Genomic DNA, 72,089 nt, shown 5'->3' on the forward strand with positions numbered 1-72,089 from the left:
TATCCTTAATAAGTAGCATACATGCTTCAGTTAAAGATATTTAGTTTCAGAAACAAGAATGGAAGAATGGCTTTACCATTATTACCTTTAATTCTATATGTATAAAAGTCAGAATAATTTTACATTGCAAAAATATTTCACTTTAAGTGAACAATATTACTTGAAGCAAATCTAAAATATATATATGAATTATTATGAGTCTAAAGACTAAAGGAAATATAAAATTATTTTAAAACAAAAAGTGAGTATTTATTTAAAACATATGACATATTATTTCTGTCATTTTAGAGTCATGCTTGCCATGTTAATATAACTTAATTTTATTGGATTCAGCATTGTAGGGATACTCAAAAGTAGTAACTAGATTGTTTGGTAGTTTTAGAATTTGATTTTGAGAAAAGCATCCAAATCTTGAAAATCAGAGTAGGGCTTCCTGCCTAGATTTGTTATTTACTATTCAACTGGAACTCAGACATTGTGGAGTTGGTCAATTTGTCGATTGCTGCCCAGGACAGAATGTAACTAATGTTTTGCCCGGTAGGACATTCACGAGTTTTTAATCTGACTTATCAATTTTGTTCTAATTTTTTTAATGCTAATTAACCTCCAGTTCCTAAAAATACCCAATGATCCAGTTTTGCAATTAGCATTTCCCTCATCAATTATTTGAATTAAGTTTTGGTATCAGTATTCTTTATGAGATAGGCATTTTTACCTCCTGAAAATTATGCTTTGACATGACATTTGATCATAAAGCACATTAATCAGACTTTGACCAGATGGGAAGAAGAGACTGACCTCTTATCAGACTAAAGACTACTTTTGTGACTGTAGGTCATTATGTATGTACGAGAATACTCTCCATTCCCTAGGGACCTAGTTTAGGGTGCAGTGGGTACTGCTATTTTCTACATTAAGTTCTTATGAAAATGCCATCTAATACCTCCATTAGTTTTTAAAAGTCTGTGTTTTCTCATGACTAAGAACTTAATACAGCTCAGAATTTTGCTTGCTATTGATATTACTTGCAAGCAGTAGAGTTGATAGGATTCGAAGAATAGTTTCATTGTGTTATAAGTTCATTTTTCTATCTTCAATCAGTTCTAGTTAGAGCCCACCTCCTTTTACATAAAGTGAGCTCATTTTCCCAGGATCACCTGCATATAAGCTCCTTTATTAAGTTGCACACACTTTTGCTAAATTAGAATCCTCCTCTGTTTTCTGTGTCCCAATATATTATCTCACTTAGGCCGTAACATTTTTTTTTAAAAGATCATGTCATAAACGTGTTTATATACCTCATGATACTTAGCACATATAATCTTGCTTTCTGTAAACAGTCCATGTGGTGGAGCAGAAAGAGTCATGAGTTAGAAGTTCAGTTCCAAGCCAGAACCCTAGTTCTGCCACTGTGCATTAGACCACATACCCTATCCTTCATCTGCAAAGTGAGAGTAATTTGTGAGCATCACCATCAAGATCTTTGTATGATGTGATGGAAAGTGAAGGGATTTTGAAGTTAGACTTGAGTTCCTATCCTAACTTATCCACTTAATAATTGTTTCCTGATCACAAAATGGGAGTAAAAACAATCAGCCTTTCATGTTATGAGATTTGAATTAGATGATTCAGGTAAAGCTTCTATCTTTAGTGTCTGGTGCCTAGTAGGTTTTCAATAAGTATTTATTCCCTATTTATAAAACTTTTTCCAGGTTGTCGGATGACAGTCAAACACACTAGAGTAAATCCAACATCAAAAGGAGCAAGTAGAGTCTTGAAAACCCTAGTTTATATAGTGTATGTAAAAAAAGATTAGAAATTGAAGTCCACATTGCTTTGTCTCCATTCAGTGATTCCATGACTCCACCTTCACACCTCCCAATACATCAATCTACTTACCACTCCTACTCCTCCACTGATCCTATAATAACTGAGGCCACAAAGAGCCCTATGAATTCTAAACATTATAGATGATTATGTAATGACGTCCTACTCCATCTCTCTTCTAGAGCTGCCTCTTCAGGTCACTCCTTCCTTGCTAAAATACTAGCTATAGTTCTTGATGCTCTAAGGAATTTTTATTCCTGATCTACCTGTCATTGAATCACTGTGGCCTTGACTTCCCTGGTGTTCCAGTGGTAAAGAATCCACCTTCCAATCCAATCCAATCCTGGGTTTGAGCTCTGATCCAGGAACCGAGATCCCACATGCCTTGATAAAACTAAGCCTGTGTGCTTCAATGAAGAACCCATGTGCAGCAACAAAGATCCAGCACAGCTGATAGATAAATAAATTAACATAAATTGTAAATAAATAAATATTCCTGCCTCTCAGCCATTGCTTTTCCTGTAACATTTTCTTAGATAATTTCATAAACTGACTTTGTTTCATTCACCTTCTCTGTGATGATAATTCTCTAATGTATTTCTTTCCTGACCTTTAGAATCTTATCAACAAATTGCTGCTGAATAACTACATTAAAATGTCCCTGTAATTCAACATGTCAAAAGAGAAACTCTGTTTCATCTTTAACTTGGATTTGCCTCAGATATTCTCTATCTCATTTGCTACACTTAGCACTCCTCTAGTTTCTGAAGTTAGAAACTCAGTTGCTCAGGGTTCAAATGAGGATGATGTACTAAAGGAGCCACTTGCAGAGGTAGGAGCACGGTAAAGTAAGTTGAAGCTCTCAGAGCCCAGCAAAAGTAGGGAGCCTAGGGCTGAAGTTGGGCTTCCCTAGTGGGAATCTGCCTGTAATTCAGGAGACCCAGGTTTGATCCCTGGGTCAGGAAGATCCCCTGGAGAAGGGAATAGCTACCCACTCCGGTAGTCCTTCCTGGAAAATTCCATGGACAGAGGAGCCTGGCAGGCTATAGTCCATGAGGTTGTAAAGAATCAAATACAACCAAGTGACTAACACACTTTATGGCTGAAGCCAGGCATAATGCAGAGCCTGATGGGAAGGACATGAGGAAGGAATGCATATCTATGGCTTTAGTACTGAGGCAAGTAATTTTCTAAGCAAAGCTATGGCACAAAATCTCATGTAATAGGCTTCTCCCTCTGGAATTTGATCTAATATTAGGAAGAATTTTTCCATTAAGCTAAGAGTTTCTTCCACGTCTGCCTTTTATTGACTATGCGTTTCAGATGACTTGTCTCTCGTCTCTCCTTGCCATGTCACAGTTTTGACCTTCCAGCCCAAAATGTGCCAGTTGGTGAAAATGTATTCCTTCTCCCTAATATGCTTAGTTGGTGCTCTAGGTTTCTTGCTGAAAAATTGATGCTTTTGAACTGTTGTGTTGGAGAAGACTCTTGAGAGTCCCTTGGACTGAAAGGAGATCCAACCAGTCCATCCTAAAGGAAATCAGTCCTGAATATTTATTGTAAGGACTGATGCTGAAGCTGAAACTCCAAGACTTTGGCCACCTGACGCAAAGACTGACTCATTTGAAAAGACCCTGATGCTGGAAAAGATTGAAGGCTGGAGGAGAAGGGGATGACAGAGGATGAGATGGTGGAATGGCATCATTGACTCAATGGACATGAGTTTGAGTAAACTCTGGGAGTTGGTGATGGACAGGGAGGACTGACATGCTGCAGTCCATGGGGTCGCAAAGAAGCGGACACAAATGAGCTACTGAACTGAACTGAATGGCACAAAATCTCAAGCAATAGGCTTTTCCCTCTGGAATTTGATCTAATATTAGGAAGAATTTTTCCATTAAGCTAAGAATTTCTTATCTGCCTTTTATCGACTATGCATTTCAGATGACATGTCTCTCATCTCTCCTTGCCATGCCACAGCTTTGCACTTCCAGCCCAAAATGTGACAGTCAGTGAAAATGTATTCCTTCTCCCTAATATGCTTAGCTGGTGCTCTAGTTTTCTCTCTCTGTGAATCTACAAAGGGAAAGTGGTTCTAAGACTTTTCATTCTGTGTGAGCTGAGTCCTTTGGGTAACATTGGGCATCACATTTTCTGCAGACTACTCCAGCAGGAGGACTATCAGAAAACTAATTCTTCAAGTTAGTGTTGGGTTGTTTTTGTGTGTGTGGAGGGGGTAACAGGGTATTTTTGTTTAATCTCAGGAAATATGTTCTTAAAATGAGAGTTGTTGAAGTTTGGCATACATTGATTAAAATGTTTCTCATTGGAGTAGCTGAAAACAAATGCTTTGGTCAAAAACTTTTCATTCATCTGTGCGAAGGAGGAAAAATGTCATTGAATTGCCTACTAAAACTTAAGAGATTTTTTTAAGTGGAGACCATCCTATGCTAAAGATGGTATTTCAGTAGCACCCATGCCCTTGCCTCAGATGGATTTTTTTTTTTTTTTTTTTGGATGTTGAGAGAGGAAAATCAGAGGTTATTACAGAACCCACATGAATCCCTGGATCATTCTCAATGGTTCCTGAGTTAAACAATAAAATCTCTTTGTGAACTATTCTCCATTTCTGGACAAATTTGGATAAGTGACTTTCTCACAAAAGTAAGATATGTTCAGTGTTCACACCTCTGCACCTCAGAGCATGCAGAGTGGGTGGGTCCTCACAAGGTCTGATAAAGTGAAACACACAAAGGGCAGAAAGTATGCTGTTTCCATTTCCTTGGAACTAGCACAAGAATGGACACCTAGTAGTTGCCAGATAAATGTTGTCTGTTGAATAAAGTGTTTATCAGAAACCATTCCTTAATTTTAATATGCAAGGTTTGTAATTCTAGATTCTGCTTTATTTTCCTTCTTTTTCATAATTTTATTCATCCCTGTCTTTCCCACATGGGAACAAAGACAGTTTGGAGAGTTCTCTGTATCACATGCTTTAAGGAAGGCTTTTAACTGCTTACCTGAATAACAGTATTATAGTTTTAAACTTAAAACTTTTATTGCTGATATGCAATCTCTACAACTATTTTCAAGGAACTTACTCATAGATTACTTTCTATAACCTTATTTTAAGATTATAGAAAGGCTTTTTAAGAAATTGGTTATACGTTTTTTGACCTTTCAGTTCTAGAGTGAGGTTTTAAAGGAAAAGGTGTTGAAACTTAAATTTAATCCAGCTGTTTCTGGATTCATGTGTGTTCGTAGAAGCTGTTGGTGACTTTAAAGGACATGAGAAAGTATGAATTGTTTCAAAAGCTTGAAAGCCAACTTAATAACATTGCCACACTGTTATTAAATTAATGAACTTAATAATTGTTTGCTTAGGATTAAAATATCACTTGAATAGCCACAGAAATTAGTGTTGTTCATTTTGGAATCTTTGAATAGTAAGCTGAGTGTGCGCCAGGACGAAGCCATGTACCCAGAGCGTAACCAGGAAACAGTTGTGGAACCATAACACAGACACAGGGACCAGGTTGCAGAAGCTAAGCTTGGAGCAAGGTCAAAATTCACAGCAAGGCTACAATTCAGGCCCCAACTACAAAGTCAACATCCGTGCATCCATGTTTCTAGGGTTACCTTTTTGTGGTGACAATTTGGGGAAGATTTTCCTTAAGAAAGAAAAGAAGGCAATGCTTTTATTGAAAGAAAAACTGAAATATTGCTTGTGCCCAACTGTTCCAGAGTGGATGGAAAGAGCAGTTCTCTTGAAAACACAATTTGATTTTGCTCAGGCCATTTTGGGGGTCACAGCAATGGCAAAATATCCTTTATTAAAACCGGACTCTGGCATTATGGGCACATGTGAGCCATGGCCCAGGTATAAGACCATGGAAATACTCTGACCCAGACCAATGAATTGCTTGGAAAGCACTTTATAAAGGCTCTAGTAAGAGCAACTTAGGAGTGGAATGTACCAAGAAAAAAGAAATGTTAAACTCAGCCTAATCAAACATTTTTCTAATCCAAAGCTGAGTATAATTTGGTCTTCCACAACCCAAGAGGCCCATCAAGTAGATAAATAACTTACCATGTCCACAGTCAACTCAGCAGAGTATCTGTAAGTCATAAGACAAGAAATTAGGTACTGTCAAGGATCATTAGTGCCTCTTCTTTCATACAAAACAGCTTGAGAAATTAGTTTACATAATCCACTTCTTCTAATATGAACAGTTATATTTATAACTATGGTGAAGGGAAAGTGCTCTCACAGTCAATGACCTAGATTCACATCCTTTCTTGACATGTGCTGGCCATGCATCTTGGAATAAATTGCATCTCCAAGACCCTTTTTTTCACATGGACAAGAAGGAGTGAGAGCAGTAAGAACACTCATAAACACAGAATTTTTGTGACAATCATAAATATATTTGGAGAGATATAGACATCTGTACTCAAAACACAAATTCTGCATTTAATAGAAACTATCAATAAACTATGTTTAATCATAAAAGTGGAGCGCTAATGGAATTGATTCTATATGGCTAATGTGATCATATCTGTGAGGTGCTTTGCACAGTGCCTGGTCCATATGGACATTAAACTTTCAATATATATTAGGAGGAGGAAGAGAAGGAGAAAAGAACTCACTCCAACAAAAATTGATGTAATTTCCACCAAAATTTTATCTTAATTCATGACGTATCAAGTTGTAAATTTGACACTTAGCTAAGCTAACTAAACCTCAAAAGAGAATTATAATATTTACCTAAGAGGTCCATCTAGTCAAGGCTATGGTTGTTCCAGTGGTCATATATGGATGTGAGAGTTGGACTATAAAGAAAGCTGAGTGCCAAAGAATGGATGCTTTTGAACTGTGGTGTTGGAGAAGACTCTTGGGAGTCCCTTGGACTGCAGATCCAACCAGTCCATCCTAAAGGAGACCAGTCTTGAGGGTTCATTGGAAGGACTGATGCTAAAGCTGAAACTCCAATACTTTGGCCACCTGATGCAAAGAGCTGACTCATTTGAAAAGACCCTGATGCTGGGAAAGATTGAGGGCAGGAGGAGAAGGGGATGACAGAGGATGAGATGGTTGGATGGCATCACCGACTCAATGGACATGGGTTTGGGTGAGCTCTGGGAGTTGGTGATGGCCAGGGAAGACTGGCGTGCTGCAGTTCATGGGGTCGCAAAGAGTTGGACGTGACTAAGCGACTGAACTGAACTGAAGAGAAAGCTGGATTAAAATTCAGTATTCAGAAAATGGTGATCACAGCATCCAGTCTTATCACTTCATGGCAAATAGATAGCGAAAAACTGGAAACAGTGGCAGATTTTATTTTCTTGGTCTCCAAAATCACTGCAGATGGTGACTGCATCCATGAAATTAAAAAACGCTTGCTCCTTGGAAGAAAAGTTATGACAAACCTAGACAGCGTATTAAAAAGCAGAGACATCACTTTGCCAAGAAATTTCCAAATAATCAAAACTATGGTTTGACAATTTTGCTTACCTCTCTGCTTCTACAAAAATTCCCCTCCCCTAGTTTCCAATAACATGTACCTCACTTCTTTTGAGCCATATATAACTGGCAGTGTCCTCAAAGTCCAGATTTCTACTAACAGTCTGTTCAAGACATTCTAGGTTTTGTCTATCATGTTCCCCCAAATGCTATTCTCTTTCACTGCCTAATTCCCAAACTACTCACACATTTCTCACACCTCATGTCCAGACACTAAAATATATATTAGTTTTCTATTGCTTCATGACAAATCACCATAAACTACTGCCTTGCAGGCAGATTCTTTACCCACTGAGCCACCTGGGAAACTGAAAAGCACATGCCCAACGAGAGGTTAGAACCCAGGGTCCTGAGATTGAGTCTCACTCTCTATCAACTGAGCTAGTCAGGTGAAGACTTTATGGTTTCTGTAAATCAGAAGACTGGGCAAGGCATAAACAGGTTCTCCACTCAAGATCTCCAAAGGCTGCAATCAAGATATTAGATGGGGTTTTGTTCTCAACTGGAGCTTGGGGTCCTCTTTTAAGCTTATTCATGTCTTTGGTGGAATAGAGGCAGAAAAAGGGTGTCATTTTCTTGCTGACAGTTTTCTAGGACTCATTCTCAGTTCCTAGAGCCTGCTGTCTTGTTCTAGCTTTGTGGCTCTTCCCTAGATAGTTCACAACAGAACTCTGCTTTCTTCCAGGTCAGCAGGCAAGCATCTGTTGAACTTCTTGTCTATTTTGAGGACTTATTTCAATAGTTCAGGTCCACTCAGGATAAATTCCCTGTTAAATAGCTTACAGTCAACTAAATAAATAGTTTAATTATACCTGCTAAATTCCTTTTGCCATCTAACATAATGTAATTATAAGGTTGACATATCATCATATTCACAAGTTTTGCCCACACTCAAGGAAACATATATTGCAGGAATTGGGAATTTGAAGAGCCATCTTGGAAGGCTGCCTAGCACAATTCTCCAAACCTAATTACAGGTACCCAAACATTCAAAGTATGAAAAACCACTTTAAATCAGAAATTTAAAGATTAGAGGAAAAGTTAATGGACAAAAACAGAAATCTTTTTTTTTTTTCCTAAAGGGTGGTTGAACTCAAAAGAAATTCAAGAAAAAGATTAAATTTATCTCAAAAAAATAAAGAGTAAGTTGATGTTTGGCAGAAACTAGCAAAATTCTGTAAAGCAATTATCCTTCAATTTAAAAATAAATCAATTTAAAATTTTAAAAAAGAGTAAATTGCAGGCTGTCTAAAAGAAAATAGACCCCCCCAAAAAAAAAATTAAAGGGCATTAATGAAAGACAAAAAAGCTTTAGTAGCTTTCTCTTAGTCTTCATTTTCACAGTGATAATGACAATGGCACACAGATAAAAGCCGAAAGTATCATAGAAAAAAGTAGTGGAAATGAAAGACAAGCAAAGAAAAAATAATGTTCATGTTGTTGGATCTCTTAAAGAAAAAAATAAAATAATGAATCAGAAATAATATTTCAAATTATAGTACAAGAAACTTTTATAGATATAGTAAAATACTATACATTGAAAAGATTGACCAGATATATGTGGAAATTGTTCCAGAATTATAAACAAGACCTACCAAATAAATAGCTCTCAGAAATAAATTAAATAATCCATAAGTCCTATAAGGTAAAAAGAGTCAATGATTTATGAACAATAACAACACACCCCTATGTTCATTGCAACATAATTTACAATATCCAAAGTATGGAAGCAACATAAGTGTCCATTGACAGATGAGTGGATAAAGAAGATATATATATCTATATAGATATAGATATAGATATAGATATATGATGGAATACTACTCTGCCATAAAAATGAATGAAATTTTGCCTTTTGAAACAACACAGATCTACCTGAAAGGTATTACACTTCATGTAATAAATCAGACAGAGAAAGACAAACAGTATATGTTATCACTTACAAGTGGAATGTAAAATATAAATGAATATAACAAAAGAAAAACCAAACTCAGAGATATAAAGAACAAGCTAGTGATTACCAGAGAGGAGAGAGAAGGAGGTGGGACAAGGTAGTGGGAGATTAAGAAATACAAACTACTATGCATGAAATAAATAAGCTACAAGAATATGTTGTACAGCACAGGAAATACAGCCAATATTTTATAACAACTTTAAATGAAGTATGGTCTATAAAAATGTTGAATCACTATGGTGTACACTTGAACCTAGTGTCATATTATAAATCAACTGTATTTCATTTTTAAAAAGGTAGTAAAACTGTCCCTCTTCGCAGGTAAAATAATAGAATACTTGGAAAACTGCAGAGAATGAAAAATGACACAACTGATTCAAACAGTAAAATAATCAGTGAAGTGATTATGAAGTCATTGAGTCGTGTCCAACTCTTTGAGACCCAATGGACTGTAGCCCACCAGCCTCCTCTGTCTATGCGGATTCTCCAGGCAAGAATATAGGAGTAAGTTGCCATTTCCTTCTCCAAATCAGTGAAGTACTGTAAGGTCTAAAATTAACATGTAAAAAATCAATAGCTTTCATAAACATAAACAATAAAAAGAGCACATAATAAAAGAGAAAATATCATTTAGAATAGCTACAAAAAAATAAATACTTCAAAATAAACTTAACAAAAAATGTGCAAATCCTATGAGAGGAAAATGTCTGAAATATTTTTAAGTCCTAAAAAGGATTTTCCCCAGTGGCTCAGCTGTTAAAGAACCAGTCTGCCAATCAGGAGATGCAAGAGATATGTGTTTGAACACTTGGTCAGGTGATCCCCTGGAGAAAGAAATGGCAACCCACTCCAATATTCTTGCCTGGAAAATTCCATGGACAGAGGAGCCTGGTGAGCTACAGTTCATGGGGTCACAAAGAGTCAGACACTACTGAGCATGCTCTCACAAACAACTACTAAAAAACAAAAAAGTAAACTTGAATATATAAAAGACATCCTCTTCAATTATGAGTCAACATTAAAAGGATGTCATTTTTCTCAAATTAATTTGTAAATTCAGTGACAATGAAAATGGCACATAGAAAAAAACCAAAAGTATCAGAAACAAAAGTAGTGGAAATGAAGACAAGCAAAGAAAAAAATAACGTTCATGTTGTTGGATTCCTTAAAGAAAAATAAAATAAAATAATGAACCAGAAATAATATAATGAACCAGAAATCTCATAAAACATTGTAATGTTTATACCAAAACTCCTACAGAAAATTATTCACTCAAAACAACCAGGAAAACACAGAAAAAGGAAATCCCAAAGAGAATTAGCCCTAACAGATATTAATACATCCCATGAAATTGTAATAATTAAAACAAAGAAAAGCCCAGAGATAAATCCACGAACCTATGGACACCTTATCTTTGACAAAGGAGGCAAGGATATACAATGGAAAAAAGACAACCTCTTTAACAAGTGGTGCTGGGAAAACTGGTCAACCACCTGTAAAAGAATGAAACTAGAACACTTTCTAACACCATACACAAAAATAAACTCAAAATGGATTAAAGATCTAAACGTAAGACCAGAAACTATAAAACTCCTAGAGGAGAACATAGGCAAAACACTCTCCGACATAAATCACAGCAGGATCCTCTATGACCCACATCCCAGAATTTTAGAAACAAAAGCGAAAGTAAACAAATGGGACCTAATGAAACTTAAAAGCTTTTGCACAACAAAGGAATCTATAAGCAAGGTGAAAAGACAGCCCTCAGATTGGGAGAAAATAATAGCAAACGAAGCAACAGACAAAGGATTAATCTCAAAAATATACAAGCAACTCCTGCAGCTCAACTCCAGAAAAATAAATGACCCAATCAAAAAATGGGCCAAAGAACTCAACAGACATTTCTCCAAAGAAGACATACAGATGGCTAAAAAACACATGAAAAGATGCTCAACATCACTCATTATCAGAGAAATGCAAATCAAAACCACAATGAAGTACCATTACACACCAGTCAGGATGGCTAATATCCAAAAGTCTACAAGCAATAAATGCTGGAGAGGGTGTGGAGAAAAGGGAACCCTCTTACACTGTTGGTGGGAATGCAAACTAGTACAGCCGCTATGGAAAACAGTGTGGAGATTTCTTTAAAAACTAGAATTAGAACTGCCATATGACCCAGCAATACCACTTCTGGGCATACACACCGAGGAAACCAGATCTGAAAGAGACACGTGCACCCAATGTTCATCGCAGCACTGTTTGTAATAGCCAGGACATGGAAGCAACCTAGATGTCCATCAGCAGACAAATGGATAAGGAAGCTGTGGGACATATACACCATGGAATATTACTCAGCCATTAAAAAGAATTCACTTGAATCAGTTCCAATGAGACGGATGAAACTGGAGCCCATTATACAGAGTGAAGTAAGCCAGAAAGATAAAGACTATTACAGTATACTAACACATATATATGGAATTTAGAAAGATGGTAATAATAACCCTATATGTAAAACAGAAAAAGAGACACAGATGTACAGAACAGACTTTTGGACTCTGTGGGAGAAGGCGAGGGTGGGATGTTTCAAGAGAAAAGCATCGAAACATGTATATTATCTAGGGTGAAACAGATCACCAGCCCAGGTTGGATGCATGAGACAAGTGCTCGGGCCTGGTGCACTGGGAAGACCAGAGGGATCGGGTGGAGAGGGAGATGGGAGGGGGGATCGGGATGGGGAATACATGTAAATCCATGGCTGATTCATGTCAATGTATGACAAAAACCACTGCAATACTGTAAAGTAATTAGCCTCCAACTAATAAAAATAAATGAAAAAAAAAATAAAGAATGGGATTTGAATAAACAAGTGACCAATGATGAAAAATAAAAAGAAGCAAAAATGCATATGGAAATATAGTATCTGACAAAGGTGGCATCTCAAATTGTAGGAACAAATATAAGCTTTTTATTTATTGGTGCTGGGAAAGTTGAGTAGCTACTTGGGAAAAAGAAAAAAAGGAAATTAGACCCAAGCGTCATACCACAGAAAGAGAAACTGGAAATGGATTAGTGAGTCTATTGTGAAAATTGAAGCCATGAAGTGCAATTAAAAAAAAAACAGGTGAATTGTTGTTTAATTTTGGTATAGGGAAAGACTTCTTAGCTATGATCAAAATGCAGAAGAAATAAAAAACTTATAAAAATTAAAATTTAAAAGTTCATGACGAGACACCATTGAAAAAATCAAGTGACCAACTGGGAGAAAATACTAGTAAAAGATTGACATCCTCAATCTATCAAGAATTCTTTAAAAAACAATGAAGACAAATGATACATGCTTTAAACTCTACAAGACAAATTCTTTAAAACAAAATATAGAAATAGTCAACCAGAAATCAGAGATGAGCTACCTGTAAGGGATAAGTGAGACAAGAGTGGAAAGAAGAATGCAAATGGAGAAGGAGGAATGAAGAATGAACAATATTTTTTCTTAATATGTCTCTTGATTTATCTCTGATTATTATATATTGTCATTTGATATATCTATATATGACAATTGATATATCTATTTGATGTATCTATATATGGCAATTGATATATGTATAACAGTTATAGATGTTTCACATGTCCTTCAGATACCAAAAAAGTAAACAAACAAAAGCAATCAGTATGTGAGTAATTCAAAACGGAATGCAGATAGTAACAAATGAACCTGCTGTATATAAATTAATAACATAACCACACTGGAGTGAGAGAAGAAAGAATTTACCTAAATAACTTTGGAAAGCAGTTCTTTGATACAGTAGGCTGAAAAGCAATTTTTTAAATGTATGTAAATATTGCTGGTCTTCCCTGGTGGCTCAGATGGTAAAGAATCTGCCTGCAATGCGGCATACCCAGGTTCCATCACTGAGTGGGGAAAATCCCCTGAAGAATAGAATGGCTACCCACTCCAGTATTCTTGCCTGGGGAATTTCATAGACAGAGGAGTGTGGTGAGTACAGTCCATGGAGTCGTAAAGAGTCGACACTACTGAGCTAATAATTACAACAAAAGTAAATGTTGGTGTATAGTTATTAAAGTATTTCTCACAGGATTAGTAATTCCGAAACTGCTATGTTTGTGTAGCATAAAATGTAATTAAAATATTGAGTGCAGTAAAAATTGAATAAATTAGTCAACATATTGCAGAAAATAAGAAACAAATTTCTCACCAGGTTATCACTATGAGAAAAAGAAAATGCTAATGAATACTGCAGCACTTACCCTAATGGCCAGAAACATTTTGAGTACTTATGTGCACACTACTAACCCATTTTACCATCTGAAATATCCTCTGAGATTAGAGTTTAAATAGATGATCATATTATTCCCACAATAACAATTACTGTAATAATAATTATTGAAATACAATAGCACATATTGCAGGACTGTGTGAAAGACTTTTTAATGTAAACAACTTCTTGTTATTTTTCAGAGATGGCTCATGCTCCTATTGCTTACCAACCTTTGAGCTAAAAAGTGTCATTTCTTTTATGGCCTTTATAAATACTTTGGTCATTATAAGAGGTTTTACTTTGGGGTGACAGTAGGTTCCAAAGAATAGTGAAGAGAGATAAGAAAGCCTTCTTCAGTGATCAGTGCAAAGAAATAGAGAAAAATAATAGAATGAGAAAGACTAGAGATCTCTTCAAGAAAATTAGATACCAAGGGAATATTTCATGCAAAGATGGCCAAAATAAGGGACAGAAATGGTATGGACCTAAGAGAAGCAGAAGATATTAAGAAGAGGTGGCAAGAATACACAAAAGAACTGTACAAAAAAGATCTTCATTATCCAGATAATCACAATGGTGTGATCACTCACCTAGAGCCAGACATCCTGGAATGTGAAGTCAAGTGGACCTTAGGAAGCATCACTACAAACAAAACTAGTGGAGGTGATGGAATTTCAGTTGAGCTATTCCAAATCCTAAAAGATGATGCTCTGAAAGTGCTGCACTCAATATGCCTGCAAATGTGGAAAACTCAGCAGTGGCCACGGGACTGGAAAATGTCAGTTTTCATTCCAATCCCAAAGAAAGGCAATGCTAAAGAATGCTCAAACACCCATACAATTCTACTCATCTCACACACTGGCAGAGTAATGTTCAAAATTCTCCAAGCCAGGCTTCAGCAATATGTGAACCATGAAATTCCAGATGTTCAAGCTGGTTTTAGAAAAGGCAAAAGAACCAGAAATCAAATTGCCAACATCCAATGGATCATCAAAAGAGCAAGAGAGTTCCAGAAAAACATCTATTTCTGCCTTATTGACTCTGCCAAAGCCTTCGACTGTGTGGATCTCCACAAACTGTGGAAAATTCTGAAAGAGATGGGAATACCAGACCACCTGACCTGCCTCTTGAGAAATCTGTATGCAGGTCAGGAAGCAACAGTTAGAACTGGACATGGAACAACAGACTGGTTCCAAATAGGAAAAGGAGTATGTCAAGGCTGTATATTGTCACCCTGCTTATTTAAATTATATGCAGAGTACATAATGAGAAACACTGGGCTGGATGAAGCACAAGCTGGAATCAAGATTGCCAGGAGAATTATCAGTAACCTCAGATATGCAAATGACACCACCCTTATGGCAGAAAGTGAAGAAGAACATAAGAGCCTCTTGATGAAAGTGAAAGAGGAGAGTGAAAAAGTTGACTTAAAGCTCAACATTCAGAAAACTGAGATCATGGCATCTGGTCCCAACGCTTCATGGCAAATAGATGGGAAACAGTGGAAACAGTGGCTAACTTTATTTTGGGGGGCTCCAAAATCACTGCAAATGGTGACTGCAGCCATGAAATGAAAAGACGCTTACTCCTTGGAAGGAAAGTTATGACCAACCTATACAGCATACTAAAAAGCAGAGACATTACTTTGCCAACAAAGGATCATCTAGTCAAGGCTGTGATTTTTACAGTAGTCATGTATAAATGTGAGAGTTGGACTATAAAGAAAGCTAAGCGCCGAACAATTGATGCTTTTGAACTGTTGTGTTGGAGAAGACTCTTGAGAGTCCCTTTGACTGCAAGGAGATCCAACCAGTCCATCCTGAAGGAGATAAGTCCTGGGTGTTCATTGGAAGGACTGATGCTGAAGCTGAAACTCCAATGCTTTGGCCACCTCATGTGAAAAGCTGACTCATTTGAAAAGATCGTGATGCTGGGAAAGATTGAGGGCAGGAGGAGAAGGGGATGACAGAGGATGAGATGGTTGGATGGCATCACTGACTCAAGGGACATGAGTTTGGGTGGACTCTGGCAGTTGGTGTTGGACAGGGAGGCCTGGCATGTTGCAGTCCATGAGGTCGCAAAGAGTCGGACATGACGGGTTGACTGAACTGAACTGAACTGAACTGAGGTGTCATATGGTTGGTTGGGTGCCTAGGATATGAAAGGAGAATAACAAGAATCTGTAGATGACAGGGATAGATGACCCAGGACTCTCATGCATGTAGCATGAAGCAAGGCACCTCAGAAGATACTCCCTAAAGAAAATGACCATTTAACTGTAACTAATGATATAGCCGGCACTGGTTGAGGTTTGCACTCTGTTTGTGCATTACCTCATTCCAGTAATCTAGTAAGAAAGGGAATGGCAACAAACCTATTTCCCACAGAGGGAAATGGAGCCACCAGGAGGTTAAACATCCAAAAAGAAAGAAAAAAAAGTGTGACTACACAGAAGCCATTGTCAGTGAAAGCATACTGAAAGGGTGAATAAAGAGGGGAACTTTGGCATCTTTGTATATCCCTTTAGGGTGTAGGAGAAACAAACCCTGAACCCAGGAGACATCTGGGCATGGTTCTACTTTCTGAGACCAGGGATTCTCCTGCTCTCCATAACCTGCATGAGACATCAGCCCCTTCTTCTCATTTTGTTCTATAAGCTCGTTAATTCAAAAGACCTCTGGGCTTTGTGGTGTGAGTTGGGGAAGACAAGCATACCAGTAGGCTGGAGAGGAACCAGAAGACCGATCAAGGACATTGGCCGAAGTCCACATGAAGCATGTACTTATTTGAAGAATTTGCTTACCAAGGGAGAGTCAGGAGAACAAGTGAGAGACTGGGGATTTTGGCCTCAAGGACCAGGTGGCTTGTATTTGTCTCAAGGATAAAGTTTGCTAAATCCGGAGAGAAAAAAATGAGGTATTGTGTAGTTGGGTGTGTAACACTAGGCTTCAAGAGAGTGGTCAGAGCTTCAGATATAAAGTTGAAAAGCAATTGTGTATTTTTGCTGTTGAAAGCCTTATAGTAGAGAAGATGATCTGGAAAGAGTGTAGATTAACAAAGAAAAAGAAATGAGAGGAAAACTAGGAGAACACTGTGGCCAAGAAGCCAAGTTTAAAATACAAGTGTTTTAAAAAGAAGAGATTGAGCATCTCTGCAACTGAGAGTATAAGTACGTAGAATTGACCAGTGGATATTAATAAATCAGATGATTTGCAATGACTTTGGGCAAATTATGCTAATTGGCAGAAAGAATGGGGATTATTTTTCTTCTTTCCTAATGCTCTTCTTGACTTTCAAATATTTTGAATTGGCATTGGTGACTTTTCCTGTTTTGATTTTATGGCCCCATTTAATTTTCAGAACATTTTCTAAATCTCAAAATATGCTAACCATTGAAGGATGTGAACATTGAGCAATCAGAAAATAAAGTTAGAATTATATATTTTCACTCTTACAAATGTTCTATTACTGTAAAATATTTGTGTCTCTATTCTAGTTATACAGTTATATAATCTGGGTTAAAAAACAATTTTGGCTAAGAATCTTTATTTGGAGTTTAATAATTAAAATTCACTTTCTTAATAAAGTTTGGAAACTCATTCTATTAGTTTTGATCCTGCCTCATTTCAGGAATGACTGCTTAGGGTTTGTTGTTGTTAATGTGCTGAGATACCAGAGTGCCACTGAATTAGTTCTCCTTGGGGTTACCTGATGCTTTAGACTGAACTACTTGCTCCTAAAATTCATATGTTGAAGACCTAACCCTCAATGTGATGAAAGAGATAGTTAAGATAAGATGAGGTCACTATGAGGACCCTAATTCAATAGGACTGGTGTACTAACAAGAAAAAGAGATCAGGACACAGACACTCACAGAAGGATGATGATCTGAGGACGCAGGAAGGAGACAGTCATCTGCAAGCAGGAGAAAGGCCTCAGGAGAAACCAACCCTGCTAACACCTTTATCTCAAATTTCCAGCCTCCAGAACTGTGAGAAGACATTAGCAAATTTCTGTTGTGTAAACCACCTAGTTGCAGTATTTATTATTATTAGCCCAAGCAGATTAAGACACCCAGAAATAAGACAAAATTGTTCCAATCTCAAGCCTCCCTCTTGCCCTCACTCAACGTTTGTAAGGTATTTTATATTCATCAAAGATAGTTTCACTTTGTCAATCTGGTACTATGCTATCCATTTCTTCTATTCACTCCACAAATGTATTGACAAATATTTATTGTGCACTTATTATGCACCAGGCAGTTTTTTAGGTGCTAGAGAGACAGAAGAAAACAATACCAAACTGAAACATATGTTCCAAAGAAAAACGGGAATGGAGAGAGTGACTTAATAAAAGTCAAATGTAGAGTCACCTTCAGAATTAGAATTCCAAGTCAGGATCTTGATTTCTAGTCCAGCTTTCTTTCAATTTTATCCAAACTTTCTACCATGCCTGGAGAAGGATTTCCACAAATGCTTGTTCAAACTTTCTCCTCCAATAAACCCAATGACCAGAAATTTCATCGCTGGAACTACATTTGCTCAAATCCTTTTTACTCATCTTATATCCACAACTCCATTATGATATTTTAAAAACCATTCAATAAATTGTTTTACAAATTTTTTGTTCAGAAAGCAGTGGCTGCGCTTTGCTGGAGCAGCCATGAGGAGATACCCCATGCCCAGTGGCAAAGGAGAAGCCCCAGCAAGATGGTAGGAGGGGCGAATTTGCATTTAGAATCAAATCCCACTCCTGCCAGAGATGCTGAGGGCTCAAACATACCTTGTGCACACCAGGACCCAGGGACCCCACAGAGACTGAGACAGAACTGTGTTTGAGCATCTCCTGTGGAGGTATGGGTCAGCAGTGGACTGCCACAGGGACAGGGGCTCTGGCTGTGGCAAACTTGGGTATGGCATGAGCCTTCTTGGAGGAGGTCACCATTAACTTCACCATAGAGCTATCAGAACTTACACAGGACTGGGAAATAGACTCTTTGAGGGCACAAACAGAACCTTGTTTGCACCAGGACCCAGGAGAAAGGAGCAGTCACCCCACAAGAGATTGACCCAGACTTGCCTGTGAGTATCCAGGAGCCTCCAGCAGAGGCGTGGGTCAGTGGTGGCCTGCTGCAGATCTGGGGGCACTGAGTGCATGCATTAGACCTTTCAAGGGAGGTCACCATTATCTTCATTGCCTCCACCATAGTTTGGCTCCAAGTAAATAGCAGGAGGGGAACACAGCTCCACCCATCAACAGAAAATTGGATTAAAGATTTACTGAGCATGGCCCCACCCATCAGAACAAGACCCGGTTGCCCCCTCAATCAGTCTCTCCCATCAGGAAGCTTCCATAATCCTCTTATCCTTCTCCATCAGAGGGCAGACAGACTGAAAATCACAATCGCAGAAAGCTAACCAATCTAATCACAAGGACCACAGCCTTGTCTAACTCAATGAAACTATGAGCCATGCTGTGTAGGGCTCATTACGGACAGGTTATGGTGATGAGTTCTGACAAAATGTGGTCCACTGGAGAAGGGAATGGCAAACCACTTCAGTATTCTTGCCTTGAGAACCCCATGAATGGTATGAAAAAGCAAAAAAACAGGACACTGAAAGATGAACTCCCAGCCTTGTTTTTGCTGACTGTATAGAACTTCTCCATCTTTGGCTGCAAAAAATATAATCAGTCTGATTTCAGTGTTGACCATCTGGTGATGTCAATATGTAGAGTCTTCTCTTGTGTTGTTGGAAGAGGGTGTTTGCTATGATCAATGCATTCTCTTGGCAAAACTCTATTAGCCTTTGCCCTACTGAATTCTGTACTCCAAGGCCTGGGAGCTGGCTGTGGCTCAGATCATGAACTCCTTATTGCCAAATCCAGACTAAAATTGAAGAAAGTAGGGAAACCACTAGACCATTCAGGTATGACCTAAATCAAATCCCTTACAGTTATACAGTGGAAGTGAGAAATAGATTTAAGGGACTAGATCTGATAGACAGGGTGCCTAATGAACTATGGACGGAGGTTCATGACATTGTACAGGAGACAGGGATCAAAACTATCCCCAGGAAAAAGAAATGGAAAAAAGCAAAATGGCTATCTGAGGAGGCCTTCCAAATAACTTTGATAAGCAGAGAAGTGAAAAGCAAAGGAGAAAGGGAAAGATATACCCTTCTGAATGCAGAGTTCCAAAGAATAGCAAGGAGAGATAAGAAAGTCTTCCTCAGTGATCAGTGCAAAGAAATAGAGAAAAATAATAGAATGAGAAAGACTAGAGATCTCTTCAAGAAAATTAGAGATACCAAGGGAACATTTCATGCAAAGATGGTCAAAATAAGGGATAGAAATGGTATGGACCTAAGAGAAGCAGAAGATATTAAGAAGAGGTGGCAAGAATACACAAAAGAACTGTACAAAAAAGATCTTCATTATCCAGATAATCACAATGGTGTGATCACTCACCTAGAGCCAGACATCCTGGAATGTGAAGTCAAGTGGACCTTAGGAAGCATCACTACAAACAAAACTAGTGGAGATGATGGAATTTCAGTTGAGCTATTCCAAATCCTAAAAGATGATGCTCTGAAAGTGCTGCACTCAATATGCCTGCAAATGTGGAAAACTCAGCAGTGGTCACGGGACTGGAAAATGTCAGTTTTCATTCCAATCCCAAAAAAGGCAATGGCAAAGAATGCTCAAACTACCACACAATTGCACTAATCTCACACACTAGTAAAGTAATGTTCAAAATTCTCCAAGCCAGGCTTCAGCAATATGTGAACCATGAAATTCCAGATGTTCAAGCTGGTTTTAGAAAAGGCAGAAGAACCAGAAATCAAATTGCCAACATCCAATGGATCATCAAAAGAGCAAGAGAGTTCCAGAAAAACATCTATTTCTGCCTTATTGACTCTGCCAAAGCCTTCGACTGTGTGGATCGCCACAAACTGTGGAAAATTCTGAAAGAGATGGGAATACCAGACCACCTGACCTGCCTCTTGAGAAATCTGTATGCAGGTCAGGAAGCAACAGTTAGAACTGGACATGGAACAACAGACTGGTTCCAAATAGGAAAAGGAGTATGTCAAGGCTGTATATTGTCACCCTGCTTATTTAAATTATATGCAGAGTACATAATGAGAAACACTGGGCTGGATGAAGCACAAGCTGGAATCAAGATTGCCAGGAGAATTATCAGTAACCTCAGATATGCAAATGACACTACCCTTATGGAAGAAAGTGAAGAAGAACTAAAGAGCCTCTTGATGAAAGTGAAAGGGGTGAGTGAAAAATTTGGCTTAAAGCTCAACATTCAAAAACTAAAATCATAGCATCTGGTCCCATCACTTCATGGCAAACAGATGTGGAAACAGTGGAAACAGTGGCTGACTTTATTTTCTTGGGCTCCAAAATCACTGCAATTGGTGACTGCATCCCTGAAATCAAAAGATGCTTGCTCCTTGGGAGAAAAGTTATGACCAACCTAGACAGCATATTAAAAAACACTTTGCCAACAAAGGTCTGTCTAGTCAAGGCTATGGTTTTTCTACTAGTCATGTATAGATGTGAGAGTCAGACTATAAAAAAGCTGAGTGTCAAAGAATTGATGCTTTTGAACTGTTGTGTTGGAGAAGACTCTTGAGAGTCCCTTGGGCTGCCAGGAGATCCAACCAGTTCATCCTAAAGGAGATCAGTCCTGGGTGTTCGTTGAAAGAACTGATGCTGAAGCTGAGACTCCAATGCTTTGGCCACCTGATATGAAGAACTGACTTGTTTGAAAAGACCCTAATGCTCAGAAACATTGAAGGCTGGAGAAGGGGTGACAGAGGATGAGATGGTTGAATGGCATCAGTGACTTGATGGACATGAGTTTGAGTAAACTCCAGGAGTTGGTGATGGACAGGGAGGCCTGGCATGCTGCAGTCCATGGGGTCACAATGAGTCAGACACGACTAAGCGACTGAACTGAACCGAGTGAAAAGGATATACTTGTACGTCCCTTGAGGAGTTAGCATACTTATTCATTTCAGCTAATTAAATATATGCACATGTAGGTAGGTGTGCCTTTATTTAATTTGATTTCTATAAAACTGGAAGTCAAGTTTTTGAATCACTGATAACAAATACACTGATCCTATGTAGTGTACGTGTGTGCACATAAGGTCACTTCAGCCGTTTCCAACTCTTGGCAACCCTATGGAGTATAGCCTGCCAGTCTCCTCTGTCCATGGGATTTTCCAGACAAGAATACTGGAGTGGGTTGCCATTCCCTACTCCAGGGGATCTTCCTGACTCAGGGATTGAACCCGTGTCTGTTATGTCTCCTGCATTGGCAGGTGGGTTCTTTATCAGTAGCACCACCTGTTAGTTTCATTTTGGCTTTGTTTTCTTTCTGTGCTTTAATTTCCTCTGGTCCAGATTATCTATTTCCATGTGTAAGGGAAGTTTCATTCAGAACCTGAGACCAAGAGTGAAAGTTCTGCTTGAAACAATGCTGGCAATAATAAAAACTGACCTAGAATCAAGGAACATTATAGCTATTTCACATTTCTTAATCTAATACAGAACCAGCTGCATGCCAACCTACACATTTTCTCTTCACTATGCTCCCAATTGATATGCTTACATATGACACTTTTACATCATAAAATCTAGTCACGAGGTGGAGAAACCAAGTAATGCCACTTCAGTCAAGATGATGGATGAAGACAGCACCCTCATGCTTGTAGACAAAGATGGAAAAAATGTTTAAAGTCCTTCAAAGAGGCGGTAGGAGAAGAACTCTCAGTATATTCATCTAGTTGTAAAATTTGGAAAAATAGACTGATTTTTCCCACGTCTCCCAGGATGATTATTCCTAAACCAAGCTATTTGGTGTGAATTTGTAGGTATCAGAGATGGAGGTGGGGGTGGAGCTGAATTATTAAAGAGATTATAAAGTCTTGCAATGGGTGAAAGGAAGGGGGTTCCTTTCTTGTCCAGAACTCTACTTTGGAGTTGAAGTGGAGACAGCCATGCCCTGATTTCAAGGACTCCAGTCAAATATCACAGCAACAATGAAATTTCCAAAACTTCTGCAAACCAGTGCAATCTCTATTTTATTACAGTTGTCTCAGGACTGATAGTGTCCTGGTCACCAAAAAAAAAACAACATGAGCACATGGCTATCTTGATTATATGTTGAACTGTTGAATAAACTGGGCTGTTATGGCAGAGTAACAGCTCCTCATCAGGAAGGTGCCCTCTAGGGCAGTCTTTGCAATTGGCCCTTTGCTTTTAACAGCTGTTTCATTTGCCTTTTCGAAGCATCTCTGCTTCTGACCAGAAGAGATGTTCAATCAATTAATAGTAGGCCAAAAAATTTCCCTGGTTAACAAATAACCTTTTTAAAAAGAAGGATATTTCTCCCCTTAAATGATAGTAAGGATAAAGAAGGAAAACGAACTAGGCTGGCATCTGGCATGTTCTAAATGCTTGAGAAATGGCTACAAATTATTAAGTCAATGGCCCTTTCTATTTGCAAAACAAATGCACTTAAGGAGGAGAGCTCAAAACAAGATTTCTGGGCTCTAAGCATCTATCTGACTTAAAATTGGGGAAAGGTTGAGAATGGCAGGAGTCAAGAAAAGCACATACTCCACTATTTCACATAGAGTTCTCCTTTGGAAAGATTGTCTCTTGATTTACAGACTGCACTACAAACACACACAGAAACAACTATATTTAATCTGTGACTGAGACACAAATACACCCTCAAGTAAAAAGACAGTTTTTATCCAATTTCTATGAAGAAAAATGATGGTTTTCCTTATTTTAGTTATTTTAAAAAGAGGAATAATTCTTAACTCTTGGAACTTCTCTGCAACTCACTGGGGACTCTGGAGTGTGGGTGTGCCAGTTACTTGCAGAAGTCTACATTTCACAACATACGCCTGAGGGGGGTGGAAATTAGCAAAAATATTAAGAGCCTTTATGTGGTTTAAGTCATGACATTTTGTACTTGGCTTTTCTCATCCAGTTTAGGTATTGTAACCCATTATAAACATTGGGGAGAATAACCAATATAATTAAAATTGTGAAACAGTTTCCACTATAAGCTTTAATTTGAGAACACTTGAATTTTATGAATAATTCTTCTTCAAAATGTTCCAATTTCAGTTTTTATCCAAATGTGATTTGTTTGTTTGTTTTAAAAATATTGAAGATATTTAACTATTGGAGTATCAGGTCACAAAAATATTTCTTTGCTGATTAATTTTGTTGAGTACTTTTATAGAAATACTCCAAATGTTATAAATTGCCTGAATTTACATGACAAACTTAGAAAACGAGGCAAGTTTTAGTGAGAAATTTTAGAAAGTAGAGTAAATGCTTGCAATGATTAATTAAGACCTTAGAGCAAACAATGTATGGAAAGAATTTAAGCCAAACTAATTCTAACTCTGTTTGCAGACACAGAGGACAGACTTGTGGACACAGTAGGGGAAGGAGTGGGTGGGACAAATTGAGAGAGTAGCATGGAAACAAATACATAACCATATGTAAAATACATTACCATATGTAAAATATGTAAAATAGCCAGCGAGAATTGCTATATGACTCTGGGAGCTCAAACTCATGCTCTGTGACAATCTAGAGAGGTGGCATGAATTGGGAGATGGGAAGGAGGTTTGAGAGGAGGGGATATATATATATATGGATATATATATATATGGATATATATATATATATATATATATATACCTATGGCAGGTTGATGTTGATGTAAGGCAGAAACCAACACAATACTGTAAAGCAAATATCCTCCAATTAAAAATAGGTAAATCCAAAAAAAAAAAAACAATTCCAACTCCGTCTCTCTTTTATATCTACAAAATCTGAATATATACTCTCTTAGGTTATATCAAACTTTTGCAAGTAAAAGACACACTCAACTCAATTCTAGTACCACTTTCTCTACTTGCTTATATTCAGGAAAGAAGTAAATCTGTTATGAAATACTAGTTCTTGATTATTATAGAAAAAAAATCCTGTCTTCCTTTCTCTCCTTCTTTTAATATAAATCCAATAAAATTGGTGATACAAACATTTCTTAAATAAAACTTCCAGCTCCAGTTCTATGTATAAAGAGTTTGAGTTTTATCACCCTCATCCTTACAATAAGAAAAAGCTGAACAAATTAATCATCGATGACTTATTTTGACCCATTAGAGAAATAAGGTTTTGGGGAAAATTACTACCCCACAAGCTGGAGGAACAGGAAAATCTAGAGCCACAGCTTAGATCTGCTTACCAAGACCTAGGAGCAGAAGCTGCTGGAGCCAGACACTGGTAGGAACATTTCAATAATAACTTTGACAAATTGGTGGAGGCTAAGTATCAACTAGCATGAGCATGATGGATCCAGAAGCTACAGTCAGATCAAGTTCCCCATAGTGTTTTCACAGTGATAATCCAAAAAAGACTGAAAGACCATTTCATGACTTTTAAAAGAGGAGTTAAAAAAAATTGTGGAATAATTGTGCAAAAATTCTGAAATAATCCCAGCGTTTTCCATGACAATGATCTACTCTCCAAAGTAAAAAACAAAGAACACTTTCAGTTCAGTTCAGTCACTCAGTCGTGTCCGACTCTTTGCGACCCCATGAATAGCAGCACGCCAGGCCTCCCTGTCCATCACAAACTCCCAGAGTTTATTCAAACTCATGCCCATTGAGTTGGTGATGCCATCCAGCCATCTCATCCTCTGTCGTCCCCTTCTCCTCCTGCCCCCAATTCCTCCAAGCATCAGGGTCTTTTCCAATGAGTCAACTCTTCGCATGAGGTAGCCAAAGTATTGGAGTTTGTGCTTCAGCATCAGTCCTTCCAAAGAACACTCAGGATTTATCTCCTTCAGGATGGACTGGTTGGATCTCTCTGCAGTCCAAGGGACTCTCAAGAGTCTTCTCCAACCCCACAGTTCAAAGGCTTCAATTTTTCGGTGCTCAGCTTTCTTCATAGTCCAACTCTCACATCCATACATGACCACTTTACCAGAGCAATATGCCAGATGAGAGATCATTCCTCCCAACCCAATCCCCTCTCATCTTACTGTCTTACTCATGATAGGAAAAACAATTGTGAAAGTCACAGCCCAAGACGTGTACACATAAAAGCTTGAGACTTGGTCATAAGATTATAAACTGCTTCTCCACCCCTACTTCTTACCACCATACCATCAGGGCTCCAGTGTAATCAAGCGGATCATAACTTAAACAACTGAGAGATGCAGACTTTCTCTGAAACGAGTTTCAGGAGAGCCTAGAGTCAAAAGTGAAAGTGAAGTCTCTCAGTCGTGTCCGACCATTGGTACCCCGTGGACTGTAGCCCACCAGGCTCCTCCGTCCATGGGATTCTCCAGCCAAGAATACTGGAGTGGCTTGCCATTTCCTTCTCCAGGTGATCTTCCCGACTTAGGGATCGAACCCAGGTCTCCCGCATTACGAGCAGATGCTTTAACCTCCAAGTCACCAGGGAAGCCCACAAAGAGAAGACCAAATAATGACAGAAGAGTGATGTAAAGACTCTCGCATTTGGGGCTAAAACAGAAATTAAATACAGCTTAAGTCCAAGAAAGATGAATGTTCCTCCTCACACTAAAAGCCAATACAGATCAATTCCTTAATACAACATGTTCAGCATTCACTGAGAAAGTGACAGGGATAGAATAGGATAGTTATACAGATAGTTGTAGAAGTCCCAGGAGGGAACTATAGATAGCGAAGGAAACCTCAGAGACTTTGGGAGACTACTGTAAGTTAATGATCTCTCAAGAAAGCTATGGGACCACTGTGGAATGAAGTAGGATTGCTTAACTATAAATTCATAAATAAAAGCACAGATATGCCACAGGCCATTAGGTGAAAGAAAACTGCCACCAGCTTTCTACTGATTTTTGTAAGTGCTCTGTTAATCCTAGTTTGACCTCATAGGGTCAGACACTCTCCTGCCCAATTTGAAGGAGTTAGTGATGCAAGCTTGAAATCTACTCATGGAAGGCAGTCTTTCCCCCTCCCCCACTTTCCTTTGACTACAAAATTGTAATCCACTTAATCTTTGGGGGCTGAGCTCCCTCACCTGCCTGCTTGCATTTCTTACAAATTTTGCCAAATAACAAGTGTCCTATATTAATAAATCTACTTTTTGCCTATCACTTTGCCTCTCACTGAAAGAACCTGAGCCTCAATAAGTCCAGACACCAGGTGAGTGATTCTGATTAAAAGACTGTGAGTAGGAGTCCCAAGCAGGGTTTTGGACAGGTTCAAGTTCTTGCACATTGAGTTCAAGTGCTTGAACATTGAATTCAAGTCCTTGAACATTGAATTCAAGTCCCAATCTGAGAAGAATGATTTCAAAAGTACAAATAATGCCAGAAGACAAGGAAAAACAGTCTGATGGGACAAAGACAGCATCAGAACCACACTCAGATGTGTTAAAAGTTTTAACAGAAACAGTGGACAACATGCAGAAAGAGATGGGTAATGTAAGCAGAGAGGTGAGGAACTCTGAGAAATAATCAGGAGAAAATTTAATGATTGGAAAAAAACACCTCACATTAATGGGAAAAGTCTTCTCAATATTTTCTGTTGGATTGTTGATTTTTCTAATTGATTTCTAAAAACTCTGAATTTAATAAGGAGATTAGTAGCACATTTGCTATTTATATTGCAAATACCCTTGTTTACATGCATAATTAGAATTTTTATGTATGCCAATCTACTACTTTATGTGGTAAGTCTTGCTTTAAAATTCTCTCCAGTGCTCACATTATATGTGTATATGTATAGACTATTTACAATGTTTTATTACATTAATTAATTTTGAAATATTTATTAGTTGAAGTCTTTTATTATACAAAAATATATACACCTGCACTGTCCAATATGGTAACCTCTAGACCCATGTGACCACTGAGCAATTAAAATATGATAAGCATAAATGAAGATGGGAATTAAAGTGTGAAATAAGGAAACATCAAAGAAGTAATATAAAAATGAATATAGAATAAATTAACAGCTTTATGTTGATTATATTTTGAATGTATTATGTTAAATATACCACATTATTAAAATTAATTTTATCTTTTGCTAACTTTTTAAATATGGTAATTTAAAACCTTTAAATTATTTATGGTCCATATTACATTTCCATTCAACAGCTCTATACTTATGATTCTGTTTGCCAATCTCAAATTTTGCCAAATTTATTTCAGATCTTGGGGTCTTCCCTGGTGGTCTAGTGGTTAAGAATCCACCTTGCAATGCAGGGGACACGGTAGATCCTTTGTCTGGGAGGATCCCACAGGCTGAGCAAGTAAGCCTGGGAGCCACAGTTCCGGAAGCTTGAGTGCCTAAAGCGCATGCGCTGCAACAAGAGAAGCCACCACAATGAGAAGCCCACATAACACATCAAAGAGAAGCCCCTGCTTGCTGCAACTAGAGAAAGCTTGTGCACAACAACGAAGGCCCAGCACAGCTAAACGTGAAATAAATAAATCTTCACAAAGAAAAGAATGGAAAAAGATTCCAATCTTTATAAAAACCTCAGAAAATTATCAAAGATAAAGGGGCGTCACACAGTAACAAACAGGTCAGTCCTCCAAGAAGATGGAGCCATCCTTAGTGCTTATGTGCCTAACAACAGAGTATAAAAGTACATGTGGCACAAACTGATAGAACTGCAAAGAGAAAGAGATGAATCCACCATCATGGTTCAAGACTTCAACAACTTTCCACCAGGAAAAACCAACTCCAGAGTCAGAGAAACAGTGAAGAAATAGTTCAACTCAACAGCACCATCAATTAACTGGATTGAATTGAGAGCTTTCCCCAGTGGCTCAGAAGTAAAAAATCTGCCTGCAATGCAGAAGATGCAGGTTCAATCCCTGGGTCAGGAAGACCCCCTACAGAAGGAAATGACAACCCACTCCAGTATTCTTGCCTGGGAAATACCATGGACAGAGGAGCCTGGAGGGCTACAGTCCATAGGGACACAAAAGAGTCAGACACGACTTAGTGACTAAATAATAAGAACATAGAATTATACACATTCTTCTCAAGCCCACATAAACATTAAATAAGGTAGGCAGCATTCTGCACCATAAAATACACCTTAACAAATTTAAAATAATAGAAATCAAATATAGTAATTCTCATACCACAATGGAATTAAACTAGAAATCAACAACAGAAAGATAGTGAAAAAAGTCCAAATATTTGTAGATTAAACAACACACTTTTAAAATAACACATGAAATAAAAAATAAGCTGCAAGAAAAAATTTTAAATATCTGAAATAAATAAGAATAAAAATACAATTTATGAAAATTTGTGCAATGTAGTGAAAGCAGTGACTAAGAGACAAAAGCATATACTAAAAAGAAAGAAGATATAAAATCAGTAACCTTGCTTTCAACTTAGGACACTAGAAAAGAGGACAGAAAATTAAATCCAAAGTGAGCTGAAGCAATAAAAATTAGAGCAGAAATCAAAACAGTTTGGTATTGGCATAAAATCAAACACATAGATCATTGGAACAGAATAGAGAGCCCAGAAATAAACCCACACATATATGGTCAATTAATTTACAAGAAAGGAGCCAAGAATACACAATGGGGAAAGAAAAGTTTCCTCACTAAATAGTGCGGAGAAAATTGGACAGCACATGCAAAAGAATGAAAATGGACAGCACACCATCTTACACCAAACACAAAAATTAACTCAAAATGGATGAAAGACTTGAATGTAGGACTTGAAATCGTAAAACTCTTAGAAGAAAATATAGGTGGTAAGCTCCTTGATGCCAATCTTCCTTACAACCTTTTGAATTTGGAACCAAAAGGAAAGGCAAACAAAATAAAAATAAATAAAACTACATCAGACCAAACAGCTTTTGTACAGCAAAAGAAGCTTAACAAAATGAAAAGGCAGCCTATTGAATGGGAGGGAATATTTGAAAATCATATATCTCATATCTCAATATCCAAAATATATCTTAAAAACTCATATAACTCAATAGCAAAGAAACAAAGAACATGACTAAAAAATGGGCAGAAGATTTAAATAGACATTCTCCAAAAAAATACATATAGAAGTTACAACAGGTACATGGAGAGATGCTCAACATTGCTAGCTGTTGTTCAGTTGCTCAGTCGTGTCCAACTCTTTGCAACCCTATGGACTGCAGCATGCCAGGGCCTCCTTGTTCTTCACCTTCTCCTGGAGCTTGATCAAACTCTTGTCCATTGAGTCAGTGATGCCATCCAACCATCTTGTCCTCTGTCATCCCCTTCTCCTCCTGCCTTCTATCCTTCCTAGCATCAGGGTCCTTTCCAATGAGCCAGCTCTTCACATCAGGCGGCCAAACGACTGGAGCTTCAGCTTCAGCATCAGTTCTTCCAATGAATATTCAGGGTTGATTTCCTTTAAGATTGACAGATTTAATCTCCTGCAGTCCAAGGGACTCTCAAGAGTCTTCTTCAACACCACAGTTAAAAAACATCAGTTCTTCAGCACTCAGTCTTCTTTATGGTCCAACTCTCACATCCATACATGACTACTGGAAAAACCATAGCTTTGACTATATGGACCTTTGTTGGCAAAGTAATGTCTCTGCTTTTGAATATGCTGTCTAGGTTGATCATAGCTTTTCTTCCAAGGAGCAATCATCTTTTAATTTCATGGCTACAGTCACCATCCACAGTGATTTTGGAGCCCCAAAAAATAAAGTCTTTCACTGTTTCCCCATCTATCTGCCATTAAGTGATGGGACTGAATTACAGTGAGCTATCACCTCATATCTGTTAGAATGGCTATTATCAAAAAGACAAAAGATAACGAATGTTGGTAAGGATGTGGAGTAAAGGGAACTTTCGTGTAATGTTGGTGGGAATGTAAATTGGTGAAGCCACTATGGAATACATTAGAGAGGTTCCTCATAAAAGTAAAAAATTATACACCATATGAGCCAGCAATACCACTTCTGGGTATTTATCTGGAAAAAACAAACACACTAATTTGAAAATATATATCCATCCCTGCGTTGCAGCATGGTTTAAAATATCCAAGACAGGGAAACAACCTGCGTATCCACAGACGAGTGGATAAAAATATGATTTATATACAATGGAATATCATTCATCCATTAAAAATGAAATTTTTCTACTTGTGACAACATGGACAGACCTTGAAAGTACTAGACTAAGTGAAATAATTCAGACAGAGAAAGACTAATACCACATAAACTTACTTCTATTTGCAACCAAAAAAATTTTTTTGAACTCATAGATGCAGAAAATGGATTGGTGCCTGCCAGAGGCAGGGAGTAGAGAATGGGTAAAATGGAAGAAGCCGGTCAAAATATACAAACTTCCAGTTATAAGATAAATAAGTCCTGGGAATGTCATACAGCATGATATCTAGAATTAATAATATTATATATTTGAAAATTGGTAAGAGAATAAATCTTAAATGCTCTCATAAAAAATTGTACCTATGTATGTTGACAGATGTTAACTACATTTATTGTGGTAATCATTTCACAATATAAATAAATATTGGATAATTGCATTGTACACCTGAAATGAATATAATGTTACCTATCAATTATACCTCAATTTAAAAAAAATAGAGCAGAATCCAATGGCATTGAAAATAGGATATCAATTGAGAAAAATCAATAAAGCTTATTTTCTTCAAACAGCAAGATTGATAAGATTCTAGCCAAATTAATTAAGAGAAAAAGAAAAAAGATACAAGTTGTTTATATCAGAAATGAATGACAGACCATCACTATATACAGTCTGGCTACTAAAAGGAAGATGAACATTATGAACAATTCTAAGCCCACAATCTTGAAAACTTAGATGAAATCAAATAATTTCTTGAAATACACAATGTACCAAAATTTACACAAGAAGAAATATACAATTTAAATGGACTTACATATTTTTAAGAACATGAATCAATGATTAATCTCCTTCCAAAATAGAGCACACTAGGCCCAGGTGGGTTCACTGATGCATTCTATCAAATATTAAAGGAAGTTTGCAATGAATAACTTTTTGAATATAGACTTTTAAAATGTTTTAGGTTCACAGCAAAATTGTAAGTGCAAACGTTTCCATACAACCCTTTTCCTCACCTCACACATTTTTGGAGCATTTGTTATATTTGTGATAATGTTGGGAGAAAAAATCAGAAATAGACCCACACAAAAATAGTCAACTGATCTTTGACAAAGAAGGAAAGTCTGTTCAATGGAGAAATGATCTTTTCAACAAATAGTGCTAGAACAACTGCAAAAATAAATAAAAATTTTTTTAAAAACTTGATCTAGATACAGACTCTTCATCCTTCATAAAAATTAACTCAAAATGGACCATAGACCTAAATATATAACATAAAACTAAAGAACATTTAGAAGATAACACTGGAGAATATCTAAAAGACCTCAAGTTTGGTGATGATTGTTTTTTTTTTGGATACAACACCAAAGACATGATCCTTGAATGAATGAATTCATAAATTGAACATAACTAGGATTCTAAAATTCTTCTCTGAAAAAGGCATTATAAAGAGAATGAGAGGGCCTTCTCTGGCGGTCTAGGGGTCAAGACTGTGCTTTCACTGCAGGGAACCTGTGTTCCATCCCTGGTCAGGGAACTAAGGTCCCACATGTTGTGCAGTGCAGACAAAAGCAAAATTAAAATGTTTTTAAATGAAAGTTTTTACAAAAGAGAGAGAATGAGAGGAACTGCCACAGACTGGGAGATAACATTTGCAAAGACAAATATGATAAAGAATTTTTATTCAAAATACATAGCAGTAAATCCATGGCTGATTCATGTCAATGTATGACAAAAACCACTACAATATTGTAAAGTAATTAGCCTCCAACTAATAAAAATAAATGGAAAAAAAAACAAAATATACAGCAAACAAAAACATTTCTTAAATCAAAACAGTAAGAAAATAATTTGATTGAAAAAGCAGAAATAGATTGCAACAGCCACTTCATCAAAGAAAATATATAGATGCCATATAAACATATGAAAACATGATTAACAACATATGTCATTAGGAAATTGTAGATCATAACAATGAGATATCAATACACATCTATTAAATGGCTAAAATCCAGAACACTCACGAAAATGAAATACTGGTGAGACTGTGAACAATAGGAATTGCTCATGAGAATTCAAACTGTTCCAGCCACTTTGGAGGGTAGCTTGGTAGCTACTTACAAAACTATACATACTCTCAGCATACAATCTGTGAATGCTCCATATTATATTTCTGAAAAAAAGTCAAATTTATTGCAGTTTGTTCCCTATTATTTACTCAAATGAGCTGAAAATTATGTCCACACCAATAACTTGCATGCAGATGTTTGTAGTAGTTTTAAGTTGGAAACAACTTAGAGGTTTTACAACAGGTAAATGGATAAACTGTGGCATAACCATGCAATAGAATATTATACAGAACTAAAAAAGAAATAATCTGTTAAATCACAAAAAGATATGGAGGAGCTTATATTGCTAAGTGAAAGAAGCCAATCCAAAGGGATACATCTTGTATGATTCCAACTATGTCACATTCAGTGAAAGGCAAAACTATGGAGATGAATTTAAAAAGTTAGCATTTGCAAGGATGCTTGGATGACAGGAAGAGATTAGTAGGTGGACCACAGGGGATTTTCAGTGAAGTAAAACTATACTTATAGGCACACTACTATGATGGACCCTTGACATTATGCATTGTCAAAACCTATAGGACTATACAACGCAAAAATTGATCCTTAATGTAAACTATGGACTCTAGTTGCTAACAACATATGAGCATTGTCTCATCAAATATAACAAATGTTCTACATGAATGCAAGAGTTTAATAATAGGGAAATTGTGTGAGGTCAGGAAAGGAGGTGTATGGGAACCCCTTGTACTTTTTGTACAATCTTGTTCTAAACTTAAAACTTTTTAAAAACTCTTTATTTAAAAAAAAATAGTCCATTGCAAACTGCAATAAATTTGACATTTTTAAGAAACATTTATTCCTCCTTGATGAGCAGAGAGTAATTTAGACTTGGCCACATGACTTGTCTAGGCTAATGAAATATTAGCAAACACTGCTGGATTAAAATTTGAAAAGCGCTTGTATGACTGGGTGTTTACTCTTGCACACATTCATTGCCATGAGAAAAACATGCCCTGGATGATCCCAGAGGATGAGCAAGCAACACATGAAACAGAGCTGCTAAGTGAACCAGGCTTAGCTAATCTCTCACAGATGCATGAATGTGCTCCAGATCCGCAGAATCACCCAGGTAAGCCCATTGTGAATCAACCAGCACTCAACTGATCCACCAACACAGGATCTAGGTAGTTTGTATTCTTGTACATGGGTTTCCCAGCTAGCTCAGTGGTAACAAATCTGCCTGCCAATGCAGGAGACATGGATTCAATCCCTGGGTTGCGAAGATCCCCTGGAGGAGGAAATGGCAACCCAATTCAGTGTTCTCACCTGGGAAATCCCATGGACAGAGGAACCTGATGGGCTACAGTTCATGGGCTTTCAAAGAGTACGACACGATATAGCGTTCTTGTACTCATGCATTCTTATACACTACTGTGGTTTCTGATTGTTCCTCTTGCAGTAAGAGTTTCAAGAGAAATGGGTACTTGGAAGTTGAGTGCTGCCATAACAAAACCCTAAAATATGTGAGTCTGGTTTAAGAACCAAAAAATAGGTATTAAGGAGCTGGAAACATGGTATGATGTAGCCATGTAATATTTATTGATTGCTGACTTTTTAATTGAAATAGAGAATTGCTTATTTGCGTGCATGCGTGTTAGTTGCTCAGTCGTGTCCAACTCTTTGCAACCCCGTGGACTGTAGCCCACTAGGCTCCTCTGTTCATGGGATTTTCCAGGCCAAGAATACTGGAGTGGGTTGCCATTCCCTTCTCCAAGACTTTTATCATTACACTTAATCTATGATAATTTTAAGAAAATTGACTTTTCAATGCTGTGTCTTCCATTCTATGAATAGAGTGCATGTGTTAGTTGCTAGTCATGTACAACTCTTTGCCACTCCATGGACTGTAGCCCACTTGGCTCCCCTGTCCATGGAATTCTCCAGGCAAGAATACTGGAGTGGGTTGCCATTCCCTTCTCCATGCCTTCATTTATATTGGCATTTTAAAAATATTTTTCTCAACAATATTTTTCTTTTATACTTTTCAGTGTAAATATTTTACAGATTTTGATAGCTTTACTAGGTATTTTGATGCTAAATTAAATATTCTTACATTTAATTTTCCTTTTGTTTGTTGCTGACATATAAAATACAGTTGATTTTTATATGGTCATGTTGTGATAATCATGTTGTCAATTTAGTGATTTTGTTAAATTCACTTATCAAATAGTTTATGTAATTTGGGGGAGATTTTCTATGATTATATTTATGTTGGCTGGAACAGTTACAGTTTTATTTTTTCTTTTTCAATCTTTTAACTTTTATTTCTTGTTCTTGCATAATAGCAGTGGTTCCCATAAAATTAAATTCCAGTGCTGTTGTCCAGTCCACATCGTATACAGCTCTTTGCAATCCCACGGACTGAAGCACACCAGGCTCCTCTGTCCTCCACTCTCCCAGAGTTTGCTCAAGTTCATGTCTGCTGAGTCAGTGGTGCTATCTAATCATCTCATCCTCTACCAACCCCTTCTCATCTTACCTTCAACCTTTCCTAGCATCAGAGTCTTTTTCTATCAGTCAGGTCTTCACATTAGGTGGCCAAAGTATTGGAGCTTCGGTTTCTCCAACAGTCCTTTCAATGAGTATTCAGGGTTGATTTCCTTTTGGATCAATTGGTTTGATCTCCTTGCAGTCCAAGGGACTCTCAAGAGTCTTCTCCAGCATCACAATTCAAAAGCATCACTTCTTCAGTGCTCAGCCTTCTTTATGGTCCAATTCTCACATCCATATGTGACGACTGGAGAAACCATAGCTTTAACTTTACAGACTTTGACAGCAAAATGGTATCTCTGCTTTTTAGTACACTATCTAGTTTTGTCATAGCTTTCCCTCCAAGGAGCAAGCATCTATTAATGTCATGGCTGCACCATCCACAGTGAATTTGGAGTCCAAGAAAATAAAATCTGTCTCTTCTTCCACTTTTCCCCCTTCTATTTGCCCTGAAGTATTGAGACCTGGTGCCATGATTTTAGTTTTTTCAATGTTGAGTTTCAAGCCAGCTTTTTCACTTTCCTCTCTCTCCCTCATCAAGAGGCTCTTTAGTTCCTCTTCACTTTCTGCCATTAAAGTGGTATCATCTGCTTATCTGAGGTTGTTGATATTTCTTCCAGCAATCTTGAGTCCAGCTTGTGATTCATCCAGGCTAACATTTTGCAGGATGTACTCTGCATATATGTTAAATAAGTAAGGTGACAATACATAGCCTTGTCTCGCTCCTTTCCCACTAGTTATTCCTATACATGCTGAATATAAGTACTAAGGGTAACAGAAAGATACTGGGAAAGTAAAGACATATTCTCAAGTTTATGAAATTCAAAAACCAGGTCTAACTGATTCTAAGCCAATGTTTTTAAAATATTTCTACATCTTCAAAAAGCTCAATTATACTTCTCAGCACATTTTCCAAAAGTTCCTCTACCATCCAAATGGTTCTGAGGCTCATTGCAGTAAATGACTATGAACTTCAAACGCAAACCATACTTTTGGAGCCAGTTATAACATTAGATAAACCAAGAGCCCAGGGAGAACAGAATAATGAAAAGTGCATTTCTAGCCAATTTCTGAGCACCTGTTATAATGTTGATTTTTTTTTTTTTTGGCAAAATACTTGGATAAATCATGAAAATTGGCATAAAGAAAAGAAACGCTCTTTCCCTAAAAATACAAAATCTTATAGAACACTCACAAAACTTTCACTTCACTGTGCTATTATTCAGAATTGCATGACATGCAAAGGAAAAATTCTGTGCCCAAACTATGGAAAATCTGTACATTTAAAAGAACTACAACCATCTGGCATTCAGCACATTTATCATCTCTTGCCAAGTTTAATTCTTTTAACCTCAGTAGTTCTAGAGTGCTAATATAAATTAAACTTCTAAAAGACATTTTCAAAATTTTCCATTATGCATTTAGTATATGTGAAATACAGATTTGTGACCAACATTGCTAAAACGTTTTTAATTTAAGGTTATTTTATTTTTAAGGTCAACATAATACATCGAATATGTAATAATACATTTTGTAAAAATTGTATATAAATCAGTACATATATAAGAAAATAAAGTTATTTTTTTAGATGAAGATCCTAGTTAGTTTGATTGAGAAATAAAGATCACTCTGCATGCTTCAATTTTTTTATTGTTAAAATTATGTTTTAGTTTGGAGTTTCTACTCAAGATAAGATAGCTAAGTCTGTAATTCCCTCTTCCCCTCAACTAAGCAAAACTACAAACCCTGGAAAAAGCACGGTAAGATTCAAAAGAGAAGATTGAGAGGTGCTAAAAGAAGGCAAATTGGTTTGGAATTCCAGGGCAAAAGGCACAACACAGTGACAAGGTGTCATATATTCCCTCATCCAACAAAAGTTGACTCAGGAAATATGAGAAGACCAATCTAGCAACAAAAAGCGCCAAGGTATGTTTAATCCTTGGTCTGAGAAGATTCCACAAGCCGCAGGGCAACTAAGACTATGAGCACAACTACTGAGCCCAGACACCACAACTACTGAAGCCTGCACGCCCTAGGGCAGGAGAGAAGCCACCGCCACTAGAGAGTGGCTGCCACGCACCACAACTAGAGAAAGCCCGCAGGCCACAGTGAGACAAATGTAGGAAATGATAATGGGAGATTCTGAAAAAGTCACTCATGTATCTCGTCATGCCCAGAACAACTACTACAAAAAACTGTTCTAGTAACCCAAAGAAAAGGGAAAGAAAGAGAGAGAAAGAAATAGAAACTTAAGAACTGGAAGAAACAACTAGAAAACAAGTAATAAGATGGAAGACTTATATGCCAATATATTGATAATTACTTTAAAAGCATGTAGTCTAAACATGCCAATCAAAAAAACAGAGAGTGGCAAAATGCATTAAAAAAAAAAAAAGACCCACCTTTATGCAGCTTACAAGAAATTTGCTTCAAATTCAAAAACAAAGGTAGACTGAAAGTAAAAAAAATAGAAAAAGGCATATCATCCAAATATTAACCAAATAGAGACAGGGAAATTATTTTATTGATATGTGATGCAGTAGACTAAAAAACAAAGAAACTTACTAGACAAAAAGAGGTACACTGTATAATGATAAAAGTATCAGTAGGTACACTATATAAAGATAAAAGGATCAGTCTAGTAGGAAGACATAATAATCCTAAATTTGTATGCACCAGAGACTCAAAATACATGAAACAAAAACAGAGTTGAAAGAAGAAATGCACACGCCCACGATTGTACTTTACTACTTAAACACACAATTCTCTACAACTAATAGAACTACTGAGCAGAATACCAGCAAGGATATAGAACATCTAAATAACACAATCAATCAACAAAGTAAAATTGACAAATATTGAATAGTCCACTAGAAATCAGTAAAGGTCTCAAATCAGTGACCCAGATTCCTACCTCAGGAAACTTGGAAAGGAGCAAAATAAATCCAGAGCAAGCAGAAGAATGTAATAAATATAAGAGCATAGATCAATGAAATTGAACATAAGAAAGTAATAGAGAAAAATTCAAGATAAAGAACATCACTGAAATAGGGAATACCACTACAGATTCCACAGTCACTGAAAAAGATAAGGAATACTGTAGGTAAGTTTATATATATAAATTCTATGACTTAGAAAATGTAGACCAACTCCTCAAAATCATGTGCTATTCAAATTATCCAAGATGAAATGAAAATATAAATGGTCCCACAACCAAATAGAAGTTAAATTTATAAATAGAAACCTCTGCTCAAAGAAATGTCTAGCCTGAGAGTTGCATGGGGAACCATTCAAAACATATCAAAAGAATAAACAGCAATTTTACACAATTTCTTCAGAGATAATACAAAATAAGAAAACTGTAGACCAGTATTTCTTGTGGACTTAGGCACAAAAGTGCTATACAAAATAGAGAACTGAATCCAATAGTGTATACACTGAATTACACACCATGACCAAGTGAGATCAACAAAGCCAAATAAAACCTATCTGTCCTACTCAAAGCTGCCTTTTTTTCAGACCAGAAAATGTCCAAGTACGTTTTTTAAAATTTTTTATTTTCAGTTTTATTGAGATATAATTGGCTTATAACATCATGTGTGTTTAAGGTGTACAATGTGATGATTTGGAATGTGTATATATTGTGAGATGCTTACCACAATAATTAGTTAATAGACCCATCATCTCACATAATTGCCATTTTTTACAGTGAATAATATTAAGGTTTATTCTCAGCAAATTTCAAGTATGTAACACCATACTGTTAAGTAGAGTCATCAATCTCTACATTAGATCTCTGGAATTTATCTGTCTTATAACTGAAAGCTTTTAATATTAACCAACATTTTCTCACCTCCATCACTCCCCAAACACTGCTGATCATTAATCTACTGTCTTTTTCTATGAGTTTGAGATTTTAGATTTCACATATAAGTAAAATCATACAGTATTAGTCTTTATGTGTCTAACTCATTTCACTTAGTATAACACTATCTAGGTTAATTCATGTTGTTGCAAATGACAGGATTCATTTCTTTTCCAAGGCTGAATAAGATTTCATTGGACCTTTATATATATATTCTTTATTTATTCATCCATCTATTGACCCTAAGGTTGTTTTAATATCTGGTCTACTGTGAATAATCCTGTAACAAAAATGGGCACATAGATATCTCTACAAGATTATTATTTCATTTCCTCCAGTTAAACACCCAGAAGTAGAAATGTTGGGTCATAAGGCAGCTATATTTTTAATTTTTTGAGAAAGCTCCACATTGTTTCCAGTTTACTTCCCCCCCAACAGTGCACAAGTGTTCACTTTTCTCCATATCCTCCACAATGATAACCTTGCTATTGCTTGTCTTTTTGATAATAGCCTTTCTAACAGGTGTGAGGTGATATCTCATTATGGTTTTGACTTCTATTTCCTTGATGATTAGTGACATTGAGCACTTTCTCATGTACTTGTTGGTCATTTATTTTTGTTCTTCTTTGTAGAAATTTCTATCCAACTCCTCTGCCCATTTATTAATAGGATTTTTTGCTATTTAGTTGTGTGTGTTTCTTATATATTAGGTTGGTACGAAAGTACCATGTAGTACTTTTGTATATGTGGTTTTTGCATTGTTGAAGTTTGCTGTCTGATATTGGAATACATTCTTAAGTAAATGTGGCTATGTTGCACATCATTTTAATGTGTATTTCTCACTTTATGAATTTTTGCTAATGACTAATTACTTGCTGTTTATCTTATATTTATTTTAGACTATGGAAATGACGTTGGTCAAAAAGCAAATGTGAGTCATTTTCTTATTTGAGTTCAAAATGGGTCGTAAAGCAGTGAAGACAACTTGAAACATCAACAATGCATTTGGCCCAGGATTGCTCATGAATGTACAGTGCAGTGGTGATTCAAAGAGTTCTGCAAAGGAGACAAGAGTCTTGAAGAGTGTAGTGGCCTGCCATCAGAAGGTGACAATGACCAATTGAGAGCCATCATCGAAGCTGATCCTCTTACAACTACTCGAGAAGTTGCCAAAGTTATCGAAGAACATTCAACAGCATTGAGCATTCTACTGTCATTTGGCATTTGAAGCAAATTGCAAAGGTGAAAAAATTCGATAAGTGGATGCCTCATGAGCTGACAAGAAATTTTTTTAAAGAGTCATCTTTTGTATCCAACCTGGGCTGGTGATCTGTTTCACCCTAGATAATATACATGTTTCAATGCTGTTCTCTTGAAACATCCCATCCTCGCCTTCTCCCAGAGTCCACAAGTCTGTTCTATACATCTGAGTCTCTTTTTCTGTTTTGCATATCAGGCCTGGTGCACTGGGAAGACCCAGAGGGATCGGGTGGAGAGGGAGGTGGGAGGGGGGACTGGGATGGGGAATACATGTAAATCCATGGCTAATTCATTTCAATGTATGACAAAAACTACTGTAATGATGTAAAGTAATTAGCCTCCAACTAATAAAAATAAATGGAAAAAAAAAAAGAGTCATCTTTTTGAAATGTTGTTTCCTCTTATTCTATGCAAAAACAAGGAACCATTTCTCTATTAGATTGTGACCTGTGATGAAAGGTGGATTTTATATTACATCTGGCAATGACTGGCTCAGTGGTTGGACCAAGAAGCTCCAAAGCACTTCCCAAAGTCAAACCAAATAAAGGTCATGGCCACTGTTTTGTGCTCTGTTGCCCATCTGATCCACTAGAGCTTTCTGAATCCTAGTGAAACCATTACATCTGAGAAACATCCTCAGCAAATCAATGAGATGCACCAAAACTGCAATGCCTACAGTTGGCATTGGTCAACGAAAAGGGGCCCAATTCTTCTCCACAACAACACCTGCACTGCTCATCACACCACCAACGCTTCAAAAGTTGAATGAATTGAGCTATGAAGTTTTGCCTCGTCCACCATATTCATCTGATCTCTCACCAACCACCACTTCTCAAAGCATCTCGACAGCTTTTCACCAGGAAGACACTTCCACAACCAGCAGAATGCAGAAAATGCTTTCCAAGAGCTCATCAAATCCCCAAGCCCTGATTTTTATGCTAAAGGGATATACATATGTATTTCTCATTACCAAAATTGTGTTGATTGTAACGGTTCCCATTTTGGTTAATAAAGATGTGCTTGAGCCTGGTTATAATGCTGTAAAATGCACAGTACAAAACCATGATTATATTTGCTCCAACCTAATATTTTGGATATTAACCCCTTACCAGATAAATAGTTTGCATATAATATTTTCTCCCATTCCACAGGTTGCTTTTTCATGTTATTGATAGTATCCTTTGTCATGTAGAAGCTTTATAGTTTCATATAGTCCCACTTGTTGAATTTTGCTTTTGTTGCTTGTGCTTTTGGTGCAAAGATCCAGAGATAATGTGGGATGATGGTTGGTTAAATGAATATATATGGCATATATAAATATATATATTTATATTTCTAATGTATGATATTCATTAAAAGAAATCCAGAATGCTTGTAGACATAAATACAAAAGACAGAATAATAAAACTTGAAGATAAAACCAGTGAAGACTGTCTTCATAAGGTTGGTGAAGTGAAAAAAAATTTAAGCAAGGCACAAACAGGAATAATAAGAAAAGAGCAATAAATCTGACCACATTAAATTAAGAACTTCTGTTCATCAGAGACACAAAAACGAGAATGAAAAATCAAGCCAGATTGGGAGAATGTCTCATTAAAACATATGACTAAAAAAGACAACAGTGTCTAAAATACGAAACAAACCCTTACAAACCAGTAAGAAAAGAATGCAAAGGAAAAATAGACAAGAGACTAGAAGCAACATGTCAAATGAAGAATGTAATTGGATCAACAATAAACTTACAAACAGGTACTCGAATGCATTAGGAAATGCAAATTCAAATCTTAATTCTATACCAGTGCACAACCACAAAAATGGGCAGATTTAAAATACTGACAAGTCCAAATGTTTGAAATATGTGACAAAAAGAGTGTTTTCTTAATATTTGATGTAGTGTAGCCTAGTGGTACCATCTTGAAAAGCCTTTGGTGTTATCTGATGCCATGGAAGATGTGATTTATTGTGCCTCCCTGGGCACCCTATTCAATATTGGATAGTAGAGATAATTTCATGTGTCATTCTTGGTCTACTGGAGACCAAAATTCTGCAGAAATGTTTTTGTAATTTTCATCTTTAAGTGTGATCCTTGCTGTAGAATTTTTGTGGATAACCTTTTCAGATTAAAAAAAGTTTTTTGTTTTGCTCTGCATTTTAATTCTTAGTTCACTAAGAATTTCTTTTTCTTAAAACATCCAGTTCAGTTCAGTTCATTTCAGTTCAGTCACTCAGTCATGTCCAACTCTTTGCAATCCAATGAATCGCAGCATGCCAGGCCTCCCTGCCCATCACCAACTCCCAGAGTCTACTCAAACTCATGTCCATTGAGTCGGTGATGCCATCCAACCATCTCATCCTCTGTCGTCCCCTTCTCCTCCTGCACCAATCCCTCCCAGCATCAGGGTCTTTTCCAATGAGTCAACTCTTCGCATCAGGTGGCCAAAGTACTGGAGTTTCTGCTTCAGCTTCAGCCCTTCCAATGAACACCAGGACTGATCTCCTTTAGGATGGACTGGTTGGATCTCCTTGCAGTCCAAGGGACTCTCAAGAGTCTTCTCCAACACCACAGTTCAAAAGCATCAATTTTTCGGTGCTCAGCTTTCTTCATCTTAAAACATTAATGGATGTTAATTTCTACCAAAATTTTTTTCTTCCTTTTTTACAATGATCATATTTTTTCTCACTTATTCTATTAATGTGTAAATTGTATTGATTAATTTGGGGGTGCTACATAAACTTTGGGGGCTTCCCTGGTGGCTCAGAGGATAAAGCGTCTGCCTACAATGCGGGAGACCTGGGTTCGATCCCTGGGTCAGGAAGATCCCCTGGAGAAGGAAATGGCAACCCACTCCTGTACTCTTGCCTGGAAAATCCCATGGATGGAGAAGCCTGGTAGGCTACAGTCCATGGGGTTGCAAAGAGTCAGACATGACTGAGCGACTTCACTTTCACATAAATCTTTAATTCTTAGAATGACCTCAGTTTGGTTATGATTTTTATTTTTTGTGTATATTTACTTTAATATTTTCTTTAACATTTTTGGTATCTTTTTTATTTACCTTATTCAATTTCTTTTAAAAGAGTATTTTGTTCTCAAAATCAAGTTGACTATATTTTAACCAATACAAAAGTTTGGATTTTTGCACAAAAGCTCAAATATGAAAAATTTTTTATGGTCTAAGCTTTTGGAATTGTTTTTAATATTCTTTTTTTTTAAGTGCTAAAAAGCTCTGATACTTGAATAGATATTGAAGAAAATATAAATGTAATGTGAGCACATATATTTCACAAGTAGAAGAGAATCAGGTATAATTAGTGCTTGGGTAAGCATTAACATTTTAAAAGGTAAATTTTATGCAAAACATTTATAACAAAAACAGCATTTAGTAAAATTTAACTGGATACATCAATAAAAACTCATGATATTTGAAAAATACATGCTTTCTTTGTCTGTTTCTAAAATCTGGCTGGAGTTTCGCCTTGCCACCCCAGTGAAACCACAAATCCCCTCATCAGGACTATGTGAAAAAAAATGGATATGAACCCAACTATGTCAAAGTTGACTTCTAACGCTATTCTCTACCAAAATAGCAAAGTTTCCTTGTAACATTATTATATCCATGTACTGAGAATCGAGAAACTTAAGATGATCTTATAACATCTGGTAGTTTCCAAGAAACAAACATGTTTTTAATGTTTCTTAAATAGTGATGAAATAATATAAGATCAGATTTGTCAACGTTGATGACTTTACAAAAGGGATAAACAGTTAGTTGAGGCACATCTCCCCAGACTCTTACATTTGGCCAGCTTAAGAGGATTAAATATGTTTGATATTAGTGTGTGAGTGCATGACCCAAGGAAAGGGCAGAAACAAGACAGAAATGGATCCTAACATAAGTTGTGCTATGAGCTTAGTCGCTCAGTCACGTCTGATTCTTTGCAACCCTTTGGACTGTAGCCTGCCAAGCTCCTCTGTCTGTGGGATTTTTCAGGCAAGAATGCTGGAGTAGGTTACCATTTCCTTCTCCAGGGGATTGTCCTAACCCAGGGATCAAGCCCATGTCTCCCGTGTCTCCAAATAGCAGTCAGGTTCTTTACCCACTGAGCCAATGGGGAAGTCAAACATAAATTAAACCCCATAGAGTTAACACTTTAGAGTTGAGTTGATATACACATAAATTGCAACCAACACTATCATCTGTATGTTTTCCTAATCACTTGAGTGAAATGTTGATAATCTCTGGCTGCGGTGATGATTTGCACTCCATCTTTTGATGTTAGACAGCTGCTGACAGCTTGAAAGGCTCACCACCCCCCTCTCCCCTCCCCTTCCCTTTGTGCCAAGGATAAGGATACAGCATACTTCTCCCCATGGGAGATTGAAACCACAAAACTCACAAGGTATGCAAAAACCTTGACCTTGACCCCACCCTGATCACTATAAAAACCCAGGCCAATCTCCATTTCTGACTCTCTCAAGCCATTTTGGACCCTTGGAGAGAACTGTGCTCCTTTCTCCAGACCTCAGTTAGATGAAAAGGTTTACCACTTACTCCCTCTTGGAGTATGCTTGGCATCAATAGTTTCAACATTTGAGCCAAGCTGCATGGGGTCTGTCTGCCCCTCACAGTGGCTATAACACTAACAAATTAGGAAATCTGTCACTTAATTCCAAGTTATTATTTGAAACGTTAAATAGAAACTGACATTACCGAACTGCACTTTAAAAATTGTGATTGAATGCAATTGTTTGTAAACAGTGTTTAAAGTTTAGTCCCATATTGTTTGTTGTAATTGTAAGTTCAGGTATATCAGAGAGGTAATTAGCAGTGCAATCTAGAAAGCATTTGTTAGATTACTAAGGCTTTCCTATTTGGGGTGTGGAGTTAGAAACAGAAAGTTCCTAGTTTCAGTTTGAAAAGTCGAAGATGTTTAAATGTGCTTGGAAATGGAGCTAGAATTATAAGAAAATTCAATCCACAACTGAGTGTTGAATAGCAAGCAAAAATGAGCATTTTTAAGTCAACACAAAGTCTACTAAATTTATGCATAAAAGATTTGCTCTTAGAATTTAAGAGAAGCTATATTTTTAATTTGAAAGCAAAGCAATTAGATGTTATTTTAAACCCAAAAAAGTAAACTGTAAATAATCTCATCTACAAATGGCCCCTCTGCACCAAACAAAACCCAGATGACACAGAAAGAGCAACCTTGAGAAAGGAGAATTTGGAGAAAGAGGAGAAAATTGCTGAGCTCATGGAAAGTCATAAGTGTATGGGTTAGTGAGAAGGCTGGGGATCTAGAAGAGGGGACTCTTAAATCTAGGAGATTTCAAGTGTGATAAAGACCTTTGCAACAAATTGGTGGGCAAAAGAAAGCACAGTTGTGGTAGCAACATGTGTCTGGGCAGAGAGAGTTAAACCATTTTCTGGGATTGCAGTAGTCCCAGAGTATTATATAAAAGCATCTGAAAAACATTTCTTCTTTGAGAGAGATACTGTCTCTCTATCAGATGTGACCGAGAGAACAGCAGACTTGAGAAGTTCTGATGCTGGGAAGGACAGCAGGACCCCTTGAGGAATTAGTAATATGAGGATGAGCAAAGTCATTAATAGCAAGAGATAACCTAGATTGGATGAGGTATATCTTAGCTGATGGTGGTAGAAGACAGAAGTCATACACATTGGCATCCCCGATGTCTTAACATATAAGTAGTCCTGATGCCACCTTTCAGAGGAGAGAAGAGGGAGCAATTTTAAATTGCTAATGTATCTGATAGTAACCTGAATTGGAAAGATCAGGTAATTGAAGACTAGGTTGTTTGGAACTCTAGATGCCAGTTAAGGTTAATCAGACAAAATTAAAGATATCTTTTTACCTTTTTGCCCTACTGGAAAGCCTATGTTCATGTATCATAATTCTTGATAATTAATAGTCAATGAAAATTATTTCAGTTATAGTAGCAGAATATCATAGAAAATTATCTTCAATATTAAGTATTGAGGACCATTGCCCCCATTTTGAATGTCCAGGCTCTAAGTTGTGGATATCACCTTGACACAGTCAACATTTGGAAACCATTCTAGAATATAGGTGAGTTGACTTTCTCACCAGTAGTAACCTTCCCTGCATGAAAGACCATCCGCAATGCTTATCATCAATTAACAAAGGGAAACACAGAATTTAACAAACCCTACATGGCAAATATGACAAAGCCTGTAAGAAAAAATACATAGTACTTTCTAAGGAAAAGGAAATAGAGAAAGCCCAAGTGAAGACTGGCTATAGGTGGCTACAGGAAGGCAGAAGTATCTGAACTCGAGAGTAAGTATCACAGAAGAGAGAAAGTCTTTTCAAACCAGCAGGTGACCTTGCAGTAGCCAGTCTTGCCCCCTTAAGCATTCAGGAGTGCTCTCCTGAGGATCTTAGTGAGTGCCTTTCTAAGTTTAAAAAAAAAAAAAGGAGAGCAGATCAAGAATATTCTCAGTGAAAAGAATACATTTTAGGAGCCAGGATTTCAGAAAAAGTCACAGTATCAGAAATATAGTTTAGAAGTCATAGTTTATAGAGTTTGCTTCCTGTCTCTATCACTGACAATGTAAGGGAATTTGTGCAATTCTTTCATGCAAACCTTAGTTTCGCCATCTGTACAACCAGAAAAACCATAATGATCCCTCACTTATTGGCTGACTCTCCAATTAATCATTTCCTACCACCTTCCTTTCATCACTGTCCACTCTAGAGAGGGCCAAAATAAACTTTCACTTTCCCAGACTATCTCCAGTCAAGAATTCCCAATGAGATGTGCAGGAAGAGGGAGAGCTCCTGTTAGGCTTTCACCCTGGTTCTTTTCTTCCTTTTACCTGTCTTGCCCACAGATGATAACTGCATCTGAAGCAATCACATTCTAAACGGGAGACACCAGTGTGAGCACAATTGGCCAAAAGGATAAGAAGGTGACCAGTCCAAGATGCCCTGTTAAGCAGCTGTATCAGTACCTCAACTGCCATTCTCTGGACTTTTTGGCTTAGATAAAAAAAATTAATCCTTTCTTGTTAAACCAGTGTGTAGCATATCTGCTGCTGAAAGTATCCCTAAACACCAAGACATTTTTAAAACTGTTTTAAATTATATGCAATATAAAACAAGATCTCTTGTTATTATACTTAAAGATACATAGCATAATAGCATACCAAAGAATACAAATTTTATTTGTTACATTGTATAAAATTAAATGACATTTATTTATGTACCAAATGAATCGCATTTATTGAAAAAAATAGAAACATGTATGCATTGCACCACTGAAAAGAATGAAAGAATAAATGTCTCTCATAGTTCTTAAGCCATAGACAACACATTGGTAAAATGAGAGCTTATGATATTTTTGCTTTAAAACAGAAAATTTAGGATAAATTAGCTCTGTTGGAACCATAGGATGAAATGAAGATATTCTGTGATGTCTTTGTGTCTTTCCTCGGGAAACTTGTCCTGGCAAAGATAAAAGCTAGCTTTACAGAGGAAAATAGTCCAAAAGCACTCCCTTCCTCAGCCCCTTCTACACAGGACCTTCAGAAGCATTGCCAACTCATGCCTCGGGGATGCTGCCCAAGCTAGAGGTCTGACATACCAGCTAGAATCCCCCAGGGCCCTGGCGAAGCCTGCCAGCCCACATCATTTCCTGCCATTTCCCTCAATACCACCTATGTTCTATCCAAAGAACTGTCCAATCACCTCTGTACAAATAGCTCAACTTTTTGCTTATTTTTCCTGTGGAAAATGCCCTTCCCTTAATTGTGTCTTTCAGGAAAACCCCTCTTATCCTGCAGTGCCTGCTTGTGTGTATGCTCAGTTCTGTCCAACTCTTTGCGACCCCATGGACTGTAGTCCGCAAGGCTCCTCTGTCTGTGGGATTTTTCAAGCAAGAATCCTGGAGTGGGTTGCCATTTCCTACTCCAGGGGATCTCCCTGTCCCAGGGATTAACTCACATCTCCTGCATTGCAAGTGGATTCTTTTACTATTGAGCCACCAGGGAAGCCCCTTATCCTGCAAAGAAGAAGAGTTAGTCTCTCAGTCATGTCCGACTCTTTGCAATCCTGTGGACTATAGCCAGACAAGCTTATCCTGCAAGGTCCCCCTCAAATACCTGCTCCTCACTGAAAGTCTCCACAGTAGAGTTCACAAGTCCCTCATGTGATCCTCTGGTAGTATTAGCACAATGTCTTTTTCATAGGCACTAATAACAGTGTGTATTTTTTATCATATTATACAGCTCTTTCCTTCAGTTGAACGTGAAGCCAGAGCCCATCCCCTTGACATCAGAATAGAATTTAAGATGCATCATGACCTTCTGGTTGACTGGCATTGACTTTCAAGTGGATAGATTCAGGTTTATCCAAGCACCAAAAATGGAAGACTACAAAGAAGCCACACAAAGAACTTCTCTAAGACTGGGGATGGAGGTTCCAATTTTTTAAAAATTTACTTTAACACATGTCTATATACTTTTTTGTGTATTAGTTAGGTATACTCACTTCATTACATAAAGGCTACTTCTCTGTGTTCTATTCATAGAAGAAATGTGTATAATTCAGTTGATCAATAATCTCCAGTATTTTCACACAGCATCTCCTGATAATTGATTCAGGAACTGTCTTCCACATTTAGAAACAGCTCAATGATCTGATTGGTCTTTAGTGCTTCCAGGATAAATGAAAATGTGTGCTTCCCCTAAGGGTTGCTGGTTTCCATTTTTATCCCTTAGCGCTTGACTAACCACCACAGGAAAATGAAAAACCTATACTAACTTTCCTAATTGAAGCTGTGTCTGATTATAGAAGCACTTAAAACAGAAAAATGGATTGCACATGGTCTGCTCCTGGCATCGAAATCAGGCACCACTTCCTGCCATCAATCCTTGATAGGGCAGAATCAACCCAGTACTGGGCTATGAAGTTATGATGAAGCATGAAATGGTAAGAATATTAATTTTCAACTGACAACACTCTGCCAGATCCAATTTAAGAGCGTTTTCCTATTTCACTTTGTAGGCAAACACTACCAGACATCCCAATGGGTATCTCTAAGAATCTGAGTGTACGTGCAAATTGAATCAACGCAGAGGGCTGAAGTAAACTGTTTACAGACTTTTTTTCACTAGTGAAATAGTTAGAACTACGTGACTAATCAGTTTCTAATGCCTATAAGTCTTCAAGTACAGAAGCCTAACAAGATAACTCAAGTCTGTGCTTGACTAGATCCATACTTCATTCCCAATCCATATTTCATTCCCTACCCAGACTGCACTCCATTGGAGGAGGGTTGGGGAGGAGGAGAGCTGTTAGCATTGTTAATGTTCAACAGAAATTAAATTTATATAGACTACAATGTAAGAAATTGGCTCTAATAAGCGTAATGAAGATAATCCAAATATATCAACTTTAGAACTCCAAATGGCTTAATTTTCATTTATCCTGAGGCAATAACTAAAAGGAAAGAGGAAGTTTTTTTTAAATCACAATGGGGATCTATGTTACTATGCTTTCTACATGTGTCCAGCCCGTGTTCATGCTACGAAATTCTTCATATATGCATAAAACCTACACCGAGTTCATGTCAGCAGACCTGGGCCAATTTCTCTGGGTCTCAGGTTGTGAAGAGGAGGAAGCAGAATCAATGCTTCATCGTTTTAAAAAATAAGCTATTTGGAATAACCAAGATGGGTTTCAGATCTCAGTTTTGCCACTTTCTAGGTAAAATTTTTTATCTCTTTTTAACATCTGAAAAGACACTTTATTAATATTTCACTATATAATACATTAGTGACTAAACCAGGTTTCATTTTCTCAATTAGCAAACAAGGCACATGATAACATTTCTCTTTGATTCAAGAGAAGGTCAGTATCATTTCTCTTTGAGAGAACCCAGTTTTTGTGACAGTTATGGGACTGTCCACCAGAGTCCCAGTGAAGCTTAGTAGGAAAGAATATTTTGCTGAATTGTTCTATCATGGTTCTTACACCTGGCATTTACCTTTTCCTTCTCATCTGTATCTGTGGTTTTTTTTTTTTTCTACACTTTGATCATGTTTCCTCACTATTATGCACAAGATCTGATCCAGGGATAAGTTTTGTGTGTTTATATGGTACATCCACAGAAGGGTGATGACATACTCTTGTCTTGCCATCAGATGTCAAATCAAAAACTGCTTTGTAATTATAGCCTTCTGGAAGAGAAGAATACAGACCTACGAAAAAATGCAATATAATGTCTGCCATTGTGTATCCATTCTCTTCCTGATGAACACTTAGGTTTTCTCACCTTTTCCTTTGTTACAGTCTTTAGAATGGAAATTCATGTCTCAAATAATCACTACTGTGCTGCTGCCACTGCTGTGGTGTGTCAGGATATCTATCAGGTGGTATAGAAAAGGGTGTTTGAAGAAAATTTGCTTTTAAAATCTGCTTCCAGTGTCCCAGTGTTCATATCCAGACAGGAAATTGAAAAGTGAAAGTGAAAGTTGCTCAGTCGTGTCTGACTCTTTGCTACAGTCCATGGAATTCCCCAGGCCAGAATACTGGAGTTCATAGCCTTTCCCTTCTCCAGGGGATCTTCCCAACCCAGGGATTGAACCCAGGTCTCTCACATTGCAGGCAGATTCTTTACCAGCTGAGCCACAAGGGAAGCCCAAGAATATTGGAGTAGGTAGCCTATCGCTTCTCCAGCAGATCTTTACGACCCAGGAATCAAACCAAGGTCTCCTGCATTGCAGGCAGATTCTTTACCAACTGAGGTATGAGGGAAGCCCATCCAGACAAGAGCCCACCATTTTTTCTCTGGAATTTTGTCCCTTAACTTCAGATCACACCTATGTGAAAACAAAGAATGCAATTCAAAAAAGTATGTAAAAGCAGATGGCACTTTGTAGAAGAACCAAAGAAAAGACATTTCCATTTCCTTTTGCTCATGAAGACAAAGGCAAGGTCAGGAAAAAATCTGTGAGATCCCTTCCAGATATAACAACCCATGGTTTATTTTCAAGCCAATGATGTGTTTGAATTTAATTAGTCATCCAGACAGAACTTGGGCAGATAATGGAGCAGGTCATATGCTTTGAAGATTTCCTTTCATCACAAGGAAGCTACATGACTTAGCATCTCTCTAATAATAACACTTACGTAGGGTTCTCCTGGACAGAGAGCCTGGTGGGCTACAGTCCATAGGGTTGCAAAGAGTCAAACACAACTGAAGTGACTTAACACACACACACACACACACACACACACACGGCACTCTCAGAAACGCTTGTCACTGCCTTAAGAGTTTTAACCTATATTGAACCATTTAGTCTAATAACCACTTAAGCTCCAGTTCAGTCGTTCAGTCATGTCCGACTCTTTGCGACCCCAAGAATCGCAGCACGCCAGGCCTCCCTGTCCATCACAAACTCCCAGAGTTTACTCAAACTCATGCCCATTGAGTCGGTAATGCCATCCAGCCATCTCATCCTCTGTCACCCCCTTCTCCTCCTGCCCCCAATCCCTTCCAGGATCAGGGTCTTTTCCAATGAGTCAACTCTTCGCATGAGGTAGCCAAAGTACTGGAGTTTCAGCTTCAGCATCAGTCCTTCCAATGAACACCCAGGACTAATTTCCTTTAGGATGGACTGGCTGGATCTTCTTGCAGTCCAAGGAACTCTCAAAGAGTCTTCTCCAACACCACAGTTCAAAAGCATCAATTTTTCGGCGCTCAGCTTTCTTCACAGTCCAACTCTCACATCCATACAAAAACCATAGCCTTGACCAGAGGGATCTTTGTTGGCAAAGTAATGTCTCTGCTTTTTAATATGCTCTCTAGGTTGGCCATAACTTCCCTTCCAAGGAGAAGCGTCTTTTAATGTCATGGCTGCAATCACCATCTGCAGACTCTACACATGGACATCACCAGGTGGTCGACACTGAAATCAGATTGATTATATTCTTTGCAGCCAAAGATGGAGAAGCTCTATACAGTCAGCAAAAACAAGACCAGGAGCTGACTGTGGCTCAGATCATGAACTCCTTATTGCCAAATTCAGACTTAAACTGAAGAAATTAGGGAAAACCACAAAAGCTTACATAGTAATTAATACTAATGCTCAATGTGCTTTGTGTTTATTAACCCTCAATCTTCACAAAACTTTAAGGTAGATACTTCTGTACCTCCTTTTACACACATGGAAACTGAAGCACCATAACCCAGCCTCCTACAGTGCAGTGGAGGTGAGCATCAAGGTACTTGCTCAGAAGCCAGGCTCTTAGTAACCACCCTTACAGCCTCTGGCTCCAAGCAGGTTCTAGTCATCACTCTTGTTGGGTTGTTCTGTTTGTTGTGCTTTTCTAACCACTATGATAACATTGCTCTCAAAAGCTTCCCGCCTGTCCTTCTAGGATGAGAGGTAAATGTAAAAGCTGAATTTTGTGGATAAAGAAAACTAACTCTTTGGAGAGAATGCAAGCCAGTTACCCTGACTTCGGATGGCTGCTATCCAAAAGTCTACAAGCAATAAATGCTGGAGAGGGTGTGGAGAAAAGGGAACCCTCTTACACTGTTGGTGGGAATGCAAATTAGTACAGCCACTATGGAAAACAGTGTGGAGATTTCTTAAAAAGCTGGAAATAGAACTGCCATATGACCCAGCAATCCCACTTCTGGGCATACACACCAAGGAAACCAGATCTGAAAGAGCCACATGCACCCCAATGTTCATCGCAGCACTGTTTATAATAGCCAGGACATGGAAGCAACCCAGATGCCCATCAGCAGACGAATGGATGAGGAAGCTGTGGTACATATACACCATGGAATATTACTCAGCCATTAAAAAGAATTCATTTGAATCACTTCTAATGAGATGGATGAAACTGGAGCCCATTATACAGAGCGAAGTAAGCCAGAAAGATAAAGACCATTACAGTATACTAACACATATATATGGACTTTAGAAAGATGGTAATGATAACTCTATATGCAAAACAGAAAAAGAGACTCAGATGTATGGAACAGACTTGTGGACTCTGGGAGAAGGCAAGGGTGGGATGTTTCAGGAGAACAGCATTGAAACATGTGTATTATCTAGGGTGAAACGGATAACCAGCTCAGGTTGGGTACATGAGACAAGTGCTCGGGCCTGGTGCACTGGCAAGACCCAGAGGGATCGGGTGGAGAGGGAGGTGGGAGGGGGGACTGGGATGGGGAATACATGTAAATCCATGGCTAATTCATATCAATGTATAACAAAAACTACTGTAATGATGTAAAGTAATTAGCCTCCAACTAATAAAAATTTAAAAAAAAAAAATTAAAAAAAAAAAAAAAAAAAAAAAAAACAGTTACCCTGACTTCACTTGTTAGTCATCCAGTTTAGGAGTGTGAGGTGTTTTGTTTGTTTTTTGAATAGAAACACTTTGGATTCGAAGAGCTCCTGTTTCTTCTAGAACTTTCAAATTCTATGTTTATAAAACAATTCTCAAGTTAAGTAACATATTCCTCAGTTTAGCATTTTAGGGGGCTTACTAGGTTGTCAACTTAAAAAAAACAAAACAAAAAACACACAATGTAAGAGTTGCAAGTTTTACGGGGGGCAAAATGAAGACTGCAGCCTAGGACACAACACCTCGGATAGCTCTGGGAGGCTGCTTCAAAGAGGCAGGGGAAGGTCAATATATGTGATTTTGGTAAAGGCAGAGTACATCCAATCAAGCACATTGTAGAAAGCTTCTGCTAGTCAAGAGAAACAGTCGTCCCCATGAAGGATTTTAGTGCTTTACTAGATATGAGAGATACAAGAATTGTGCTCATAAAATCAGTTCCTGAGAACATCTAACTATCTGAAGACGTGTCCTGCCAGTTTTTCCCTGGGCACAGAAGGCCTCATTTCTGCTCTCCACCCTGAACTCCTTCAGGAGTTGTTGAAGGTAAGCAGCTGCCATGGAACATAATTTAATCCTTGTAGAGGTAGGTAGCAAGCACCCATGCAAGTGCCAATTTGTAGTTGACAGGTGATGTCATGGGCCTGAATTTGAAGTGTAGGAACCCATCATTTTCTTCAGTTCATCATAAGGAGGCCCTGCTACATCAAGTTAGAGTACCAAAGCCCATGTGGCCTTAGACAAGTCATATCTCACAACCAGGACTGCGTGTCCTCATCAGCAAGTGATATAATGTGTGTGAGGGGATTGGCACACCCCCTCACACACAAGGAGTACAGAAAGTCATGAGTCAGTAGGGCTGTTATACTTTTATGATTACTATTCCTTTTACTATTATAAAATAATTGTGTTGCAAAATTCTTCAACACCTGGAAGTAACTGAACTCTAAGCTGGGCTAGGCAGGGGTTTCAAGTTAGGAGTCCATCCCTTTGCAGACCTTCCCTGGAGCCTGAGACTCTGAAGATGTGTCCTGAGATCATCTGATATGCGGATAGGTGTGACGTCCCCAACCAGATAAATGCACAAGAACACTACCCAATAGGTACATGCTTACAAAAATCATCACTCCTGCTGTTACAAAGAGCTACACTTTCTTTTGCTCCTTCCTTTATTTTTGAGTTCCTTTTTTCTGACATACGTGACACCGACAGGCTAGGAGAACATGTGTTTACACAGGGCTCCCGGGAGAAGGTAGCCTTTGAGGCCACCATAGTCAGAAGGGCCAGATTCAGTATCCACAATGCCTCAGCTGGTGAATGCAGAGTCACCATCAACTCCTTGAGCATCTGACTGTCGACCCAACTCCTCTTGGCTGAGCCAGTGGAAAATGCATTTACATTTGGCAAATGCCAATGCAATTGGGCTTTTTAAAATTCCAGAAGACTTTCACTGCAGAAAATCACTTAATTTTAAATCCCTTATTGTTTTTTGTTTTGTTTTGTTTTGTTTTTTTTTTTTGCTTTTGAAGCTGAGCAATGAAATGAGACCAAATTAGAGTTTAATAAAAATGAATTCCCAGTAGAATTCAGAGCACATCTTTAAACTGCCTTAAGTCTGTCAAGAAACTCTGACCAGCAAACTGCAAGAGGTCATCAGCCTGTTTCTAATTTATACATTTTACTCTCTTCGGGAGATAGAAGGAAAAATATCCAGAAAATAATGTCTGCAAAGTAATCATAGTTCCCGCACTGCTGTGCAATTGCCAGCCTCTGCTCAACTCACTGGAGAGGAGGAGACCTCAGAGTGAGGGAGGAGCTGTGAGGATCCCCAAGGACCTCTGAGAGGAAGGAGGGCTGCCCCATATCAGCACCTCATGATGCCAAGGGCTCGTGAATGTGATGCCCCTGCATCCTTGGGTTGCTCTATGAGACGTGTTTGTATTACTGTGTAACCGTGAGTTCAGAGAGATGGGGCCTCCACACTAGCAATGCGCAAATGTCATAAAATGTGCAATTCAAACCAGGTTCTCCTACTTCCTAAATCAGTTTTCCTGCCAGACAAAATACAGGATGCTCAGTTAAATTTGAATTTCATATAAGCCAGATGTTCCTAGGAGCCCCACCACCCAGGGTAAGGCTTTGGTGTAAGTGTGTCCCAACCACGGCATGGGGGTAGATTCACTAAGAAATCATCTATTGTTTATCTAATGTCTCCATTGAACTGAGCATCCTATATTTCTATTTGCTAAATTTGGTAACCCTAACACTGGGATGTTTTTCTTGGTAAGAACTAAATGTTGACTATCTTGTTCTCTTGATTGGTACAGGTTCAATTCAATTTTAAAAGATAATGTATATTTGGCAGGGTCTATAGGATCTTGCTGCTTAATATTTTATTTTAGACTTACAGAAGGAAAGGAAAAAGAAGAAGGGAAAAAAGACTGGAGGAAAACAGGGAAGACAAGCAGGAGGGGAGAGTAGGAGTGAAGGAAAAGGGGAAGAAGGAAAAAAATATGATACCTCAGAACATTTCCTATTAAAATCAGCAATACTTTTACTATATCAGATTTATAGACTGCTCAAAAATAATCTATCTTACAACTAAAATGAATAATAATCTCTTATATAGGACATTTATTTAGAAAGATAATCTGTAAAATTTTATGGTGGGACATTTCAATTTAAATACGCATATATTTTACTAACTAAATCATTGTATTAATGCCGTGTTTCTCAAATATTATCATAACCAAGCAAACCTACAATAATTAGATTATAGTAAGACAACTAAATTATATGCAGATAAATTCTGCTTTCATCCATTCCAAACATATCATACAAATCCCCAAACATCTGGGTGTCTGCAAGAAACTAAAACTCTGGCATATTTATAGGGAACATAATTCACTGATTTAATATTTTTTTGCTATTTATCCAAAAGTTGCATCTCTATATACACACACAGTCTCATTTCTCTTAAGAAGCTATTTGACCTCTCCAGGCCTTGCCCATTGTCTCCATGTAATGAGACTTGGGCTCCAGGACCCTCATAGACCTTCTCACTCTAATATTTAAAGATTTTCTGAGTCAGACTTAAGTGAGTAATTGCAAGTAATAGAGGATTAAAACATTGCTTTTCTCAGTTGAAACATGGTTAGAGAATACAAATATGCACTTATTTCATTTCAATTTAAGCTTCCAGGGATATAAGACATGGTATTTATAGCCTGCATAGATGATTATTAACCCAAGTGAACATGAGGTAAGAGTGTTTAACAGACAAGGTGGGGGCAGGGGGAAGTGGTGGCAGAGGGACAATAAAGTCACACCGTAATCTTTCCTATTTACTTAAGACTCATTGTATTTATTTGAAAATGCCAAGATATATTCCAATGGGAACAGATATCTCAGAAATAAAAATTTCACTCGAGACTGACTTCACAGTGATTTAATTTTTAATATAAAAATCCCTTTCCTTTTTATCCTTTAATTCCCAATCTGTGTGCCTCGAAAGTGAAGGGAATGACTGTATCCAGTTCCCACGGCATTCCTGCAGTACAGAGGCATTCACTAGCTCCTCGGGCTGCACATATGAAAAAAACATGGTTTTCCCTTCAAGCAAGGAAAACATGGACTCAGCCAACTTTAACGCACTACAACTGGTTTATAACAGCCAGTGATGAAAGGACCTCAGGGGAATGCGAAGAAAGAGCCCCAAATTCTTGGAGGAATCCAGAGAAGATCCTCAGAGGAGGAAACAGAGTGGTGGAGAGAACCCCAAAAGCTCAGGGCATCAAAGCTAGCTAACACTATCACGGTATCGTGGGCCCAGGGACAATGCGCTGTTGCTGTGTGTGTCCAGGCTGAGGGAGTATTAATGCGGTGTATTCGTAGAGACCTGAGGTACTCAAGTCCAACAGTCAGGAAATGGTTGCTACTGAAAGGATAATCTGTTTGATTCCAAGAGAAGGAGGGCCCACCTTCGGAAGCACCAGGATCAGTCAGGAACAGAGAGAGGAGGGAGCAGTGAGCAAGAGCCTCTGTTGTGGTTTCCTGGGAAGGAACAGAGGAGACTGGCTACACATGTAAGCCTGGGACTGAACTGGTTTGAGTGATCAGCGGACTCTGGGCGTAAGGACTGTCCCTGGTTGCCTGGTCCCTGGTGTTCCAGTGATCAGGGCAGGGATAGTGGATCTTTGCCCACTGCACACCCATCACCTGGAAAGGAACAGAGGAGGTTTCCTGGGAAGGAACAGAGGAGACTGGCTACACATGCAAGCCTGGGACTGAACTGCTTTGAGTGATCAGCGGACTCTAGGCGTAGGGACTGTCCCTGGTTGCCTGGTCACTGGCCCTCCAGTGATCAGGGCAGGGGTAGTGGATCTTTGCCCACTGCACACCCATCACCTGGCTGGGCACAGCATTCCTAGAGGAAAGCATGGGTGTTGTGGTTGTTCTTGGGAGAAAGGTCCTGCCCAGTCCAGTGGGGTCCAACTCCTGATGCATTAGTTCAATTCTCCACAAATCCCCAGGGTGTTCATGAGCCCTTGTACGGCCCAGGGAAACATTTCATCTCTAGTTCACAGACACTGACAGTAATTGTTAGTGAGCTTATTGCACAGATGGAGAAGAAAGGCAGGGCTTCCCTGGTGCCTCAGTAGTAAAGAATCTGCCTGCCATGCAGGAGACCCAGGTTTGATCCCTGGGTGGGGAAGATCCCCTGGAGGAGGGCATGGCAATGCACTCCAGTATTCTTGCCTGGAGAATCCCGTGGATAGAAGAGCCTGGCAGGTTGCAGTCCACGCGGTCGCACAGAGTCAGACATGAGTGAGGTGACTAAGCAGCAGCGGCGGCAGAAGAAAGGCAAGGATAATTTTCACCTCCGACCACGCACTTTATCACCCCCACTTCCCACAAAGGAGAGGACCTGATGAGTCTCAGCAGCACTGGAAAACACCTCCAAACCCATACCAAACATGCATGGCATTCTTTTACATTCACTTGATTCATATAAAATGTTTCTAAATACAGATTAGTAAACAAGTTTGATTTCAGAGTCTTTGATAAGCATCATGAATGGTAATCAAGCCAAATAAAGCTTCTATACCGACATAAAGTGAAATTCAAGTAATTTTTCGAGATTGCCAAGTATCTAAATATTAGACACTGTGTAGATAAGAGTTACCTAATCATAACACCCCGTATTCTATTACAATCTTGGACTCACTAGTTATAAATGAAGTCTCCTTATGAATACGTGCACAGAGGAAGAAAACCACAGAAGCAAAGCAGTTAAGCTCCTGAGTACCAAACCAAATTTACAGATGGGAAAACTGGTGTCCATCCAAATGACCCATGTCACTTGGGAACCCACAAATATCACAATATTGAGGTTGCAGTGTTTATAGTTTTCACAATTATGAAGCTATTTTTTATTTCCCCAAATGGAGAGAGAATATATATATATATATGTATATATAAAGAAGGATGGAATCCATAAATTGGAATACTAGAATAAAATACTTGCATTTACTGACTCTTACTCTAATGTTTGTAGTTTGGAGAAAGAAGAATAACTTTTATAAGACGTTTTATGGCCAAAGTTCTCCTCCTGGAATCTTTTCAGGATGAAGCATTGTAAAAGAATCTGCCAAACAAACAGCTGTGAGGTTTACACAGTAGAGGGATATGGATATTTTTGGAAGAAAACACATGGGAATCATTTCTAAAGCACTTCTGAAGAGTCCTTCACATTTAAACAATAAAATATTAGCCATAAAAACCTAAGAAGATAAAAGTTATGGTGATAAAATCTTTAGCTTGGCCACACACTGAAAGTGAGGACATTCAGGTAAGTCATGAGACACAGTGACTGGATGCCCTGAGATCCAGGGTGATGTGTGAGACAAACTGACTGACTCAGGACTCTAACCATGTAGATCAGAAGGCCCAGAGAACCTTGTCCTTCACACCCCGCTTCACCTCTGTTAGGTGAGATGACAGACAGAAATTTCACCCAGTCAAGGTACAGCAAAGATTAGGGGATAAGGATGAGAGCTAAGTGTCCAACACAATTGCACTCTCCCCAACAGAAGGGGACCAGCTTAAAAAGTAACTTTGATCTCTATGTTATTCCAGACCCAGACCTGTTTTTTTTTTTTAGAGATTACAAGGTCTTATTTTCCCTCTGTTGTCAGCTGCAAAGATGGGCTCAAAATACAGCATAATAGCTAACACTGTAGTATAATCCCACTTCATAGTTCCCTTAAAGCATCCTCTTGACAAGGGAAAAGGCTCACAGACTGCAGCCTGGATGAGGCCCTGGTGGCCTGACCTTTGAAGCCTGGTATGCCAGAAGGACTCTGTATGTAATTATGCATTACTTTGACAAATTTGTAAAATATGGACAAAAAGCAACCCAAAAAAATATCCCAAAGAATTTTAGATATTTGGTCTTAGGAAAGTTTTGGATTTCCTCCTCCCTTACCCCCCACACAGAGATGAGAAATAGATATATATATTTGAAGTGGAGGAGTTAAATTCTGAGTGTATCCATACCTCCTGGAGTCCTTTTCAAAATAAGAGAGAACTGACAAAAAGGGAGTTTTTAGATAGTAATAACAACCCCTGACCTGTACTTCCTAATAGCTAATACTTACTTAAATTCAGTTGGACCTTTTTCTAATATAAGAAAAATACTTAAGCAGAGGTATATTCTAAATAACAGACTTCTTATTTAAATGTTGACTTCTCAGCAATCTGTACAACATAAATTATTGAATCTTTACTTGCTCCCAAGGACATTTTGCCACATTCAATCAGAACAGAAAGTTTTGGAAAGAGAACTTGATAATTTACCTATTGTGTAAAAGTTGCGAAATATGAAGATATTTGTGAGTTTTGCCATGGGTGGAAAACTAGAAAAATCATTTAATTCTTTTTTAAAAGGTGGAGTTTAGAAAATTCCCAAAATATGCCCTGCAAACTGTTGCCCTTGAATTCTAACTCTACTCTTTATCTACCAAATATTGATCGTAAGAGGACTCTGATACATAATTTTTAAACAAAATTAAGAGATTTTTTTTTTCCTTTAAAAACAAGGAACTGGTTAACCAAGAAGGATTTAGTTGATCACATTGAGAGCATCTCCTGGTTGTCAGGTAAGATTTCCTCCAACCCAAAAATGTCAAGAACTCTCTCTTCTCTGAAGTTGACATTGCAATTTAGCGAAATGAGAGAGTAACACGTTCATTGCAAGAAGAGTATGTCTTTCTGCATTTCATGTTTTCCAGATTCTGCTCATGGAAAGAACTAGCTGGAAGACTAGCAAGATGGAAGTTAAATTTTACAAAGGGTCTAAAATAAATCACTGTAAGGGAGCCATCTCCTCATAAAATATAAAGAAATTGTCCACTGAGAGAAAAATTGTCCAAAGAGAGAAAAACATCCAGATGAAGAGAAATGGTTTTTCTAATAGCTAGTGTTTCCTGGCATCTTATGCTATGCATGACACTCCCTTGTGTGTGTTATGTGTGACCTTGTTACAAAGAAACCTTGAGATGTTGGGAAAAGGTAGATCCACTTTTCAGTTGAGGAAACTCAATGACTGGCAAAAAGATACTGCCCAGGCCAACCCTGGTATTGGCCCTTCCCTGCTACCACCACCATGCCCAGCTTCCAGGCACACTCAGTGAAACCTACTGTGTCCTGGGCCTGGTACACAAACCCTGGGCAGAGATGGAAGGAGCACACAGCCACTTGGCCAAGGAGCTTTTGTGACTCCTTCACACCTGGCTCCAGGACGATTCCCACAGGGGCTCCACCCTGACTTGACTTGGCCTTACGATGGATACAGTAGTAGCAGGATTGAAATGTCCTCTGAGGATTTCCAGCAAGTGTGGCTCTGCTAAGATAATTCTCACACCTGCCTATAAGAACCACCTTCTAGCTCCAAAGCATGCAAACAAAAAACAAATCTGTATAACAGCTTATAGGATGCCCTCTGTGAGAGTACCTGATGTTAAAGTGATGGATGGGTGCATTCTGTAAGCATTCACTAATTAACGTCTATGTTCTTGGGATGTACTGGACCTGGATTAATTCACTTAAACTCACAACAGCTTTATTGACTAGATTATTATTTTTCCCATCTTTTTACATATAAGAAATGAGAGCCTTAGAGAAACTATGACAATGTTCATGGTCACTGTGATACTGTGATCTATAAGAAAAATATATTTGGTCATTCAGATGACCAAAATATATTTCTCATACATATTTGGTCTTCCTTCACAGTTTCTGGCTCATAGCTCCCAAAAACCCTTGGAATTTCCTAAGCAATAAGAGCAGCGAAAGCTTTTGTTATAATATTTGGTCTCTTGTCCTCAGTTCTAGAAATCAGTTCAGAGCTGTAAAGATAAAATGGGTGTCTTATTATTCATAACAAGCTCTTTCTACCACAGCTGGTAAAGGTGAATTTTGAAAAGCACCTAACCAATGAGCGCTTGATGCCAGGGGAACCGCCAAGTGATGAGACGGTTGTAATCTCTCAACTCCACCCTCTCCTAACTTCCAGGAAGAGGACTGGGGTTGGAGGCTGGCTCAGTCACCACTAGCCAATGATTTAATCGACGGTGCCTCTGTATTGAAATCTTCATGAAAAATCAAAAGAGTGAGTTCAAAGATCTTCCAAGTTGGTGAACAAGTAGAGGTTCAGGGAAGCTGGGGTCCCTGGAGAAGGCGTGGAAGCTCCACGCCCTTCCCCATAACTTGGCCTGTGCTTCTCTTGCATCTAGCTGTTTCTGGCTTAGATCCTTTTATAACTGGGTTATATCCTCTGATAATAAACTAAAATCTTTCTCTCAGTTTTATGAGCTGATCTAGCAAATTAATCATATCCCAGGAAGGGGTCATGGGACCCTCTGATCTACAGTCAGCTGATTAGAAGCACAGGTGCCAACCTGGACTTGTGACTGGCGTGTGAAATTGGGGGTGGGGAGTGGAGTGCAGTGCAGTCTTATGGGGCTGCCCTTAACCTGTGCGATCTGACATTACCTCCAGGTACATAATATTAAGTTGAATTGTAGGACACCCAGCTAGTGTTGCAACATTGCTGTGGGAATGGGGAAAACTTCCCCCCACACACACACATTGGAATTGGGTATTAGAACTGAAGAGTCACAGAGATAATTTGTCAAAGGATCAAACTTTGATTTCAGATCATCCTAATCTCAGAGTTCATTCTGCCACATCACAAGGCCTCTAAGAAGGGATACTTTCCATTTGGAAAGATGGGTTCTATTTTATACAGCTCTAGAGAATTTAATGCTTTTTTACTGAAGCATAATTGCTTTACCATTTTGTATTAGTTTCAAGTGTACAGCTGATTCAAGTGTACAGAATATATATATATATTCTTTTTCAGATTCTTTGCCCTTATATGTTATTACAAAATATTGAGTATAGCTCCCTGTACTATATAGTACGTTCTTATTGGATATCTATTTTTTATATAGGAGTATATATTGGCACCCCACTCCACTACTCTTGCCTGGAAAATCCCATGGATGGAGGCTCCTGGTAGGCTGTGGTCCATGGGGTCACTAAGAGTCGGATACGACTGAGCAACTTCACTTTCACTTTTCACTTTTCCACACTGGAGAAGGAAAAGGCAACCCACTCCAGTGTTCTTGCCTGGAGAATCCCAGGGATGGGGGAGCCTGGTGGGCTGACGTCTATGGGGTTGCACAGAGTCGGACACGACTGAAGTGACTTAGCAGTAGCAGCAGCAATATATATATTAACTCCAAACTGCTAATTTATTGCTCCTCACACTTCCCCCTTTGGTACTCATAAGTTTGTTTTCAATGGCTGTGGGTCTATTTCTATTTTGTATATAAGTTCATTTGTGTCAGTTTTTTTTGGATTCTGGATATTAGTGACATCATATGATATTTGTCTTTGTGTGGCTTACTTCACTTAGTATGATAATCCCTAGATCCATCCATGTTGCAGCAAATGGCATTATTCTGCTCTTTTCATGGCTGAGTAATATTCTATTGTGTGTGTATATATATATATATATATATATATATATATATATATATATATATACACCACATCTTCTTTATCCATTGATCTGTTGATGGACATTTAGGTTACTTCTATATCTTGGCTATTGTGAATACCTTGCAATGAATAGATATCTTTTACTCTGGTTTTCTCTGGATACACAAAAGTAGGATTGAAGGATCTTAGGGTAGCTCTATTTTTGTTTTTCAAGGAACCTCCATATTGTTCTCCATAGAGACTGCATCAATTTACATTTCACCAACAGCATAGAAGTCTTTTTCAAAGACTTGATTTCCTAAGATTCAGAAGTTTTCCAGTTAATAAGAAGGATTCCCATAGATGTGTGCACCTTGATCTCTAATCAAGCACCAATGCACAGGGAAGCAAAAAATCAAACTATGGAGTCTTTTGCTGGCTTATGCAACTGAATGATTGCACTCTCAGGAAAAGTGATGGCACTTCTGCAGTCTCAGGAAAGAAGGAAAATGAACTCTCAAGTCTTCTTTTGCTGCAAAAGTCATTACTTGCAGCATTATACCATCTACAACATGGGAAGTTAAAATGTAGGCTTTAAGAGAATATGTTTCCAATTGCACTTTATAGCCAAGTCATTACAAAACGTCCATTCTCTGGATAAGATGAAACTGATGACTTCCTGTTGGAATATTTTCCACACCCTTAATCCTGTTAATGAGAATTTGCAGAAAGCTAAAGTGGCAGGAGCCATGGATATATCTCATCTTCCCTTCATGTTTCACAAGCCTCCTTCTATCTGCTCCTTCCACACCTCTAATTTTGAGTATTGTAATCAATGTCTCCACATCTGCTTATATCTCAGGAAACATCTCTCCTAGATACCCCCAGAATTGTCTTCTTAGTAAACAAACCAGGTCGATCCTCTTCTAAGGCTGAAACAAACCTAACCAAACCAAGACAAAACAGAACTTCTGACAACTCCTGCTTCATTCATATGGGGAAGACTGTCATTCCCAGCCTGGCACACAGACCCTTGACATACAAGCCAAATCTTGTCTCCTTACCACCACCTACCACTTTTCTTCTGACTATACAACCCTTAGTTCTAATTTCCTGTTTCTCATCAAGCACAATTTTATCTTACATATATCTAAGTCTTTTTTATATAATTTTATTTATTTATTTGGCTATGCTGGGCCTTCATTGCTGTGTGAGGTTTTCTATAATTGTGCAAAATGGGGCTACTCTCTAGTTGAGGTGCACCAGCTTCTCGTGGTGACTGCTTATCCTGTTGCTGAGCACAGACTGCAGAGTGTTTGGGCTTCAGTAGTTGCAGCAATGGGCTCAATAGTTTCAGCTCCTGGGCTCTAGAGCACAAGCTCAATAGTTGTGGTGCACAGGCTTAGTTGCTCTGTGGCATGTGGGATCTTCCTGGACCAGGGATCAAACCCAAGTCTCCTGCATTGGCAGGCAGATTTTTACCACTGAGCCACCAGGGAAGCCCTCATGTATCTAGTATTAACATGCATTCTTCTCTCTGCCTGGATTGTCCTTTCCCTGATATTAACAAAATGTTTGAAAGAATAATTCAGAGTACAGAATCTCAGAGAGATTTCCATCTTGGGTTGACTTCAGGCTTTCTCCATGTACTTATCAGAGGCTGGCCATACATCTTTCTGCAGATCACACATTGTGTACTTATCAGAGGCTGGCCATACATCATTCTGCAGATCACACATTGTGTATGATGTCTAGTTTCCCCAACTTGCTGCCTCACCAGTCCTAGCTGAGTCGTGAGGTAAAAAAAATGTCACAGATCTTGGATGGAACATGCAGATTAAACTATGTTCCACTTTTTGAATAAGGCAACTTGGTTGAAGTCTCACTCTAACCAGCTAAATGAGATTGGGAAACTTGATTAACAATATCAACCTCCATTTTCTCATCCATAAACTAGTAATAATGATACACTTCTCAAATAACTGTGGTAAGGATTGATGTTTGTAAACACTCAGCACTGTCTGGTATAAAGCAACTGTTCTGTAAATGAGTGATCAAGAGTTTAGGCCCTGGAGGCAGAGCACAGTTGTCCAAATTGGAAGTCCTGCCTTTTAGTGGCTGTGTGAACTTGGCCAGCAAAGCCCTTTTAAATCCAGTTTCTCCATATATTAAAATGAGAGTGAGATGCTTGCGCTTAGTTTGGGATTATGCATATAGATACACTACAGTAGAATATTGTTGAGTAGAAGCTGCAGGATGCACCATGTAGGTTGTTCTCCATTTGTTAAATCACACCACCTTCACAAAGCCTGTGCTCAGTATTGTTAACTCTTAATAGCACCAGTTGTTGCTATCATCATTGTCATCATCACCAACATGATCATCCTCATCTTCATCATGCTCTGCATCATCATGGTTATCATCATCACTACCGTCATCACCTTCATCATCATCACCATCATCCTCACCTCTGCCATCATCATCACAGTTATCACAGATATCATCGCCATCCATCATCATCATCCTAGTGGTCCTCACACACTCACACTGACTCCTACATGGCACATTCCTGTCTAGTCATATCCACTCCTCCTTAACAATACTTTAGTTATGACACTTTGGTAATGCGCTCACAAGCCCCTTAGAATCCAGCCTCTGCTCTCCAGGCATGACAAGGACAGTTTTAAAGAAGCCTGATCACTCATGATATCATTTCTTCACATTAGGAGAACTGATTGAGCTCACTGTGTCCAGCTCACTCTTCTCAAAATCACCCACCAAAAAAAATCTTATGAAATGTTCTGAAAAATGTTTAAAATTAGAATCTATCCTTGATCAATCTATCCTATCAATCTATCCTTGATCAATCTATCCTATCAATCTATCCTTGATCAATCTATCCTATCAATAAGAAAACTCATATTATACAAAACTCTTTAGATACATAGTAATTCATTTTAGCATATTAAAGAACTGGAAAATTACCACAGTAAACTAATTAATATATTTAACTAATGTAAGTCTGCTGATCTGTGTAATCAGCTAATCCATAAATCTATGACTACAGAAAATTTCCCTGTGTTTGTGTGCATGTGTATATAGGTGGCCTATGCAGTAGGAAGGGTTGTGTAAACGCCTTCCTTTTTCCATGTATTCATATGTGTGTCTATGCATATGTGTGGTGTGCTAGATGCCTCTCCTTTCTGTGTATGTGTGTTTATTAAACTTGTAAAGATGTGCCATATGCCTACAAGTGTGTGCATGTACAATGAATGAAAAGAATGTACTATGTGCCTTCTTTTGGTGTATGCATGTGGGGGTGTGTACGTGTGCTGTGCTACATGTGTTCTCCTTTCTGTGTCTGTGTGTGTGTGTGTGTGTGTGTGCGCAATGAGAGGATGTACCAAATATTTTTGCCTATGAAATTTCTCCCACCTTAGCCTTCTGCTTTTCGAGTTTTGAGTTCCTTTCCTTTTCCTAATTATTGACTATTATATCAGCATTTCTATAGTTTCTGTCTCTTTCCATATTTTTCCTCTACTTTATAAGAAAAATGAAAGTACCAGAAGGCAAAGGGGTGGTACAATACATTGTATGGCCACTGGTTTTCACTTATTTTTCCATTCTGTGGGATAACCTGGGGCTAGGTCTGCTGCTGCATCAATACCAGGTATAGCAGGTCTTTCCCCATGCCTCTTGCCCCTTAAATATTGTTGAAATGTCCCCCTCCTCAGAAAATGAACATGGGCCCACACTCACACCCATCTTCACATGCATGATCTTAGCCCCTTAGATGTCAGGCTCATGGACTCCAGGCTAAGATAAATGGATGACAATCACCATCTTAACCCCTGAATCCTTAAGGCTAGCACCAGGTCTGGCAGAGTCACGCCAATGAATGTTGAAAGAATAAATCAATTAATCAGGATAGCTCACCGAGGGCCTGTTTATTTTTAAGACCGTGTGGTATGTTTTCAGTCAGCAACATGTTCAACAGCAAAGGACAAACTTGTCCTAAGCCCCTGGTGTACTTTCTTTTATCCCCTTTCTAAAGGTTATTATTTTCATACATTCATCCTGCTTTCCTCTAGAAAGTAAGTCTCCACCTTTAAGAGTCATTAGGTACAGTTGTGCAGATTGGGCACTGTTATTAAGCAGAGTGTCTGGCTAAGGGGAGTGAGAGTTGAAACTCGAGTTTGCACATTGGAGCAGGGTAGGGTCTGCCATAAAAAAGCACCATGTGTTTGCAGTTATGTGTTCCCAGAGGGGATGCTTTTTATTTTTCACTCAAAGAAGTAGTGTGGATTAGTGGTGAGCCTCCCACAGGCCACATGAATCCCTGGGGGTACTTCTTCCCTAAAATCTAGGTCAAGAGTTGAAGAGGGTGGACATATGCCACCTTTTTTATTATGACTTACTGTGTGGATCACAGTGGGAAACATTCTGGAGAGAACATAAGCAACAGACATTAGATTTGACTATACTGAGTCTCATAAAACCCTTTCCTACAGTGGCCACAGAGTGGCTGAGATGCAGATGTGTGCTGACAACTGAGAAACAGAAGGATGAAGGAGAAACCAGGAGCACAGTTTGAGGCACTGGCCCGCATGCAGTCCCAGCTGACTCATGGGAGTGAAGTTTTCTAGAAGGTTAGAAGTTGTACCCAGGGGTCACCTGCAACCCTCCTCCTATCAGGAGCCCATGGTATCTGTTAGTCGTTTTCTTCCATCTCCAAATGAAGAGTCCTCCTGCCCTTCTGCTGCTATCCCTTCTTCCCTGGCATGAAGGTCTTGCCCCCAGTTACAGATTTTCTCTGGCCCTTGTCATAAAGAGACCCCAATAACAAACAGGTAGAAACCCTATTCACGTGACCCCTGGTCTCAGAGGAGTAATGGGTATCTGCAGAGGTCTCTGATCAGAAAACATATTTGACTGCTTGTCTCACCTGTTGCCCTAGAAAGGTCTCTCAGGTGGGACCCACCCGGAAGGCTACTATTGTTATGTGTACCAGTACACTCCAGGCATTGAGTCGGGCACTTGACCTACAGAATTTCTTCATTTGTCACCAAGTCTCCAGCATAGCAGGCAGATTCTCTACCATCTGAGCCACCAGGAAAGCCTCATTTGTCACCACAACCCTCTGCTAAGTTACTATACATCTCTGCATCATAAAGGAAAACAAAAACAAGAAAACCACCCATGTTGTAGGAGTGCAATTATAAGGAGGAATACCGCATAAAAACACTCAGCAGAGCACCTAGCGTACACCGAGCACCAGGTCAGTGAGTCATTGGGTTTGTTTGTTGTGAAAACCGCCTCTGCAAACATGCAAACACATAACAGACATTTGGGCCTTATGCAAACAATGGTGAGAAATTGTTCTTTGCTGGACGAGTTAGGTTGAAATGATTTTTTAATATTCTATCCTTGTGGCCAAATCCTATTTGCTGGGTTAACTTTTGAAATTTAGAACAAATTGTCATCTAGTAAGTTAAAATGATCTCAGCCTGAGTGTGTTTCCTGCTGTTAGTTCACTCGGAATGTTCTGGGCTGTGTGTCAAATGCATTCTCATTGTGTGACTGCCAGAGGGGGAAAAATGCCCATTGTCTTGGCTATTGCTATTTTTATTTAAATTGCAGTCCAACTTTTAGAAAGTCTTGATGGTCATAAATGTGAAATGGTGGGTAAGGTACTCTTGAAAAAAGATATATTGTTTTCATTAAAAGAAAACAATACATGTTCATAAGGGCACATAAAAGCGAAAACCATTCTCCTATAAGCCTTTTTCTAAAACAGAACCACTTCTAAATTTTTGAGTTTTTAAAATCTAACCATATAGACAGATAGGTAGATAAACAACAAATAGACAAACAAGATTAGATATACATGTATATGTCCGTGTAAATGAGTGAATAGACACAGATATAGATATATACTAGATATATATACACATATATACCTAACTTGCAATATATAATTGGAGTTGTGTGTGTGTGTATATGTGTATATATATGTGTATATATATATATGTGTATATATGTATATATACACACACACACAACTCCAATTGTGTATATACACACAACTCCATATACATATATATATATATATATATATATATATATATGGAGAAGGAAACGGCAACCCACTCCAGTACTCTTGCCTGGAAAATCCCATGGACAGAGGATCCTGGTAGGCTACAGTCCATGGGGTCATAAAGAGTCGGACACCACTGAGTGGCTTGTGTGTATATATATATATATCTGTTGTCAACATTATGTGTTTATACATGCAGAGGCACCAACATAAATGATATCTGGAGACAAATAAATGTACTGATCATACTGTTGTGAATCTGCTTTTTAAGCTTAATACTCTAGCAAAAACAATATTTTGTATTTTACAATGCTTTTTATGATTATCATTTTAATAACTGCAATAATAAATGCAATTAAAAAAGTATATTTCATAGGTTGCCAGATCATAGTTCAAATGTCATTTTTTCTGTGGCTGGAATTTGAGATTGTTTCCCAGTCAATGTTTGTATAAAGATTGCAGGAATAACATCGTTTGCACAAATGCTTATTCATTGTTTCTCTCTAGGACATATTTCTGGATCAAAGAGTATGGCTACTTTGGAAGGATTTGAGATATACATAATAAACATCACTTAATTGTTTATTTCATTGTTATTAATTTGGTTTGATTAATATTCCCACCAGTGTATTTATACTTTATTTCCCTGAATTCTCCCAAATGCAATTACCACAATGTTCAAATGAGAATGTTTTTATATTGAAAATAATAGTATACATTCAATAGGGTTTGAAGTGTACCACAGAGCAGATAAACAATCAAGAAAGACTTCAAACTGTTACATGTAAGCCATTTTTAAGCATTAAGGTCACTAAGGTTGCTGTCACTGTTTAGTCACTGATATGCATCCGACTCTTTGCGACCCCATGGACCACAGCCCACCAGGCTCATCTGTCCATGGGATTTCCCAAGCAAGAATACTAGAGTGGGCTGCATTTCGTCCTTCAGGGGATCTTCCTGACCTGGGGTTCGAACATGTGTCTTCTGCACTGGCAGGCAGATTCTTTACTACTGAGCCACATGGGAAGCCCCCACCTAAGGTATGGGGGGCTTTTACTTGTTCACTCGAGGAGATTACAGTACTGAGAGGAGGATGCTGGCATGACTGCACCCCATAAAAAGGGGGTTCACAGTCCCCATAAATGTCATGGTCTCTGCAAGTGAGGAGGACCAGAGAATATGCCTCAAAAGAGCTGAGACTCCAGTGGGACTGAAGAATGTGACAAGAAAAGCAGTCACCTGCAGAAGAGTTCGTGGAGAGCAGTGCTTGGCAAGCAGGGGCCCAGGGGGTACCTTTGATAGCTGAAGGTGAAGATGAGTGGCTGAGAGACCAGCATACCTGGTGGAGGTGAGGGACTCTGTCATGTCGGCCACACGGAACCTTGGGAGGAGTGTGAGATGGGCAGGGAGGACCCCTGTGAGTTGTGGGGGATTCACAACTTTGCCTTCCCCAGGGGAAGATGTCAGGCGACCCTGAAAGAACAGTGGCCACAGGGTGAGCTTTAACTAAAAGAGCACTGTGGCCGTAGAAACAAATCCCCCATTCAAACTGTGGAGGAAAGAACCAATAGAAGTTGGTGAATGAATGCACCCTGGTAGGGTCAAGAGGTGCAGGTTTGAGTCAGGTGGGGTTGGAGCCACACCAGGTCTCAGCAGCGGGAATTGGTCTGTGTCAGTGACCTACAGGCAGGCGACCCAAGTATTCTTTCACTCTGTATGGACATGAGTCTTCCTAATATTTCCACATAGCCTCAGCTAAACGGTACCCCTAGAAGCTCCGGAAAACCCTGCCCTCCTAGTCCCTAATCTGACAATGTGTGCTCTCTAAGGTGAGGTTGAGAGGTTGCTTGGTGAGTCATATCCAGCTCATTAAAAACAGCAAAAAAATAAAAATATTTAAGCAGAAATGCTGTGGGAAACTTCAGAGACGTCTCTTTATAATGATGATGGCATGAAGGTGCTTCCCTTCCCCTTCCTTCTTAATTGGCCCAGAATATAGCTGATGTGATGATTGGAGCTCTAGCAGCCATGTT

The sequence above is a fragment of the Odocoileus virginianus genome, chromosome 1 (assembly GCF_023699985.2).
Source record: "Odocoileus virginianus isolate 20LAN1187 ecotype Illinois chromosome 1, Ovbor_1.2, whole genome shotgun sequence".
Classification (NCBI taxonomy): domain Eukaryota; kingdom Metazoa; phylum Chordata; class Mammalia; order Artiodactyla; family Cervidae; genus Odocoileus; species Odocoileus virginianus.